General features: G+C 36.1%; 3 protein-coding genes, 1 non-coding gene and 2 pseudogenes across 4 annotated transcripts; 4 read left to right on the plus strand and 2 right to left on the minus strand.

Annotated features, from left to right (window-relative positions):
- The first annotated feature begins 3,655 nt into the window (after nt 1-3,655).
- LOC113778922 lies at nt 3,656-3,762 on the plus strand. The gene has a single exon (XR_003469387.1). It is a non-coding gene; the product is annotated as a small nucleolar RNA R71 (small nucleolar RNA).
- A 5,098-nt stretch (nt 3,763-8,860) lies between these two features.
- LOC113776859 (uncharacterized mitochondrial protein AtMg00810-like) lies at nt 8,861-10,552 on the minus strand. The gene is made up of 2 exons (XM_027321915.1): nt 10,426-10,552; nt 8,861-9,411 (listed from the first exon to the last, which is right to left on the minus strand). The coding sequence occupies exons 1-2, from the start codon at nt 10,550-10,552 to the stop codon at nt 8,861-8,863; spliced, it is 678 nt and encodes a 225-aa protein (XP_027177716.1).
- Nucleotides 10,553-23,859: 13,307 nt separating this feature from the next.
- LOC113778231 (WAT1-related protein At5g64700-like) lies at nt 23,860-29,346 on the plus strand. The gene is made up of 7 exons (XM_027323555.1): nt 23,860-24,143; nt 24,237-24,299; nt 24,464-24,580; nt 24,762-25,014; nt 28,216-28,374; nt 28,462-28,613; nt 28,864-29,346. Exons 1-7 carry the CDS (start codon nt 23,971-23,973, stop codon nt 29,060-29,062), a joined length of 1,116 nt encoding a protein of 371 aa, XP_027179356.1. The 5' UTR covers nt 23,860-23,970; the 3' UTR covers nt 29,063-29,346.
- A 5,680-nt stretch (nt 29,347-35,026) lies between these two features.
- LOC113776860 lies at nt 35,027-37,203 on the minus strand (annotated as a pseudogene).
- A 1,406-nt stretch (nt 37,204-38,609) lies between these two features.
- Nucleotides 38,610-41,118, plus strand: LOC113777854 (cytochrome P450 71A1-like). The gene is made up of 2 exons (XM_027323072.1): nt 38,610-39,580; nt 40,248-41,118. Exons 1-2 carry the CDS (start codon nt 38,675-38,677, stop codon nt 40,875-40,877), a joined length of 1,536 nt encoding a protein of 511 aa, XP_027178873.1. The 5' UTR covers nt 38,610-38,674; the 3' UTR covers nt 40,878-41,118.
- A 10,021-nt stretch (nt 41,119-51,139) lies between these two features.
- Nucleotides 51,140-72,089, plus strand: part of LOC113776861 — a 40,338-nt pseudogene continuing 19,388 nt past the window's right edge.

The raw sequence follows: 72,089 nt of genomic DNA on the forward strand, positions 1-72,089 counted from the left end.
TCCCGTTTCAAGAGTATGACAATGCATTAAAATGCTATGTACCTCCTCCTCCGGAACACATCTTCTAATTATTCCATCTGCACAATGTTTGTAAAAGAATGGTTCCTCCCAAAAGTAATGTTTAGCATCATTTAAGAATTTTTTTCTTTGATGAGAATTCAAATCATTAGGTATCACTCCACTAGCTATAAAGTTAACTAGATCAGCATACCATGGTGACTTATAAATTGCCATTAAAAACTCATCTGGAAATTCTTCTTTAATGGACAAATGGTCATCTTGCTGCATGTTCTCCAGTCTAGAAAGATGATCTGCAACTAAATTCTCGGATCCTTTTTTATCTTTGATCTCCAAGTCAAATTCCTGCAACAATAAAATCCATCGAATTAATCGCGGTTTTGCATCTTTCTTATTTAACAAATACTTGAGTGCTGCATGATCAGTATAAACGATAACTTTAGATCCTACTAAGTATGATCTAAATTTATCCAATGCAAAAATCACTGCTAGCAACTCCTTCTCTGTTGTTGCATAGTTAACTTGAGCTTCATTTAACATTTTACTTGCATAATAAATGACATGAAGTCGCTTATTATGTTTTTGCCCAAGAACAGCCCCAACTGCAAAATCACTTGCGTCACACATTAATTCGAATGGCAAGCTCCAATCCGGTGATGCTATGATAGGTGCGGAGACAAGTTGCTTCTTTAACCTATTAAAAGCAAGTAAACACTCATCAGTAAATTGAAAAGGAACATCTTTTGCAAGTAATTCACATAAAGGTTTAGCAATCTTGGAAAAATCCTTAATAAACCGCCGATAGAATCCCACATGTCCAAGAAAGCTACGAATGCCTTTCACATTGGTTGGTGGAGGCATTCTCTCAATAACCTCTATTTTGGCTTGATCAACCTCAATACCTTCTGAGGAAATTTTGTGGCCTAACACAATACCTTCACAAACCATGAAGTGACATTTTTCCCAATTGAGTACAAGGTTTGTTTCTTCACATCTCTGCAAAATTAGATCTAAATTGTTAAGACAATCATCATAAGTAGATCCAAATACAGAAAAATCATCCATGAAGATTTCCATAATTTTCTCATTAAAATCAGAGAAAATTGCCATCATGCATCGTTGGAAAGTGGCCGGTGCATTGCACAATCCAAAAGGCATCCTTCGAAATGCAAAAGTACCGTAAGGACAAGTGAATGTAGTTTTCTCTTGATCTTCTGGTGCAATGACTATTTGATTGTATCCTGAAAAACCATCCAAGAAACAATAAAATTCATATCCGGCCAATCTTTCTACCATTTGATCAAGAAAAGGAAGAGGGAAATGATCCTTCCTAGTAGCTGCATTCAATTTTCTGTAATCAATACAGACTCGCCAACCAACCACAACTCTAGAGGGAATCATTTCATCATTTTTACCATGTACTATGGTTATCCCCCCTTTCTTTGGTACTACATGGATAGGAGAAATCCACACACTGTCAGAAATTGGAAAAATTATACCTGCATCCAACCATTTAAGGATTTCTACTCTTACCACTTCTTTCATGTTTGGATTTAACCTTCTTTGAGTCTCAACCACTGGTTTAGAATTTTCTTCCAATAAAATCCTGTGCATACAAATAGTTGGACTAATTCCTTTGATATCAGAAATTGTCCATCCTATAGGCTTTAAATGCTTCCTCAAAACACGTAAGAGCTTGTCTAATTGTTCCTCATTTAATGCTGAATTTACAATCACAGGCAGTGTCTCTTTTTCTCCAAGAAATGCATATTTGAGGTGCTTAGGCAGCGGCTTAAGCTCAAGCTGCGGTGCTTTCTCACATGATGGTGGAGGTAGCCCTTTGCTCAGTCCTAACGCCTCGTATGCATTTCTCCTTTTATAAGGAATTTGTGGCTGTAAAAATTCAGTCATTTCTTCAATCTGTTCCTCTTGTATACCTATACCATTAAGACAAAGTTCAAGAGAATCATTATCAAGATTTACTTGACTCATTTCTAATGCCAATTCATCACATATGTCAACTGAATAAACATGGTCGGTAAAAGAGGGATATTTCTCTACTTTACTCAAATCAAATTCCACTTCCTCTTCACCGATTTGAAACTTAAACTTACCTCGTTTGACGTCTATTATTGTACCTGCAGTGGCCAGAAATGGTCTACCAAGTATAATAGGTACATTTACATCTTCCTCCATATCTAAAACAACAAAATCGACAGGAATAATAAATTTCTGCACTTTAATGAGCACATTTTCCAATATGCCCATTGGATGTCTAATAGACCTGTCAGCCAATTGCAAGGAAATGTTAGTACGCTTCAACTCTTTCAACCCCAATTGCCTAGCCACAGTTAAAGGGATCAATGACACACTTGCACCAAGGTCACAAAGTGCTTTAGAAAATTCTACATTACCGATAGTGCAAGGAACTGTAAAACTCCCTGGATCTTTCAATTTGGGTGGCAATTTGTTTTGTATGATTGCACTACATTCTTCTGTTAATGCAATTGTCTCACTGTCTACCAACTTCCTTTTCCTGGTCATTATCTCCTTGAGAAACTTCGCGTACGAAGGAATCTGCAAAATAGCATCCACAAAAGGAATGTTAATATGTAATTGTTTAAAAATGTTGACAAATTTCTCAAATTCTTTGTCATTTCTTGAAGGCTTCAATCTTTGAGGGAATGGCACCGGTGGAGGAATTGGTGTTGCATCTTCCATTTGCAGTTCATTTTCCTCTATCTTTTCTTTCCCTTTTTCTTCCTTGCTTCCCTCTTTTAACTCACTCAATTTCTTATTCTCTCTTTTTTCAAACTCTCTTCCACTTCCAACTACTGGCGGCTCAACTAATTCCTTACCACTACGGAGGGTTATGGCCTTCACATGCTCCCTTGGGTTCACTTCAGTTTTGCTAGGTAAATCCCCTTGGTTGCGATTATTAACCGCATTGGCAATTTGGCCTAATTGGACCTCAACATTCCTGTACATATTGGTGAGTTGGTCCATTCTTCCCTCAATTCTTTCAAACCGTTGAGTAGTGGCACTAGCTAACTTTTCAATTTTATCATTTGATGCATTAGCTAGCTTTTCGATTGCCAATTCCCAAGCTGGTTTGGACTCATGCAGTGTTTGCTTTTGTTGAAAACCTGGTGGATTAACTGGTCTTTGTTGGTTCCCTTGATCTTTCCATCCAAAATTCGGGTGATTACGCCATCCTGGATTATAAGTATTGGAGTATGGATTGTTTTGGGGTGGACGGTTGTAATTGTTGAGATATTGAACCTGTTCACTGCTAGAACACATAAAATCATCATGATCTCCGCCGCAAATGGTACAACTTGCAACAACTACTCCTTGATTAGAACTAGAACCAACTTGCCTATTAAGCATCTTAACCACATTATCCATTTTTGCACTTAACATATTCAAGGTATCTACTTCAAGCATACCTGCGGTTCTCCTTGAATTACCTCGTTCGTTTGCCCATTGGTAGTTGTTAGCAGCCATTTCTTCGATCAATTGCTGAGCTTCCTCAGCTGTCTTTCCCATTAAAGCTCCTCCCGCTGCTGCATCTACATGTGTCTTTGTTGGATAGGTGAGACCATTGTAAAATGTTTGGACTACTAGCCAATCGGGTAGACCATGATGAGGGCATCTTCTTTGCAATTCCCGATAACGCTCCCAAGCTTCATACAATGTCTCTCCTTCCTGTTGAGAGAAACTTGTTATATCCATTCTCAATTTAGCAGTTTTTCCAGGTGGAAAGAATTTATTAAGAAAAGCCTTAGCTAATTCATCCCAAGTAGTAAAAGTATTTGGAGGATGAGATTGTAGCCAAACCTTAGCCTTGTCCCTTAGTGAAAATGGAAACAATCGAAGTTTAATCGCATCTTCACTAACACCATTAAACTTAATTGTATCACAAATTTCAAGAAATGTTGATAAGTGAGAATTTGGATCCTCAGTAGCATTACCTCCATATTGAGATTGTTGTACCATTTGAATCAGTGATGGTTTTATCTCAAAGTTATTAGCGTTTACCGTTGGTCTTACAATGCTAGTTTGAGATCCTTGTGCTCCCGGTAAAGCAAAATCTCGCAGAATTCTCCTATTTGATTCATTTTCTGCCATTTCTTCCTCAAATTGTAATTCTATCAAAATATCTTCTATTGGCTGCCAAACCTCTTGTTCCTCTTGATGTGATGTATTCCTCCTTTGTCTGCGTAATGTTCTTTCAATTTCCGGATCGAAATGTACAAGTCCTCGATTTGATCGGTGCATACACTACAAACAAAAACAAGAGAAAATTTTTATACTTTTAATTCAACAACTTGAATAAAGATAATGAAATTTATCTAAATTAATAGAGATGATGAGGCCCTAATATTGCCGCTCCCCGGCAACGGCGCCAAAAACTTGACGGGATATTTTGTATCAATGCAAGTTTAATTCCGATTTTACACCCGTTGGACTGCAAGTATACAGGTCGCAATTGTAGTACAAGATGTATATCGGGTCGATCCCACGAGGAGCAATTCAAACAATTACTAAGCCCTTATTTTCTCTATTATTTAGACTAACAATTAATTTGAGCAGAGAAAATCTAATGCTGTAATCTACAAATCTGATATACAAATCTAGTTTAACAAATGCTGAATGCAAATAGAGAAATTTCACTTAAGGAAGATTCTAGGGATGTAGATTTCACTTATGGCATAAACAACACAAATGAATGGATTTACTTCTTGCTATTATTCTTGCTTAACCAGAGATTCATTTCCAAAGTTTCCAAGTCTCATTTTCATGATGAAATGGCCTAAAGCAATATAGATTTCCCTATTTTCATGGTGAAATACTACTACTACTCTGTTTTATTTCATGAAATGCTAAGTAATCCACCTAAGTGTATCTCTATTTTCATGAACATACAACTCAAGCTCTACTCATGTGTTTCCATTGTTATTACCAATTCTCATTGAACAATAACAACTCTAACCAAACTATTGGTGATCAATCAATAGCAAGTAATCACAGCTACACAAGTAGACAAGTTAATACAAGATATAACAAGTGTAAATCACATTCAATTTATACTATTTAGCCATAAGTTTCATCTACTCCCTAGATGAAGAAAGTTAGCTACTCATGTATGATTCAACAATCAGAATCACAAGTTTATTGCTGCAAAACATCATACAGTACAAGTATAAGAAAGATGAAAGAAAGCTTAGCCAACTGAAGGTGAAGCTCTCTAATTCCTGCTATGCTCTTGCACAATCTGATTACAAGTGAAAAACTCCAAAGACAAAATGCTTCTCCAAGACTCCTAACTAGAGAGAAACTTGTTACAAAATGAAAAACTAGCTACGTATGGTCATCCTCTGCTTCTCCTCTGTGTTTCTGCATAAAAGGTGGAAGAAATTCCATTCCTCTCACTTCATAATTTCCTCCACTCAGATTTTGTAAAAAGAAGTCAAAGATATGATATTTCCTTTTGTCCATACTCATTTGGTCTTTTCTTTTGTTGCAGAAGCATGTGCCACCGATTTCTGTCCCTCAAAATAGCTGGAAAGTTGTGAAAAAGGTAAAGAAAAACGGCTGTTGCACTTGCTGAGGAGAGAGACAGATCCGAGCCTCGGATCCGAGGAGTGAAAATGGATCCGAGCTCGGATCTTCAGGATCCGAGGGATTTCGTAATGGATCCGAGGTCGGATCGTCCTGACCTCGGATGCTCTCCGCCAGAAGTACAGACGAGGGTTCGGATCCATCTTGTGCACACGGATCCGAGCTCGGATCCGTGTTGACCAATTTCCAGTTTTTCACTTCTTCTCTTTTTTCTACATTTTTGCTCCTAATTTCTTGTGTACTTTGTCCTCTGGATGACCCTTACATTTCTTTGAACTTGTGCATGAATTTCATACATCAATTACCTTCACAAATTCACAAGATTAACGCATTAATTCACTCATTTATCAATTTTTTGAAACCTTAATCAATATTTAAGCAATTATCACCAAAAGAGTTCAAATATGGCTTAATCTTCTCAGAACATACCAAAAATTAATGCCAAATTCATACAAAATGTACGTTAAATATTCACTTATCAAACTACACTTAAAAATAATTATTAACATATTTACATGTATAAAAAACTACTAATACAATAAAAATAAATACAAAAATCTCAAAAAATAATATATAAGAGAAAATAAAAAATACAATAGAAAATTCACAAAGAATCTTATTTTTTTTGGGTGTATTTTGATTATTTCATTTTGTTCAATTGTGTTTATTACTCAGTTAATAGTTATTGGATTTTAAGAAAATAAAAAAAAGAATTAAAATATAATATTTATGAAGGAGAAATAGAAATATTACAAAAAGTAAAGCAGAGATTGAAATAGGCAATGAGATAGAAAATCCATTACAGTTTGAGATCAGACAAGAAGGAAGCATGACATTACCAGCTAAAGCAGGACATTACCAATTGGCTAAGCTTGAGGATTGTGTTGGGATGCAGTTATGAAAATTCAAACTAAACATGTTTTACATAATTCTATGCTAGGTTAGTTGAGGTGCACAATCATGTGTGAAGAGAGAGATTAAAAGTGGGAGATGAAATTCAAGATTAATGTGAGCTACACCATCTATTGAGATAAGATGGACGAAGTTGTGAGGATGTCAACTTGAACTGGTACTCACTAACAAAAGGAAAGGCCCGCAAACAATCAAAGGGAAAGAAACACACATAAACCCATAGAAACAATCTCAAGAATTTGATATATGAGACAAAGGGAAAGAAATTCTCTTCTATTACTCAAAGGAGGTTATGGCTACAGAAGAACAAAAAAACTAAAAACCGCAAAGGCTTTTTGCTCTTGTTACCTTCCTTGACACCCGAGGCTACAATTTCCCTTTTTACAGCTACTATTTTGACTCTACAACTACTAATCAATGGGAATAATCCCATGCAATCGCACGACAAGCTAAACAATGATGTTAGCCACTCACACAAAGACAAGTGGCCATTAACCCAAGGCTCACCAATAACCTAGCTTGGTTTATATTTCTATACTGCTTCCCTTAAACCAAGCTCCTCTAATCTGGTCATGCCCAACATCTTCTTCAACTTCACAAAAGTCTCCGTCTTCAATGCCTTGGTGAAAATGTCAGTCACTTGCTTTTCAGTTCTGCAATAATCAATTTCAATTTCCATCTCTGAAACCACCTCACGTATGAAGTGATATTTGATGTTGACAGGTTGTCAGCCTGTGCAATAATAAAAACCTACTCAACTAAAGTTAATTTCTGTAAATAGTGGTAAGCAGGGTCGAATCCATAGGGATTGGGTGTAACTGTTTCTTTTCAAATTCACAGTAACAAAAGCGGTGTTTTTGTGCAGAAGGTGACAATCAAAGAAATTCAAATAAAATCTAAGAAGTTACTAAAAATTAAATAACAAATTACTAAAATCAAATGGGTGATAATTAAGGATCTAGCCAAGAAATAACTTCAGCAATGGTGTACCTAATTAATCATCGAAACAAAGACAGTTTCAATTATTTACTAATAAATAGGTTATAACTGCCAAACAAGCGATGACAATCAACCCCTCCTTACTGTGTCGGTGATTAAGGTACGCCCGTTAACCACTGCTCTAATTGAGAAATAATCTTAGGTACGCCCGTAAGATTTAATTCCCCAATTGCCTTATGTATTAGAGAAGTCATATTCTAACCAAATAACGCACTATCAAGGTTATTTCAGATTAGCCCGCGTATTCCCCTGACACAAACCCAATCATGCCAGTTGTCACTAAATCAAGGCAATTAAACAATTACGGATTCAATGCCCTAATTGACAATAGATTATCAAGTTAACTAATTATCCGGATCCAAGACAATCAATTAATTAAATAATCATAAGTACTGCAATCGAGAAATATGCGAATACCAATAAATAAAAGGAAAAGATAAAATTAAATCGATCTCACAATTTTAGGCGAACCAAGGCCTCCGTTGTTCCTTGACTAGAGTAGGGAAATTAGTTCATAATTGATGAACAAAATCCACAAGAAATTGAAACAAGAGTTGCGGCCATCAATTGGAAAATTGGCCTAATTCAATTCGCTCTATTCAATAAGGAAAGAAAGCTACAGGAGGCAATTCATTGTTTTTGCTTCCTCTGGCATACAGAGGAAAAGATACTACTAAAAGCTAAAAGGGAAGTCAAGTCCCCAGCTACGCTAAAAGACGAAAGACTCAAATAAGAACAAGAAGATAGTGCCTGTTCTCTCCACCATTTTCTATCTAAAAGTCTAATTGCTAACTAAGATCCCCTCTTGTGCGGCGGCTCCCAGGGGAAAAGAACACCTACATCTTCGGTTCAGCCGTTCCAAAAGAAAGGGCCCAAAGTTTTTCTTGCTTTTCCAAAATTGCCCCTCGGATAAGCACTGCTACTTGCATTTCTTTTCTGTCAAATTAGCACATGTTATCATATTTTTATTTTACTCCCTGAAATAAATGCCAAAATACTAAAAGTGAGTAGAATCCAGCAATTAATCCACATCGAGTCAGGTAATAGGGTAAATTAATAATAAAATAAATGATAAAATTGCAACCTATCAGATGTCAATATGCTTGCTATGCCCATAGAGTACTGGATTCTTGGACAACTCAATTATTGATTTACTATCACAATAAATATTCGTAGAATCAACTTACTTGTGTTATAGAACACCAAGTATGCGACGTAACCACAAAACTTGAATAGCACTATTAGTTGTTGCAATATATTCTGCCTCTACTGTAAACAATGCAATCACCTGTTGCTTCTTCGAACTTCAGGAAAACAAGTTAGAACCAATAAAAAATGCATAACCTGAAGTACTCTTCCTCTCTACTGTATCATCTGTCCAATTAATATCTGTGTAGCCAAACAATTCAACTGGATCACTTCCAGAATAAAAAATGCTATCACTACGAATGCCTCCAGTATACTTCAAAATTGTCTTAGTTGCCTGGAAGTATGACTGACATGAATTTTTCATGAACCCGCTAATCAGACCAACAACAAAATTGATATCTAGCCTTGTAGATGTCAAATATCTGAAACTCCCTACCAAACCTTTAAAATAGGTGGGATTCACATATCTACCAACGCCTTCCTTGGTCAACCTCAATTTTTCTTCAACTGGTGTCATAATTGGCTTTGTTGTATCCATTTTGAACTTCTTTAAAATGTCACTTGCATATTTCTTTTGAGATATAAAAATTCCACTGTCAAACTGAAAGACTTCAATTCCCAAAAAATATGACATGAGTTCCATATTAGTCATCTCAAACTGCTTAGTCATAATCTTCCTGAACTTTGCAACCATCTCTGGATTATTTCCTGCGGAAATTAAATCATCTACGTACAAGCATACAATAAGAACATCACCACAAGTAGAAGACCACGAGTCACAAAATATGAATCAATTCTTGTACATCACGCTCTTGGGGTTTGTTTCAATCCATATAAGACTCTCTTTAATCTACATACCTTATTTTTCCGATCTCTTCTGACAAATCTTGCTGGCTGCTCCATATACACTTCTTCATTAAGAACTCCATTCAAAAAGGCTGACTTGACATCCATTTGAAAAATTCTCCAGTTATTTTGAGTAGGTGGAGAAATTATCATACGGACTGTGGCAAGTCTGTCAACAGGTGCAAATACTTCAAAATAGTCAATTCCGGGTTTCTGCTTGTATCCCTTCACCACTAATCTCGTCTTATATCTATCAACTTCTCTGCTAGGTTTAAATTTTGTCTTGTATATTCACTTCACTCCAATGATTTTTTTATCAATGAAAAGAGAAGTAAGTTCCTAAGTGTCATTTTTCTTTATTGCATGAATTTCTTTCTCCATTGGTTTCATCCAACAATCATCACTGGCTGCTTCCTCATACACAACTGGATCATAATCTATAAACAAAGCAAAATTAAAAATATCTTCGTCAGAAGGAATATCATCTGGTGTAATAACATAATCATGGCCTCTTCTGACAATCTTGCTGGCAGCTCCACATACATTTCTTCATTAAGAACTCCATTCAAAAAGATTGACTTGACATCCATCTAAAAAATTCTCCAGTTATTTTGAGCAGTTAGATAAATTATCATATTGATTGTGTCAAGTCTGGCAACAGGTGCAAATATTTCAAAATAGTCAATTCTGGGTTTCTGCATGTATCCCTTCATCACTAATCTCGTCTTATATCTATCAACTTTTTTGCTGGGTTTAAATTTTGTTTTGTATACTCATTTCACTCCAATGACTTTTTTATCAATTGGAAGAGAAGTAAGTTCCTAAGTCTCATTTCTTTTATTGCATGAATTTCTTTCTCCATTACTTTCATCCAACGATCATCATTGGCTGCTTTCTCATACACAACTGGATCATAATCTATAAATAAAGCAAAATTAACAATATCTTCGTTAGAAGGAATATCATCTAGTGTAATAACATAATCCTGCAGACGAGCTAGCATTTGTCGCTAACATTGGGGATGTTCAGTTAACTTAATTTGTGGACCCTGAGCAACCGATGATGGCTGAATATTATAATTATCCTCCTCTTGCTGATAATTTAGAGTCACCTCTGCTATGTCAAGATCTTCAGTAGACCAATCCTAAACGTCTTTTTCGTCAAAAGTCACATTTCTACTTACTATCACATTTTCTGTCATAAGATTATACAACCTATAAGCTCGAGGACTTCACTATAACCAATAAATACATACATCTTCCCCTTATCATCAAGTTTCTTTCTTAATTGATCAGAAACATGGGAAAAGGTAATACACCCAAAAATTCTAAGATGACCAACAAATGGTCTTCTACCACTCCACACTTCTTTAGAAATTTTTTCGGAAACACTTCTGGTAGAACACCTGTTTAATAGATAAATTACACAAGAAACTGTGTCTGGCCAAAATGATTTTGGTGTTATAAAACTAATAAAATGAAATACTACAATAGGAATTGAAGAAGTAGAGAAATGAAAAATGATTTTTTTATTATTCCAACTAATCCAAAAATCATCCCAAAGGGTGTCAATGTACCTCTATATATATGTACTACAAGATTAAAGATACATCAATCCTATTAAACACCCACTACTACAAGAATATGGAGAAACTTATGAAACGGTTTCTCCACTACATGAATAGATTTATGGATTGTAACTTCTATACATAATGTAGACATAAATCTTGAATTAATCCTCTTGAAAATATAAAGGGACATCCACATTTTTAGTTGTTTCATAACACTCCCCTTTAGATGTCCATTATACAAAAAATATGCCTCGTTAAAACCTTAATAGGAAAAAATTCATCCGGACAAAAACCCTAGTGAAGGAAAAAGAGTACACTATTCCTGTGTATTAATTTCTCCCCCTGATGCAAATATCATTTGAGATCTTTTAATCGTCGCATTCCAATACTCTTCACCAATTTCTCAAATGTTGCAGTTAGTAATGCCTTGGTAAATAAATCCACCAAATTATTATCTGATCGAATTTGTTGCACATCAATTTCACCATTCTTTTACAAATCATGAGTAAAAAAGAATTTTGGTGAAATGTGTTTCGTCCTATCTCCTTTAATATATCTTTCTTTCAATTGAGCTATACAAGCTGCATTATCTTTATATAATATAGTTGAGGGATTTTCTTTTTCGAAGGATAACCCACAACTCTTCCGGATATAGTGGGTCATTGATTTTACCTAAACACATTCCCGACTGGCTTCATGAATTACTATTATTTCAGCATGATTCAATGAAGTGGTGGCTAGTGATTGCTTTGTAGACCGCCAAGAAATGATTGTACCTGCATATGTAAATAGATAACTAGTCTGAGATCTTGTTTTATGCGGGTCAGATAAATATCCAGCATCAGCATAACCAACCAATTCAGATTTAGATTTATTTGAATAAAATAAGCCAAGATCCATTGTTCCTTGGAGATAACGAAAAATATGTTTAATACCATTCCAATGTCGTCTTGAAGGCGAGGAACTAAATCTTGCTAATAAATTTACTGCAAATGATATATCAGGTCTTGTACAATTAGTAAGATACATTAGTGCACCAATTGCACTGAGATATGGTACTTCAGGATCAAATGTCTCTTCATCTTCTTCTCGTGGTCTAAAAGAATCCTTATTAGAATCTAATGATTTGACGATCATTGGGGTACTTAATGTATATGTCTTATCCATATAAAATCGCTTTAATACCTTCCGAGTATAAGCAGTTTAGTGGACAAAAATTCCATCTTTCAAATGCTCAATTTGTAAACCAAGACAGAATTTTGTCTTTCCAAAATTTTTTATTTCAAATTCTTTCTTCAAATATTCAATACTATTTTGAATCTCTTCAAAAGTTCCAATCAAATTTAGATCATCAACATATACAGCAATTATCACAAAATTTGATCCATTTGTCTTGATAAAAACACATGAACATATTGGATCATTGGTATAACCTTTTTTAATTAAACATTCACTGAGACGGCTATACCACATACGTCCAGATTGTTTGAACCCATACAAAGACCTTTGTAATTTAATAGAATAAATATCTTTAGAATTTGATTTGCCGCTTCAGGCATATTGAATCCTTCGAAAATTCTCATATAAATATCATTTTCAAAATTTTCATATAAATATGCAGTAACAACGTCTATTAGACGCATATCTAGTTTTTCATGTACTGAAAAACTCACAAGATATCTAAATGTGATAGCATCCACTACAGGTGAATACGTTTTGTCATAATCAAATCCAAGCCTTTGTGAAAATTCTTGAGTTACAAGTCTTACTTTATACCTCACAATTTCATTTTTCTAATTTCATTTTCTCACAAATACCCATTTATATCTTACTAGCTTTACACCTTCAAGTGTTTGGACTACAGGTCTAAAAACTTTTTTTTTAACCAGTGGATTCAATTCAGATTGGATCGCATCTTTTCACTTTGCCCAATCATTTCTACGTTGACATTCATCAACCGATCTAGGCTCATAATCCTCGTCCTCTGCCATAATATCAAGTGCTAGATTATATGCAAAAATACTATCAATAATTATTTCTTTTCTGTTCGAACTTTTTCTTGAAGTGACAAAATTTATTGAATTTTCTATAATTTCATTCTCTTTAAGAATTGGCTCTTTAAGAGCGCGACCTCTTCAGGGGGTTGAATTTTGTCATTAATTGTTGATTCATTTACTCCTCTTTTCTTTCAAAAATTTTTATCTTTGGAACCAAGAGGTCTCCCACACTTCAGGCGTACTTTAGACTCATTAGCACTTGTAATTTGTTGTTCAGGGATATCGATTTTAATCGAAGTATTTTCAGTAGGAATATGTGATTTAGTAACTCTTCTGGAGTCATTAAATGCATGGATAATTGATTTGCAATTTTTTACAAATGTATAATCCTTTGAACTTTTAGTTCACATTCTTTAGTACGAGAATCAAGAAAATTCAATGATATTTTTCAAGTAATTTCCTTTTTTGGTTGATTTTTATCTCCCCCTAATGTCGAAAAATGCGATTCATCAAAATGACAATTTACAAATCTCGCAGTAAATAAATCACCTGTCATTGGTTCCATATATTTAATAATTGAAGGTGATTCATATCTGACATATATCCTCAATCTTTTTTGGGGGCTCAATTTACGACGTTGGAACGGTGCAATTGGGACATACACCGCACAATCAAATATTCGTAAATGAGAAATATTGGACTCATAACCAAAAGTTAATTATATGGGAGAATAAGTATGATAACTTGTCGGCTTAATTCTCACAAGTATTGCTACATGTAATATAGCATGTGTGAGGACCCGAATTCTTCTCACTTATAATTCTATTTTTATGGCTTAATTAATTATTTGCTCACCTGTTTTCTTCGAGTATTATTTTCTAATATCTTTAGACCTAATTACATGGATCTATAGCTTTGTTATATTTTTAAAGTGTCTCGTTTCAAAAATTAATTTTTGAAAACCCGTTAAGTGAAAATAGTGCACGTGCGTTTGGAACGATAACCGATTTGAAGATACACTGTACTCGGAAAATTGGAGATATGTGCCTTAGTCTTAAAATAGGTATTTTTATGATTAAGTGCTCAAGTGATAGTTAGTTATACTATCGTTATAAGAATTTCTTAGAAATTTCGCCATATCGCGCATAAATTGGAAGTACGCGTTTTTACGCGCGCGATTTAAATGAGAAACTTTAGACCCTTATTTGGGACAACTAAGAGTAAATAATAATAATATTGATATAAGTATATTGAAAATTTAGTGCACTACTGAAACAAACTCGAGAGGAATCGAGCACGAGACGCGTGCGTAAGAGCACTAGTGAGAGTTGATTTTTGGCGCCAAAATTTGAATTCAATTACCAATCTTTTCAAGGGTGCATCACACCAGATCAAAACTCTTCTCTTTTCACCTCAAGTGCCGGCTGAACACTCTTTCTTTTCCCTCTCAAACAGCCGGCCATTAACAAGAAAGAAGAAGACCAATTTCTCCATCATTTCACCTCTCAAACTTGCACCAAATCACTTGAAATTTCTACCACAAGTTCAAAACTATTTGGAGATCATCTTAAGCTATCAAAAGAGCTGCATTTTCACCTTTTTTGGAGCTTTCTTGTGGCCAAAAATTGACATTTATCATCTAAGGAGGTAATTAACGATCAACCTTGAAAATCTTGATTTATGGAAGTTCTATTGCACATATAAGTTCATGCATGCATGTGGGTAGCTTTATTTATGTTGAATTTTGGTGTGTGGGCTCTATGAACTTCCACAATTACTTGAGGACTGATTTCATGAGTATTGATGTTATTAATATTGGTTTAGTGCTTAAATTAGTGGAAATAAGTTGTATTGGTGAAAGGAAACTCAAAGGAGGTGATGAGCAAAAATCTTCCGATTTTACCCCTGCCATGTTCGAGCACTTTTGTGTGAATTTTTGAGGTTCTAATGACTTGTTTATGATGTATACATGTTATATGGATGGTGTAGAAAGTTTCACTGAAAAATAACGTGATTTGATTGGCCAAATGGAATGATTTCCGAAGTTCAGCAAAACTGGAATTTTATTCCTGGATTGCCCAGGCTGTCTTTTTGTTTCAGCCATAACTTTTTACTTCGATTTCGAAATCGAGTTCTGTTTGCAGCACTAGAAACTAAACATTCTCAACTTTCCAACGGTATAAAATATATGTCCTGATTCCACCTGAACAATCCGTACCAACCTTTTAAAGTTCCCTGTTCTGTTTCTCATTTGAGCTGGAGGCTTTGTTTTGGGCAGCAACTTAATGCTCAAATGTGAACTAGTTGTGGACAGATTTTGAAAATGATTTCTTATGAGAAATTATAGCTTTATGAATCTAATTTTCAACACCACTAGCCAAGCTCAATTTCGAGTTGAATTGAGAGAGTTGTGGCCAAAATCCCAAACTGACTCGGTGAACTAAAACCCTCTTTTGGCTAGTTCAAAGCTTTAATCTTTATTGGGGCTTGTTGTTTTGAAATTCTTGGTGTTAATCACCTACCAAATGTATTTTGGATGTTTCTTGGACATTTTCTACACAAATGAACCATATTTGAGATGTTTTCATTGGTCAAATGTTTAGAAAAAGGAAAACGGAACTCCAAGGTAGTTTTGCCTTGGAGGTTCTTGGAGTTTTCGTGGTTTAGTTAACCAATTTCCCGTACGTATTTTTCTATGAAATTTGGTAGAGGAATAGCCTTATATGGTAGTATATTCATACCAAATTTGGTGCCATTCCAAGTCCATTTCGATACTCAATCAAAGTCCTAAAGTGTTTGGTTTAAATCTGGAAAATGGTAAATAGGTTCACATTTTTAGCAACTTTGAGCCACCATATCTTGGTGCTCAAAACTCCGATTCTTTTTTCGCTTATTTTGTTTTAAACTTGGATTGGAACTCTAATAGAGTTTCAAATTTCAGCAGTTAGTTCACAATGTGTGAATTTTGCCGAATTTCCAAACTTTGTCGAAAACCAACCCAAATCTGTCTTGATAACTCAAGTCATTAACTTTGAGCCAATTTTTGAATGTCTTCCCCTTGTATTCATGGAAAATTTTCTTCTAGGAACTTTTAGTACTTTGGAAGAAGTTTCCAACGGTACCAAGTTTTCCAATTTTGGACTTTCAGAGAGTGAGTTATGATTTTTCAAAGAATACCCTAAACTTGACAAATTTTGACCTTTTTAAAAGAATCCGCGCGGGAAAAACATTCCACAGAATCCGGCCAGTTCTTGGCCGGATTGTTAGCCAGATTGTTGGTGAGTTTTGAAAAAAATTGGGTTTCTTCACTGCCTTGAATCCGGCCAGTTCTTGGCCGGTTTGTGACGTGGCACTTCCACGTCCGACTTTGATCGTTCGTCTGAAAATTCATTTACATGATTTCGTACCTACTAGCTTCCATCCAATGATTTTAAGGATGAAACTCAACCTTTTTCTTTCATTTTTGAACACCACTTTCGAGTCTCGATTATGAATAATTAAGGCTCAATTCATGAATTCTCCTTAGAGTGAACACTAGCACAACCTTCTCGATAAGTAAGGGATTTTAAGTGATAGTGTGTAATAGACAACTATTATTTGCTCAAATGCTTAAGGAGACCTTCAATAGGATCTCGAGGGGAACACCTAAAGACTTGATTACGTACTTACTCTCTTGTTTCAATAGGTGAGTGTTCCATATAGGAGTACGTAATTTGAATAAGTTTATGATATACTTATTCCATGATCATTAAGTGTTGAGTACTACATGTTGAGTATTAACCACACTCATGCATATTTAAGTAAGATATACTTGCATTACTCGACATGAAATACGTGAATTGCATATTTACGTGACGTATTTAAATGATCAATTATGCTATGGTTGCATAAGTCGGTTGGAACGAATCTCCTCGACTCTTAAGCAATAAATGTGGGAAACGGCCAATAGCGGCTTACTAAAATAATAAATGTCTACCAATTAACCGTGATTACTTAACCGTCAACCGTTAACCGTAATTACTTACCGTTTACCACCCTACTTGACTACCAATTTACTTGATTACTTGAATACTTGTTTACTTGACTACCATGAATTTCATATTCATATGAAATTATGACATATTCTTTACGTGTTTAGATGTTAAGTGTTACCTATAATTGCTCTTTGAACTTGTCCACCATTTTTAAGGCGAGTGTGTACTTTATCTCACTCGACCTATTAAAATGATAAAATTTTACCGTTCACCAATTTATTTGATTACTTGTGCATGTTGTAAGCTCTAAGCTGAACTGGGTCCTGCCCTTGGTTACTGACCTACTCGAGCTAGGATTGGGTTCGGTCGGATAGGTTGGAACCCTGGGTCACCGTTTCGGTATACTCGAGTATTACCACTGGAGGGATAAGGTGATGGCCAGACAAATCGAGGGGATCCGGAAGTTATAAGGTGCAGATGACCGACTTGGTACCACTGGAACACCGTATCCTTCAATGTGTGTTTATTTTGTATAGAGATAATTATTTCATGCAAATGTACCAACGTGCAAATCTTGAGTCATACCTGTAATATGCTCAAAGTACTTGTATAATAATATTTGTCTCATATTCATGCACCATTGTGCAACCCCGAACCATACATGTGGTATGTTCCATTTTCTTGATTTATTAGAACTGCTAGAGTGTCTTGGAACCTCACTGGTTGTGTAGCTCATACCACGTTGTGAATTTCTTTTACAGGGTTCGAGACCAAAAGTACTCGAGAATAGTACTAGATTATTTTTTTTTGAAGATCTTAAATTGTATTATAACGGATGGTTGTAGTACATATTCTTTTGAATTGTATTAAGCTTGAAGGCTATCTAATTGTAAGTGTGAAGTGTTTTGGAGTACTTTAATTATGTATTTGAAGTATTTCTAGTTTTGAATTATGGATTGTATTGAGTCCTGACGAGAGTTGGGCAGGCATCCCACTGATACCCTTGGGTTCGTCCTTGGGAGAAGTGGGGGTGTCACAGCATGTCCCCAAAACAGATGAAGAAAGTTTAGACCTCATCAACAATGGTCTAGCAATTAATTGTAACCATTTAATGAATGATTCGACTAAACCATTTTGTGTGTGAACATAAGTTACAAGATGTTCAATAGTTATTTTAATGGACACACAATAATCGTCAAAAGCATGTGACGAATATTCATCAACATTATCTAGACGAATTTTCTTTATTGGATAGTCTGAAAATTGTGCTCGCAATTTAATTATTTGAGAAAGCAATCTCGCAAACGCTAGGTTGCGAGTAGATAATAAACATACATGTGACCATCTAGTTGATGCATCAATTAGCACCATAAAATATCAAAATGGTCCACATGGTGAATTTACAGGCCAACATATATCACCATGAATTCATTCTAGAAATGTAGGGGATTTAGTCCCAACTTTAGCTTGTGATGGTCTAATAATTAATTTCCCTTGAAAACAAGCAACACAAGAGAATTCATTGGCTTTTAATACTTTTTGATTTTTCAATGAGTGGCCATGTGAATTCTCAATTATTCGTCTCATCATTATAGATCCGAGATGTTCGAAACGATCATGCCAAACCATAAAATCATTGGGATGAGTAGACTTCTGGTCTATTAGGTGATGAATTTCAATTGCACTAATTTGTACATAATATAAGCCAGAAGAAGAAGAACATAATTTTTCTACTACGCATTTTTGACCTAGAAATAATACTTGTGATTAATAAAAATTCACTATTTGTCTTAGTCATTGTCTCGATATGATATCTATTTTTGCGGATATCTTTAAAACTCAATAAGTTTCTCCGAAACTTAGAAGAGAATAGTGCATTATTTACGACAATTTTAGTCCCTTCAGGGAGAAATAGAGTAGCTCTTCCGGAGCTTTCAATCAATTTTGTACTATCACTGATGGTTTAAACATTTGTCTCTCCTATTTTTAAACAAGAAAAATATTTTTTTATTTTTTAATATGGTATGCGTAGCACTTTCAATGAGACAAATATCACATCAACATTATTTAATCCCAAATATTCGACATCCATTTTTTCTTCAGGAAGAAAATTTCAAACAAAAAATAAATATTAATAAAGATGCTAAAATAAAATTAAATAGAAAGAAAATTACATGAAAGATATAAAACATCATGAAATATCTAAATAATCATGGGGTACTTGTTGACATCTTCAGGATGCTCAAAAAAATCAGCAACATCGATGTGTGTCATATCAGTATCATCAGCATCATCATACTCATTCTTTTGATCAACGAAATTTGTCTCAACACCTTTATTTTTCTTTTTCAATGATATTTGATAGAGATCAACAAGATGCTCAGCCGTACGACAGGTACGGGACCAATGACCTTCTATATCACACCAGTAGCATTTTTCTTCATAAACTTTCTTTTCTTCATTTTTCTGATCATAGTTATTTTCCCTCTTTTGAAAAATATTTTGTTGTTTGCCACGGTTATAATTTTCACAGGGCACAAATTTACTACGATCGCGTCCACGGCCACGACCACGTCCACGGCCACCTCTACGGCCACGTCCATGACCTCGACTAGAATTTTGAAATTAAGTCGCATTCGCTTCAGGGAATGGACTTGCACCAGTTGGTCGGAACTCATGATTTTTCAGTAATAATTCATTATTTTGTTCAGCTAAAAAAAGATATGCGATAAGTTCAGAATATTTTTTAAATCCCTTCTCTCGATATTGCTGCTGCAAGAGCATGTTAGACATGTGAAAAGTAGAAAATGTCTTCTCTAACATATCTTCATCAGTGACTTTTTTGCCACTTAATGATAATTGAGAAGTGATTCTGAACATGACTGAATTATATTCGTTGACAGATTTACAATCTTGCAGCCGTAAGTGAAACCAATCATATCGGGTTTTTGGAAGAACGACCAACTTCAGATGGTCGAATCTTTCTTTCAAACCTTGCCAAAGAACAAGAGGATTTTTAACAGTAAGATACTCTATTTTTAATCCTTCATCTAAATGATGACAAAGGAAAATCATAACTTTGGCACGGTCTTGGTTTGAAGATTCATTTTTTTCAACAATAGTGTTACCAAGACCCATTACCTCAAGATGAATTTCAACATCCAACACCCATGATAAATAATTTTTTCTAGAAATATCAAAAGACACGAACTTTTGTTTTGTAAGATTAGCCATAAGAAATTAAAATAAATTTTGGGTTAGAAATTTACCTCAGAAGTCACTTGAAGAAATATGGGCAGAATTTCGGCAAAATCTTATGCTTCACTTTTGTTCAAGGTAGAGCCTCCGTTTTCACCTTTTGCTCAAAAGTAAAGACTCGTACTGATAACGTGCTATAAAACTAATAAAATGAAATACTGCAATAGGAATTGAAGAAGTAGAGAAATAGAGAATGATTTTCTTATTATTCCAACTAATCCAAAAGTCATCTCAAAAGGTGTCAATGTACCTCTATATATAAGTACTACAAGATTAAAGGTACATCAATCTTATTAAACACCCACTACTACAAGAATATGAACAAACTTATGAAACGGTTTCTCTACTACATGAATAGATTTATGGATTGTAACTGCTATACATAATGTAGCCATAAATCATGAATTAATTCTCTTGGGAATACAAAGGGACATCCACATTTTTAATTGTTTCATAACATTTGGCATATTTTTCACTTTTAATATACATCTCACCATATCCATAATTTCATATTTTTCCTCTCTGTCACTCTATTTTGTTGGAAAGTGTACCTGATAGTCAACTGATATTGCATTCCATGTTTCTCAAGAAAATCATTACACACCAAATATTCCTGACCCCTATCTATTCTCAAAATTTTAATCTATCACCCACTTTGTTTCTCAACAAAAGTCTTAAAAATTTTAAAAGTGTTACAGGCATCAGATTTTTGTTTCAAAAAATACATTGAAGTTTTTCTACTAAAATCATCAATATAGGTAACAAAATACCTGCAACCACCATTAGAAAGAATTTCCGCAGTGCATAAATCTGAATGGATAATTTCTAATTGTCTTCTGGCCCTCTATGATTTGCCAGTCTGAAAAGCATCCCTATGTTGCTTTCCCAAAATGCACATATCATAGATTCTATCAGAATTTCTAATACTAGACAACCACCAACCATTCTTCTTTTGGGCAAAAATTTCAAACTGTCAAAATTCAAATAACCAAACTCATATAACATAATCAATTACTGTCATCTATCCCCGTACTCAAATAGAAAAAAATTGGCAGAACTCAAATTCAGTAGAAATAAGCGATTTGAAGTCATTGGTACACTAGCAATCATTCCAATATTTTTATCAAAATAGTACAAGTACCGTTCGTAATACGAATATCCTATTTTTTCTTAGACAACTGGCCCATACTCAACAAATTTTGATGTAATCCAAGAACATAGAAAATATCAGAAATAAAATCTGTAGACCCATTTTTCAGGCTAATAGAAAATTTTTTTCTTGCCAATCACTAGTAAAACAATGTTATTCTCAAATTTAATTTCACCATGGAGAGATTCATCAAATTCAACAAATAATTCTTTTTGACAAACATATGGTTACTACAATCCGTATTCAAGTACCATTTATTTTTATCAACCACATCAACAGTATTACAGGCTCATAATAAAGTTTCAGATTTTTTATTATTATCTTGCACCTGATTGTCAGGAACATTAGCCTGAAAATTTCTGTCTACATTTTCTCCATATCTACATTTAAATTGTCTATGGCTCAATTTTCCACAATTATAACATTGAACTCTTTGTCCAAAATTATTCTGATTAAAATTATTTCCTCTGTCAAAATTACCATCTCTGCCTCTATCAAGAGCACCTCTAAAATTGAAATTATTACCTCTATTGTGTCCAGGATTTGATGTACCTCCTCGGCCTCTATTATTCTTGTCATGACCACTTCTGTTATTGTAATCACCTCTGCTCTTCTGACTGGAGTTGTCTTGCTCCCTGACATCATTAGTGCCTCTCAAATAACGCCTTCTCTATTGTATCCTTCTCTGGGGTATCCACCAATTTTCCATTAATTCTTTGTTCATGTAGAATTAATGATCTATACAAATTTTCAATACTCAAATCCTCCAAATCTTTCATTTTTTGGATTACAGCTAGCACATGATCAAATTTCATGGGTAGGGTATTGAGAATTTTCTTAACAAATGTTCTGTCAGGAAGGTTATATTGATTGAATTTCATCTCGTTTTTAATATCTAATAAACAAGAAAAATATGACTCAATAGATTCTGACTTATTCATCGTCATAAGTTCAAATTTTCTCTTCAACATCATCAAATTATTTTGCTGGATCATGTTAATCCCTTTGTATGTTTTCTCCAATATATCCCAAACATTCTTTGTCGCATCAGCCATAGCATAGCAATTTTTTCAAAAACTAACATGTCAATTGCCTGATAAATTTATGACAAAGTCAAGCTATCTTTCGCCTTATCATTCACACTAGCATCTTAAGCAAGTGCAGATTCAATATATCGATGCAATTTAGATGCCTTGAGATGGGCTATCATTTGTTTATGCTAAAAATTAAACTCCGTTTTTGCTTTGAGTCTTTGGACATAATAAATAATATTGGAGTTAGGATTTGCTATATTTCAATCTACCATAGCTTTGGTACCACTTTGTAGGACTCAAACAAATAAACATACATAAACCCATAGAAACAATCTCAAGAATTTAATATCTGAGGCAAAGGAAAAGAAATTCTCTTCCATTACTCAAAGGAGGTTGCGGCTACAAAAGAACAAAAAAACTAAAACCGCAATGGCTTTTTGCTCTTGTTACCCTGCTTGACACCCGAGGCTACAAATTCCCTTTATACGGCTCCTATTTTGACTCTACTACTACTACTAATCAATGGGAATAATCCCATGCAACCGCGCCACAAGCTAAACAATGATGTTGACCACTCACACAAAGACATATGGCCATTAACCCAAGACTCACCAATAATCTAGCTTGGTTTATATTTCTACAGGTCTGGATTCTGATGAAAACTAAGAAGCCAGACTTCACTAAAGCCTACATTTGTGTGGCCAAGATGCGGGAGTTTGATGAAAACCTGAGCCTTCATTGTCATAAGTTAGCTATCCTGTTGCAGCTTTCCCAATTCTTAAGTCACATGATCCGTTAATACTCTTGATAATCTGGACACAATCTACAGTGGCAGTGTCGTATTGACCATGCAACTCTATATATGTTTTCAATGCAAACAGGGGTTTGGGCATTCTTGATCAGTCAGCATCTTATTTCATGTACTCATAAAATGAGAGCTATTGTGGCCAGCGCTACTTGTCACTGGATTATTGTATTTTCGTGTTGTTTTCAAGCTGTTGTTGTATTTGTTACATTAAAGATATAAAATTGTTGTTAGTTGCCAAAAAAAAAAGTTTACTAAAACAAATATTTCACGTATATTGGGTATAACAATGTAATGCAAGTATACATTAAACGTCATAACAAGTATAACAACTGGACAGAAGCGGACCAAAGTTAATCATAGTTGCCTCATTTCCATGCAAACTAATGTATTATTTAAGAAAGCTACTCAACCATTCCATCCGGGACCTACCCTAATTTTATAGACGTTTCTGGTATTACGGACGTGTGAAATCACACATGTAGTCTTACTTCCTCCAACTTCTACATAAACATCTCATTTCTACAGAATTGGATTGTAAAACAACAACAAAGACCAAAGCTATTAACGTTGAGCTCAAATCGACAAAAAGAAACGAGTGAAGCTCAATAGAAGTCATACCCAATTGAAAAAATGGAGGGCTACAAACTTTATTTAGCTGCTGTATCGGTACAAGTATTCCATTCTATCATGCACATAGTTTCCAAGGCTGCAATTGATGATGGTTTCAAGACATATATACTCGTCTTCTACAGACAAGCCATTGCAACAGTCTTCTTAGCTCCCATAACTATCTTTCTTGAGTGGTATCGTTCAGCTCAAATTTAGCATATTAATCTTTATTTTTCTGCTCTTGCTTGCTCGATCTAACACATAGTATACTTTTATCGAATTTACAGGAAAAGTGCACCACCTCTGACGGTAATGACATTTGTCAAGATGTGTATACTTTCTCTCCTTGGGTAAGATGTTAGCAAAAAATTTTCTAGTGAAAATCATTGTTGTATTTCAGTTGTCTTGAATTTTTTCTAATGAACTGATCGTGTATGTTTCTTTTTTCTTGAAGGTGTTAATTGAATTATTGTTTTCCTCACAGTTGAAGTTCATATCCACTTGTCTATTTCAGGTTCACATTGACCTGGAATCTCAATAATATGGCTCTTAGGTACACATCTGCCCCGTTAGCTGCAGCAATCAATAATACAATTCCAGTCAGTACTTTCTTCCTCGCAGTTCTATTCAGGTAAGACATACATGTTACAAATCTAAGATTTCTGTACCTGCAAACTCTTTCAACTATTTTCTAGTACTCTAAATTATGGCTTCAATTGTATGAATAAATTCTTCAAATTTTAACTTGGGTGCTCAATAAAAATTTAAAAAAAAAAAAAAGAAATTAGCCAACATGCTTTGACTGCTTACAGAATGGAAAATTTCAATTTGAAGACTGTCCCTGGGATTTCAAAATTTGCCGGAATAGCACTATGCTTAGGAGGATCTGCAACTATTGCCTTCTATCATGGTGCCCCTTATCTGAAACTATTGGTTCATCATCACCTGTTGAAAATTCACAGCCCACAAAATACGGGTCATGCTCCTTCTAGCACCACATGGGTCAAGGGTGTACTTCTAATGTTTCTTGCCTACATATTATGGAGTTCCTGGCTTGTATTGCAGGTAAAATTAATGACTCTTGATAAAGCTTTTTTTTTTTGGGTGGGTTTTTCTGGCCAATGCAAAAGAAAACCAAAGAGTAAGAAATCATCTATTGATGGGAAAAATGCACTTTTCATCTCAATGTTTTGGGTGTGGATCAATTTCACCCTCAAATTTCCAGTCAAAACACATTTTGCGTTGATAGTTTCATAATTTCAATAGAGTGAGGATAATTTACGGATTGCCAATCAATTTTGATGTTATATCTTAACATAACGAACACGTCTTGTTGGTAAAATATTACATTGGGTTGACAAAAATATTGAAAGCCCTATCTTAGTTTACTTTCCCTTTTTCAGCTCTAAACAGTCTTAAAAAACTTTAGCCACCATAACTCTCTCCTCAGTCCAGAACTGAATAAGAAGCTCCAGAAGGACTGAAGCCATGGAAAAGAAATGATTCCGTTATAGCCAATTGAAGAAAAATGCCACTATGAAAAAAGAGTTTAACAATAGGTTACTCCAAATTATAGTATTGTTTCTGTAACTCAATCAATGGCTGAATAAAGTGCTAATAATGCATTTACTAACAGACTGGTCATTTGATTATATTCTATCTAAATTGGTTTGCAATCCTTCAATTTTTCTTAATTAGTTAAAATTATGAAATTATGAGGATGAAATGTATCTTGGGTGAAATTTTAGAAATAAAGTTGGTCCATACCCCAAAATTAAGGATGAAAATTTATTTTTCTCCTTGATTATCAAACTCTTATATTTTCATATATATATATATATATATGTATATATAATCCATTGCTTTTGTTAAGCACTAAAAAATTGTGCTCTTTGATTTCGCTGCCATCAGTCAATTATTCAATTTAGGACATGCCACATTGTGATACATATTTATAGCTTGTTTTGAATCCCATCGTATCCATGCCTTACTCTACGTAACCAATATGTTATGGCAGAAAATTTTACAACAGATCGAGTAAACAAAAATTAGTAAACCAAATTCTAAAAAAGAGTAAATGGCATAAACAGTCTGTCAATTACTTTACAGTAAAATAGTCCATCAACTTTATTATTTTTAGCTGATTTCATTCTTCAACCATTTCTTTTATTGCAGCTAATCAGGTCTGAGCCACCCAAATTGTAAGGGTTCTCCACAAATAATAACCAGTTAAATCAAGTTTAAAATAGGAAAACTACCAGCAAACTTTCATTAAATTGAGAAAACCAGATTAAGTCAGGCAATTGCAAAGAAATTGGATTTGATCAAGAGCAAAAAGTCGGGCTTTTTTTGGCAATTTTTTTGATAATACAACCGAGGAATGCTGAAAAAAGCTACAATTTTTTACTCTCAATCTGGTCTAGTTTGTTTGGAATTTTCTCGACTAAATCTGTTTTTTCAATTTTAAGAAGAGCTGTAGGTGGATTCGATCAAATCAGGCAATTGCAAAGAAATTGATTCCATCAAGAGCAAACAGTTGGGTCTTTTTTCAGCAATTGTTTGATAATAGTATTGGAGTTTGCCAAAAAAAAAATGCCACAAATTTTACTTTCCATCAGGTCCAATTCCTTTGTAATTTTCCTACCTAAACTTGTTTTTTTTTTTAATTTTAAGAAGGGCTGTAGGTGGATTTCTTATCTTGTCGCCCATTTGACTAGTTATTACCGGAAAAATCTTCCTATTTGGATAGCTCAGTCAAATAAGAAATAAGGACCTAATCGGCTACCAAAAAAACAAAAAAAGGGACAAAGACTAAATTGGCTATAAATAAAGTTGAAAAACTGTTTTAACATTAGTCAAATATTTGAAGGACCATTTAGGTCTTTTGCTCTTCCCAGCAAAATGTGTTAAAAATTGGAGTTTTGAGTTGAGAGCCATGTCTTACCCTTTCATATGCCAGACCATACCCTATCCGTCATTTTTTTTTCCGACAACGATAACACCCTTAAATTTTTTGGTGTCACCCTTGAATTTTCTTTTGCTGCAAGTGGGATTTAAATCTCCATCTATAATCCAAGAAGGGACTTAAGTCTTTCTTTGATAGCCACTGAGCCAAACACAGTGGTTCCTACCGGTCGTATTGTCCTAGTCCAATTACAGTTTGTCGTACATATAGTGGCAGATTTACCTTTCTTGATGCATGTGATGTTTATGAAAGAAAAGAGTGAGTGTGTTTCGATTGTGGTTTATTGGCCAAATTTTACTTACTTACGTTACAAATATATTTTTTGACAACTCTTTTATCTTTCGAATCACCTTTTTATCTTATATTAATCATATTAAAAGAAAAAAAGGCAATAATTTTTTTAAAGGGAAAATGACTAGTTCATTTCTCACATTTCACAAAAATATTCTTTTTATCCCTCACTTTAAAACGAAGCGAATTTGTCCTTGATATTTAAAAATTGAAATTATTACATCCCTGAATTCAACTTTCAATTTGAATCCAACCACCTAGCAACCCAATTACAAATTTCAGAAGTATAATTGGTTGATCACTTGATTAACTGAACTTGATATTCACATGAAAGTTAATGAACCCACAAAGGAAAAATAAAATATTATAACATAAAAGGGATTAATCTTTCCTATATTATTATTGTATATGTTGACGGGTCTAGATATCTACCACATAATTTCAATTTAAATTGAAATACCAAACTTGTATAAATGGTATACATCTAGACTTATGAGTGTATAAACTCATGGTACATGAAAAAATTTATCCAAAAAAGAAACCTACTAATATTCCAAAACAAAGAAATGGCCTTTTTATGTTATAATTTTTTTATATTTTTCTTTTTTTTTGTTTGACAAATGTCATATGAATGTGATGGAATTGACCGAGTGATCCATCAACTTTATTTCTGAAATTTGTTATTAGGTTATTGGATGGTTTGATTCATATTGAAAGTTGGGTTCACGGGTATGTAATAGCTTCAAAATTTAAATATCGAGGATGAATTTGCTTCATTTTAAAAGTGAGGGATGAAAATAATATTATTTTGACATGTAAGGGATAAAACAAGTCATTTTTACTTTATAAAACACTAATCCAAATAATCTCCTATTCAAATACACTAAGTGCAGACGATTGAAACACGTGCTCAAACTAAACAGAAATAAATTATGCAAAGTGCCCCTAATTCCTTGACCTTCTAAATAAAGAAAGTAAATGGCTAAGTACTGACATTTGAATGACCACAGGGCTGCCTATCGAAAAGCTATCCTTCGACACTTATTAGCATAAATCTTCAAAACTTCTTCGGCGGAATTTTCTCGTTTATTATTGCCATCTATTTGGAAAGAGATTTTGATGAATGGAAGCTTGGATGGAATGTTAGACTTCTATCTGCTGCTTACTGTGTAAGTCTATATATTTGTCCAGAAACCTTTGTCAAGACCCCAAACAATTATCTACATGATTAGCAACTTACAAACAGAAATGGACAGGGAATCATGGTCAATGGTGTTGGATTTAACTTGATAGCTTGGGTTCTTAGGAAGAAAGGGCCCTTATTTCAAGCCATCTGGGTTCCACTTGTGCTGCTATTCACAACTTGTTTTTCAGCTGTCTTTCTCGGGGAGATAATTAGCTTAGGAAGGTAATTTACTTGATTTATTTTTCTTTTGCATTTTCGACTTTAATTTCTCACCATATGCTAGTTCTCTTTTGATAGAATCCAGTGTTGAACATTAACATCGTAAAGGAAAAGGCTTCTCAGACACAAATGAAAGAAAAAATTGATCAAGTCTAAGAAACATCCAATTCTCAAAATCAATTTACATGACAAAAAATTGAGTATCACAAAAGATTTGTATTTATTCATGCTGAAATTTTCCTGTATTTTCCAGTGTTGTGGGAGCAGTATTGCTGGTTATGGGGTTGCACTGTGTACTATGGGGCAAGATTAAAGAGCAAAGCAAAGAAACGGAGAATTGCTCTTCAACTGTCCACCTCGCACAAATATCACAGACTGCACCAAAGGATGAAATACAAGTGGGGAGCACTCCAAAGCACTCATTAGCTCAAAATGCTTGCTCCTATGTTTGAGTGCAAGGCTTGTTTATCCGGTGCGCACTATCGAGTAGCAGTTATGGTTCGCTTGTCAAAAAAAAAAAAAAGATTGTGAAACTGTTTGTTGTTAGATACTTAGGCACAGAGAGCAGGATTTTGGTTTAGATTTACAAATGGTAGGCAATAAATTTAGTACATCGAGTACTCATTAGTTAGTCTATCCAAAATACCTGACAATAGTGACATCAAGCACTCACTAGTTACTCCATTCTATGACGATCATCCCATTGTGATCAATCCCAAATACTTGACGGTGGTGACATTAAGCACTCATTAGTTAGTCCATTTCATGACGATCATCCCAATGCGATCAATTAGTAAATACTCTAAAGCGCGATCAATTACTAAGTACTGTAAAGCACGATCAATTAGCATTACTTGATCAATCCTCTTCGTCTCTCGATTATGTTTTAGCATTATTTGATCTTATCTCTTCTTCTCTCTATTATGCTTTAAGTAACGGGAAAATTGACAAACGTCGATTAGATTGAAGAAAGGGACCAAGAACTAGGATATTTATAAAGACTCCTGTTTGATAATTTAGTTCAGCACTTAAATTTAATATATTCAAATTTTAATATATTCAGACCGTTTGATAATCAAAATTAAACATCCGAATTAATTAAGTGGCACTGAATTTTCTAAGCAAAACTTGCTCCCAAAATTAAGTGATAAGTTGTTCACTTATCATTGAATGTGATATGCACTCAAATATATTATATTTAATTTTTTATTATTAAATTGTCTGAATATGTTAATATTAATATAATATATATATAATATAATATACATAATTGAAATATACCTATTAATATATATTAATATACATATTATAAAACAAAATTGAAATAAAAAATATTATATATATAAATAAATAAATATTAATATATAGAAACAGAGCCAGTATATATTTAAAAAAATTGTAAATTATAAAAATACTCAAAAATATATTTTAAAAGTACCTCTAAAAACAATTCTAAAAACATCTACAGTAAAAGTTTTTCATATACACAATTACAATAAAATTTTAAAAAAATACCTCCAAACATAACTAATCCAAACGGAGCCAGATGTATTCTAGTATTCCACGAGCTATTTTGTGTTGCCTTTCGTTTTTGCAAGGAAATGTTTTTGCAGCTTTAGCTGGGCCAAATCCTCATAATATTGTTTCCAAAAAAATCTGTCAAATATGCTCTGTCGGCCATGTAGGCGCGACAGGAGGTCCAATTTTTTTTTAAAAATATGGCAAAGGGCCGTCGGGCCCTGGTTGTTTTTTGACCACACTGTTGCCAACGTGGCGCAACGAACCTGGCAGCTGCGCTCCAGCCTTTTTTTTAATTTTTTGTAAAAAATGTGTAGGTTCCGTTGAGTTTGTTTGTTTTGTTTTGTTTTGTTAAGGGGGTTTTGGTTCATTAAGTTTAGCATGTTTACGATTTACAGTTTATTATTAAAAGGTTTAGGGTTTAGGGTTTGTTAAGTTTGCTGATAAAAGGGTTTGGATATAGCCATTGTAGTTAATAAAGAATTTATTAAGTTTGTTAATATAGTCGATAACTTACTTAAAAATTAAATTAAACGTAATTGTATTAAAGAAAAAAAATTAGTACATGAATCACGGTTTTTGTATTTTAGAATTTATATAAAATGCAATAATGTAAAAAAATTAATAATATATTAAAAAATTAATAGTTGTTTATAGAATGCACACAGTAAAAAAACTCTTATAGGTCGTTATTTGGTGTACCGTGTACGATGATACTTGATATTTATACTAAACGATTAAATCAATTAAAATGGTCGTAGATTTACTTATACCTCTATATTTAATAAATTAATGGATCCTTTTATCAAATTGTAGGATTTCATCAAATAATTTGTACTTTTGTATTTTGAAAATATATAACGTTATTAAACTTTATAACGATTAAATGTCAATATTGAAGATTGTCCAGCACATAAAATCCCAACCCAAGTCGTGTCTCCAAGATCCAGCTATCCGGTAGAAACACTACTTTAAGTGACGACGTGGTTCTTGATAAATCCATTTGTGACAGTACAATGTGCAACTCATAATAAATCCATAGGCTTTGAATCTCCATTAGGCCCAAAAATGATAAATCCATGGGCCAAAAAATTGATAAACAAGTTGAGTACTATGGTTTCATCTTTCCATGTAAACATTTTCCAGATCTTTGTCATGTAGCGTGACATTATTGCGAAAGAAAGTGTACTCTTTACAAGGATTTATGACAGGACAACGTGCAAGTCTGTACACAGACTCAGGAGCTGTGACAGCCGTCTGTACACAGAGCATTGACCTTTCCGATTTATTAGTAGTGGACCATTGATAGGATGTGTCGGACGAAGGAAATCACATGTCAAATTTCATTTTGATTTGTGGCTGGAAGGCTAAGGAGGCTGTCGGCCCTGAAGCAAAATTAAATTGGTCCACAAAAATTGCCAAACTAGTTTCCTTTTTCCAAATGTCTGTTATGTGAGTAAATGAAAACTTTTAAAATATTTTTACGCGTAACTACATGTACACATTCATTTATATTCATTTGTCTCTTTTTCAGTTTTTATACTCCATCTAGGATGTCTCATCATAATTTCGTAAAAAATGAAAAAACTATGTATATATAAATATTTTTTATAATTAGTCAATTATAAATTGGTGAAGTTCTAATCAATTTCATCCATTATCTAACTTACAAGAAAGGAAAATATATCTTCTAAAAACAAAGTTCAAAATGAATTTTTTAGTCTTTTGGAAAATTAAAATTCGAAGATAAAAGATGTTAATGCAAATGCACGGCTGAATGACCACGCCAACACTACTACGTTAATACTCCAGTCCATTGGTTTTTGTATTACTCATGCTTTTGCATTTCTTAATTTCTTGCATTACTTATTCTTTCTTCCCAATAATTCTACAGCCCATCATCATCATTCCAATTTTAATTCAATAATCTTCATACAAATTCGTGACATACCTGCATTTCAATACTCAAAATCTAATGGCATGCCTTACTTCATAATGGTGTTTAATTACTTAAGTTCATAAACAATCAATGGTATCAAAATCATAAACTTGTATCGTACAATAGGATGCCCTTCGCGTCATGATCAGAAGTTTAGCAATTAATCTCGGTCATCTCACAAGTAATTTCAATTTTGCAGCTAGGGGTGAAATTGCAAAGCATTTGGTTAATCGGATGTTCGAACGAATTTAATTAATTAAATTTAATATGAATTTAGCTCGGTCAAATAGATTTCGATATGGTCTTGGTAAAAACAAAATTATGAGAGCGCTTAATTAGTTTGAAAATAACTCGGAATTCTCGATTTTTTATTTTAATCGATATAGAGCGCGCACACACTATGTTACACATGTTCACTCCACGTTATTGCGGATATTTAATATTCTTAATTACTATTTTCTTTTATTCTTTTTTTTCATCATCTCTTCACTTTCCTTCTTTCTTTTTCTTGATCACTTGCATTTTGTGGAATTATTTTTCATATTTCCAATAGTTTGCTTTACTTGCTTTTCCATATTTGTAATTGTTTTCGTTAATAACAATTTCATCATATTTATGACTAACAATCTAACAGGGATTTATGCCTTTACAAATTGTTAGTTATTTGGTTAAAAAAACTTTTAAAAAGATTTGTTTTATTGTATGGCAATTTTTGGGGACAAATTACTTTTGCTTCAAGCCCCACATTTTCCTTGCTAAGTGTGTTGTGAGGTTACACGTGGCCTTGTTGGGATTGTGCTTTTTTGCAAAAAAATTTTTACATTTTTTCGCAATAACATTTTCTAATTATTATTGTACCTCACAAACATCAAATTGCTACAGTATATTTTTCTACAAAAATCCCTAAAAATGGCAATACAAATGGAGCTCTTGCAGCCACAAATCAAATGACTTTTGACGTCATTTTTAGTGTGACTTCCTTCTTCTGACACGTACCCACTTTGTATGGTTGGAACATCCCGCTATAGAACGATCCCCCAGCTTTTTGCCCAATCACTTAAGCACGGCAAGAAGTTTTTTTTTTTATTTTTTTTATTTTACTTTTAAATAGCAGCAATAAGTTATTAACAAAAGATAATATGCTAGCTCTAATACTATGACGCTATTCCCGTTTCCTCCAGAGGATTTTTCAGCCAACAAACTCCTCCAACTGCCTTCCTCAAGTCTTTCTAGGGTTCTTTCTATTTGTTTCTGTAATACATTTTCTGACAAATTTTTAATCCTAGTATTTTCTCAGTGGAAGTATCTTTTTTTCTTAGTGAGAATTTTTATTTTTTGTTTTTTTGTTTTTATTAGATTTAAGTTTATTCAAGTCTAAACTTTCTCACAGGGCTTGAAAATCTGTCCGGGAAAGGCTTACAAATCATTTGCAACTACAGACATTTATATGCATTTAATTATAAGAAAATTTGGAGCTTTCTAGTTTTTTTTTTTGTTATTGGTTTCTCTGATTTGAAGGAAGTCACTTCTATTTGCATTTCCATTGCGTCTTTTTCATGTATTTTCTGCTATTTGTACAGCTTTTATGTGAATAAATAAAATTCTCTTCTTCGTTAAAATAAATGAAAGAAAATATGAAGGAGAAATTAATTGATCTAATTGACAATATGTCTTTATCAATAGATGCCTCCTCAGATATTCTCAAAAACTTCCATACTCTATCATTATTTTTACACAATAGTACTTCTTTAACAATTACTAGCATTTCTATTTTGTAATTTGAACTACTTCCTTTCCATCTTTGGCACACTTAAAGTTGCAATTATCTTATGAAATTCTTAAATTCAATAACTTTCAACTACATGTTATGGTGAGAGATATTTGTTTGACATGATATAAACCTAAGAAGAAAAGAATTCAATTTGATAACACACGTAAGACAATATATATAGGTCCATGTACATAATCCAAAGACCAAAATTATATCAACTCAGTAAGCACATTTAATAATATTCCCTGGAGTCTTAAAATTAAGCATAAGTTAAACATTTTATCTGGAAATGTCTCCTAATAATCTTATACGTGAATGAAATAATTAGGCAGGGAATGGGAAACGGAAAGACTTGAGCATATGCTCTTTTTCTGTGAAATTGCACAACAAATATGGTAAGTAGCACCAACCCAGTGGGATGGCCAAGGAAATAGAAGCAACCTCTGCCATTGATGAGGGGAGTTGATGGAAGAAAACGCATTGCTTTGAACTGTAAACCTGCGCAGATTTGCAAAGAAAGGAGGTTGTTCAAGTGTCAATTCAGTGGCCACGACTCCACCTGGACGGTCGGACCATTCAGTACTGACAGAGCCATGTTAAGTCAAGGGCGAAGCCATGTTAGAGATCAATAATCAGAGGCTTACAAAATTTCGTAATTTTTCAATTTAGCTCACATTTGCATTGACAAATTTTGTAAAAATTTTATTTTGCTCTCGCATTGCCCCTTAGAGCATCTACAATGGTTTACACCCTTCAGGGTGTAATCCACATGCCACATCAGCATTCCACTATCTCCTCTTTTTATTACACTCTTATCCACAATGAATTACACTCACAGAATATAATAGCATGGGTCCACATGCCACATCAGCATTCCACTATCTCCTCTTTTATTATACTCTCTCCCCTATTTTATTTTAACAATGCACAACTCATAACCCATAAATAAATAAATTTATTATTTTAAAAATGGTTATTTTTAAAAATAAATTATTGATGTGACACCTCAAACGTGAAAATATCGTAATAATCCATTATTCATTAATAATACCCTATCTACTGAATTTAACTCCAAACGTGAAAATATCGTAATAATCCATTATTCATTAATAATACCCTATCTACTGAATTTAACTCCACGATATAATATTAAAATTAAATAAAATACAAATAATAATATAACGAATACTAATTTTTATTATTATTGCCTCCAAATCGTTCCCAAATATGCTCGAACAAATCCGATAGAAGTTGATGATGTACTTCCCGATCACGTAGTTTCGCATTCCTCTGAAGATAATGGTGAAAATTTTCGACTTGAGTCACAGGGATCGTTGGTTCTTCATCATCATCATCCCAGTTTTTTATTGCATCTCCGTCATCCTCGACAATCATATTATGCAATATGATGCATGTGTACACTATATCTTTCAATTTAGCTTTATGCCAAAATCGAGCTGGGCCACGTACAATTGCCCAACGAGATTGGAGCACTCCAAAATCTCGCTCGACGTCTTTTCTTGCAGCCTCCTGTATTTGCTTAAATTTGATCCTCTTTGGATCTTTAGGAGATGTAAAACTTTTAACAAATATTGTCCATTCTGGATATATGCCATCTACTAGACAATATCCTTTGTTGTACTGTGTGCCATTTACCATAAATTGAATATCAGGAGCATATCCGTGTAACACATCGTTAAATAGTGGAGATTGATTGAGTACATTAATGTCATTGTTAGACCCCGCGACGCCAAAAAATGCATGCCATATCCACAAATCTGCTGATGCAATTGCTTCTAGCATTATTGTGGGAGATCCTTGATCACCTCGAGTAAATTGACCTTTCCATGGCACGGGACAATTCTTCCATTGCCAATGCATGCAGTCAATGCTACCAAGCATTCCGGGGAAACCATGGCGCTCAGAATGCAATTGAAGTAAACGTTCAACATCATTAGTATTAGGCCTTCTCAAGTATTGTGCCCCATAAATATCGATCACGCACCAACAAAATTGTGACAAACATTCGATTGCAGTGCATTCACCCATCCTTATGTACTCGTCCAATTGGTCAACAGGTGCTCTATATGCTAATTGTCGGATAGCTGCTGTGGTTTTTTAAAGTGGAGAAAGTCCTCTTTTGCCGGCTGCATTGACCCTCATTTGAAAAAACTCTGAATGATTTGTCATCGACTCTACAATTCGAAGGAATAATTCCTTTCTCATTCAAAATCATCAGCGGAATATATGTGAAGGATACACTGGCTCGTCGGTGAAATAGTCATTAACAAGTCAAACATGTCTGACACCACGCTGTCGATTGTAATATCTTCGACTGTGTGGATGGATGTTACGACTTGAAGATGTATGTTGCGTTTGCCATTGCTCCAACATCTTCATAATTTGATCATCAATGTCATCTATCATTTCATCGCCTAAAAACTTTTTAATTTCTTCTATAAGAGAGATATCAGGATATTAATACATTTTTTGAGTGTGTTGAGTATTTGGTGGCAATGTATTACGTCTTGCCAATACATATATAGTGCTAGTGTTATAACAGCTAGTTTTCCAACGACTCATTTTTCTAACGGCTAATTTTCCAACGGCTAATCTTCTGACTTATTATAATGAATATATATAATATATATTTATATAATACAATTATTTAATTAAGAATAATTATATTTATCTAATATAAATTATAAATTTATGAATATTATATTAATTTAAAATGATGAAATTTGAAATTTCGTTAGCTTGGTTTCGAATCCATGGCTGGATTTCATAGTTTGGTTTCGAATCCATAACTGGATTTCATAACCTAGTTTGCTTGGTTTCGAATCCATGGTCGGATTTCATAGCTTGTGTCTAGTTACTCCATAAATGTACTACATAAGTGATTAATATGATACAACATGGTTTTTTCTGCATCTTATTGCACCGTATAGTAAAATAAAATTAAAAATAGACTAAGAAATATTATATTTGGCTTTTAGGATGGAGCACATTTGCTCATGAATTCGAAGCTGTTAATTGGTCATACCCGTGGAATCCTTGAGTAAGATTTCATAATCACTTTGAAAATTATAACTTTCTAACTTATTTGCCAAGTTTTCCATAGCCTGCAATTTTTCTTCTTTTTGCTGCATCAACACTTTTCGGATTTGATCAAATTCCTCACTCACATTTTCCTCGTTCACCTTTGATTTTGCCTTTTTCTTTCCCTTCTTTAATGCTTTTTGACCAGGTGGGTGAACTTCACGTGCTTCATTATCATCGATGTCAAAATTTGAATTCGTATTGGATGAAGAAGTGTATGCCCCGCTTTCATCAGTCCTTATCTTTTTTGAAGAACGTTGCATAGGAGTATTTACTTTCCACTTCGGATCATTTTTCAACAACACCCACACATGTTCACGTAAAAAATGCTTGTTATTATTCTGATGAAATAGCTCACGTGCGTGTTGCTTGATCTAGTCATCATTCCACCTGCTATGATGTTCGCCGACCAATCTGTTGTAATATTGGTTGAACTCATTAACCATCCGACTCAACCAATGCCAATGTGATTTCACTGCTTTATATTTTCGTGGTGGTCCAGATTTTCGATTCTCATTGAAGTAGTCGACGACTCGTTTCCAAAAACTTTTTTCATTTTGAGAGTTACCCACAATGCTGCAATTTGAAATTGTGAGCCAAGCACTTGCAAGAATCTTGTCATCATCCACACTCCATGGAACACATTTACGGTCAGGTTCTTCCACCGCCTAATTTGTGAGATTTATATTTTCTACCTCACGTTGTGTTGAATACGGCGGAAATTGAGAATCTTAAATTGACTCTGTTGGTGTTGCATTATCTTGTTGACCGGCGAAATCAAAATCCTTCCTTATTTCCGATGGAGTCGTTGAGCCTCCACAACCCATACCAAGGTTATAATACCCCGGTGTATAGTGATTTCCCATAGAATGATAAAATAATTAGGTGACGGATACATGGGAATTTGATATGGAAAATGTGGTGGATTTTGGAAATTTGATGGATGATTGGAATTGGGTAAATTTGGGTAATTTGGAATTGGAAATGGATAATTTGGCAAATTTGAATAATTTTGGTGGTTTTGATTTTGTGAAGCGGATGAATTTTCTATATTTGGATTATTTAACATATTTCTAAAACTACTAAGATTCTCATCTATAATGATAAAATACTGAAATTTATAAAATTATGTAAAGAGATTGAAAATAATGAATAAGGGAGTAGGAGAGATAATGGAGTAGAAGATTGTGAGGTAAAATAAAAAAATTACCTTGTGTATTTATAGGAAGTAAAATAAATTATCCGTTGCTAAAATATAGCCGTTGTAAAAAAAGGCCATTGTAAAATGACTGGTTCCAAAAATGACCGTTGTAAAATATTTCAAAAAATGACCAAGTAAAATGCTGTCTCATTTTGGCTATTTGGATGTTTGCTGGTATTGTAATACCGTTTGGATCCCATAGCATCTTCCATGACACGCATCATCAGTATTGTGCGTGTAATCTCCATGACACGGTCTCCCAACCTTGTCATGGAGCAGTGTAATGGGGGGCATTATACCCCCCAATATACATTGCTGTGGAAAGTAGAATGGACCAGCTAAATAACCAAGATGCCGCCGATCACAATAATTTGCATAGTGAGTTCTTGCTAGTAGTTATTTAGTGTCTTCCAAGCCTTTGCTCATTATAAATACCGGCCCCCTCCACATTCCAAACATACTCAACCACCTTCCTTGTGCTACATTCTGCTATCTTCTGCCACCACCACCACCACCCCCACTGCTCCCACAAAATGGAAAGCTTTTCTCCCACCTGGGCTGCATATGCACTTGTGTGGGTTGCAACGGTGGTTATTGCCCACCTCTCGAAGCATTTCCATCAGAAAAAACTCAACCTCCCACCAGGTCCAAGGCAATGGCCTATAATTGGAAACTTAAACCTCATTGGCACCCTTCCTCATCGTTCACTCCATCAACTCTCCCTCACATATGGCCCCCTAATGCACCTTCAATTCGGCTCCTTCCCAGTTGTCGCTGCCTCCTCTGTGGAGATGGCCAAAGTTTTCCTCAAAACCATGGACCTCACATTTGCAGGGAGGCCTAAAACTGCAGCCGGAAAATATACCGCTTATGATTACACCAACGTGACTTGGTCCCCTTACGGACCATACTTGCGCCAGGCACGTAAGATTTTCCTTACGGAATTATTCAGTGCAAAAAGACTAGAATCATATGAACATATTCGGGTGGAAGAAATGAATTCGCTTCTGCTACAGCTGTTCAAGTCATTGGGCAAGCCTATCGTGTTGAGAGATTATCTTTCAACAGGGAATTTGAACCTGATTAGTAGGATGGTCCTGGGGAAAAGATACATTGTTGAGTCTGAGAACTCAATTGTCACGCCCGAAGAGTTCAGGCAAATGCTGGACGAGGTGTTTTTGCTGACTGGTGTGTTTAACATTGGTGATTTCATACCTTGGATCGATTTCTTGGATTTGCAGGGGTATATCAAGAGGATGAAAATCTTGAGCAAGAAATTTGATAGGTTTCTGGAGCATATTCTCGATGAACATAATGCCCAGAGGAAGGACGAAACTGATTGTGTCAGCAAGGACATGGTGGACGTCCTTCTGGGCCTTGCAGATGATCCCACTTTGGAGGTGAAGCTAGAGAGGCATGGAGTCAAGGCATTGATTCTGGTATATATTACTTACAAACAGCATACCGCATGCTGTCAAGTTTTAAACGATTGAAAACTTGAGAGAAAATATTCAGTGATCTTTTGAACTTGAATACTCCTCAAAATTTTCTTTGCTACTGAAAACTTGAGAGAAAGTAGTCAGGATCTTTGTAGTTTGATGAAAATTTTTCAGTGGAGGCAGAATTAACAAGAAAATTCTTTTTAATCCTTCTAAAAGAAATTGCTTTTGATAAAGGTACTCAAGTAAGTAAGAATATTGTTGGCCAAGTACAGTCAATTTGCAACTCAAAAACGTTTGTGGGCCAAGTCAATTTGCAACACAAGAAGTTGATTAGAACTTGAGTTTTGCTGATAAGTACATTGGTTCTATTCTTTGCTGATAGTAAGATTTATTTCACGTCCCGGTGGGGAGCACAAATAATAATTCTTAAGAAATTCCAAGCCTATTATAGGAAATTTATTTTGTGCCCTGTTTCTGCAAGAAATAACCACTTTTTTTGCAATTTTTTTTAGGTTATTCTCTAAACACGGTTTTTAACTATTTTTTTTTTAATTACGTTTTCATTCAGATATCACATTCGGAACATTGAAACATAAATAAGTTTAAGAACTTCAATGATTGGACTAAGTTTCTTGCTGCACTTTGCGTAACGATTGAACTCTAGGACCTACTTGCTGGTGGAACCGAGACCTCAGCGACTACAGTAGAATGGGCCATTTCGGAGCTACTGAAAAACCCAGAAATATTCAACAAGGCAGCCGAAGAACTCGACCGTGTTATCGGTCAGAATCGATGGGTGAACGAGAAGGACATGCCAAATCTTCCTTACATAGAGGCTATTGTTAAAGAAACAATGCGTATGCATCCCGTGGTCCCATTGCTAGTGCCAAGATGTGCTCGCGAAGATTGCAAAGTTGCAGGGTACGATATTCAAAAAGGGACTCGAGTCATCGTCAACGTTTGGTCAATTGTGAGGGACCCTGAATTGTGGGAGAAGCCAGAGGTATTTTGCCCCGACAGATTCATGGGAAAGGACATTGACTTCAAAGGGCAAGACTGTAAGTTCTTGCCATTTGGTGCTGGAAGAAGAATGTGCCCAGGGTACAGTTTAGGCCTCAAGGTTATCCAATCTAGTTTGGCCAATCTTTTACATGGATACAGATGGAAGTTGCCAAATGACATGAAGCCTGAGGACCTGGACATGGAAGAAATATTCGGGCTTACTGCACCAAGAAAGATCCCACTTGTTGCCATTGTTGAGCCTCGGCTTCCTCGTAATCTTTATTCACTATGATTTACTACGTGTATGTTTGATCTCCCAGTATTCATTATCAACTTGTGTTCAAATAAATCAGCTCTGCAAGTTTAGAATTTGTAGCTGCGCTTATATGTGTTTGCCAATTGCCACAACGCTGCAAACCCTTGTAGTTGGTGCATGGCATATGCGTAATCATTGAGATTGTTATGCGTATTGAAGTCCAAATTTGTTCGCAATTATGTGAAACTGTGAATATGCACACCCCTGATGTTTCAAATACATTCTATAACATTCTGATGCTAATTTAAATCTGCAATAGCAGGTGCACAGTCAAAGCAATGTGCTCTCTGCCATCTTTCCTCTTAGCATCTTCCATCAATTCCTGTGCACCTCTAAGCCATGCCACTGGATTGGTGCTACTTTCCGTACTTGTTGGGAGGAAGAGAGAAAGAGAGAAAAAAAAAAAAAAAAAGAGCGGAGGGTGAGGTGGCTGTGGCAGTGATGGCATGGGAAGGGAGGGAAGAGGAAGAGCAGCAGTGGTGTGGTGCGGAGAGAAAGAAGAAGAAGAGAGGAGAGAAAAGAAAAAAGAAAAAAAAGGAAAAAAAAAAAGCAAGATTTGGAATTTTTTCAAAACTTCAAATGCACAAAAGTTTTCTTACAAGTTTTATAGTAAAGCATGGTAAAATTTTAAACTAACACCTAGAAAATAGCAATCATTTTGGAAACAAACCCTGAGATTTATTATAATATCACTTAGCTTTTCCGAAGTTTTTAAAATCTCACTTTCTTCCCCTGCCAACTTGGGAAGATCAAGTGTTCCTATCAAAGGTCACAAATTTACAACAATTACTGTTGCACTCTTTATGACTATTTAATTGAAAAACCAAAACAAGAAGAGAATTTTTAAAAGACCAAAAACTATAGATGAAAAAGATAACCAAATTGCTATCCAATATTGGTCGATATTTCTTTGTATCAACGTGGTGGTGGAATAGTAAAAGACATGGGTAAATTAAATTCTAGTTAAAGACATGGGTAATTTTTGTAGAATAGCTATGAGGAAATCAAGCAATTCTTTTAGAAAATATGTTCTAATATAGGATATAATTTAAGTTATACTAAAAATTAAAATAACCTCTTCATACATGTGGTTTGTAATATAAATCCTACTTATAGAAAAAAATTATATAAATAAGTCAGAATTTAAAGAATTAGTCAAAAATGTTCTAATGACCAAATATATATCTAGGAATATTCTTTTTTTGTTAGAACATGATTTGTTATACAAGGTAATAGTTATTGTACATCTACAAGATTATTCGTTATTGCATTTATAGTTGCTCATATTTTCAACTTTTTACTTTTTAAATTTATTTTATTTTTTATTGTTGTTGTATGCTTAATAAGTAGGATAGCATAAGAGTAATATTAGAACAAAAATTTTATCTTTCTTGCATTTCCTTCAAAGGGGCTAAAATGTATGAAAAATATGAATCCAAGAGAGGTATGTGAGATTTTAAAAATTGAAAGAGTTCTAAGTGATATTATGAGAAATGTCATACGAGGTTTCTAAAATTATCCCAAAAAAAAATCATCCAAATGAACCTTGTTGTTGTTGCAAAATCTTTGCTTCGGAATCCTGACAGGTGCCGAACCTGTGCAATAATAAATACCTACTCGAGAAAAATACAGATTTTATATATAGCGGTGAGTAGGGTCGAATCCACAGGGACTGGGGATAATTCGTTTCTTCTAGAGTCCAAAGTATGGGGGGTTTTGGATTAAATGCTAACTAAATAAATTAATTGCAGAAAATAATTGATTAAGAGGAATAATTAAGGGAAAACTCTAGCCAAGGGTACACTTCAGAAATGGTTCAGGCACTGATCATTGATTCACAGATAATTCCACATTTATTAATAGATTAGTTATAGTTGCCATGCACGCGATAAACAACCAACCTTTCCTTACTTTCTCTATAGTTAAGGTACGACCGTTAACTATTTCTCTAACCCAAAAACAACCCTAGGTACGACCGTAGGGTTTAATTTCTAGATTGCCTTAATAATTAGAAAGGCCCAATCCTAACTAACAAACACGCTACGAGGGTTTGTTTAAGTTAGATCGTATGTTCCCCTGACATAAACCCAATTACGCCAGTTGCTACTGAGATAAAGATAACGAACAATTACGGATTCAATTATCCCTATTTAGCAAAATAGCCTATGTGAATAATTAAATATTGCGCATCTATTCAATCACTCACACGAGCTATAGCAATTAAAAGCAGGAAACATATAAATACCAATAAATTAAGGAAGCAATTAAAATAAATTAGATCTCACAGTAATTGTTGAACCAAGTCTTCAGTTGTCCCCTTGACTAGAATTAAGAGGTTAGTCCTCCATTAATGGAGAACAACCATGCGAAAGAGCTAAGAAAAGAAAACTAAAACTATGCTAAAAGCTGTCTGCGTAGCCTTTCTTACAATTGTCTTTTTATAGCCAAAAGGAAGATGACCAAAGCTATCTATCCAGTGATCCCCACAAATAAAGAACAAAAACAACTCTCAAAGCTTCCTACGTTTCTTTCCTTCCAAAGTCCAATGACTAATGCTTTTCCGTGGTCCCCGCCGCAGATTCCAAATCAAAGTACAAAAGGCAAGGCCTCTTGATGTCTCCTCCTCTTTTCCGTCTTTCATTGCTCTTAGGACTCTTAAGTACTCAAGACACTCCCAATTAGCAGAAGAAATGCAGTCCGCGTATATCACCATGTGGGCCAAGTCTATGGCTTATTTGAAGTCTCAATTATCTCCAAAAAGTCCCTCCTTTTTTGTAGTTTTCTGCTTCAATCCCTGAAATTGGGTCCAATACCAAATATAAGTAAATATTAATAATTAAAACGATATTTGGCAAGGATAAAAGGGGAAATTAACAATAAAATTGCTAACAATTAACACCCTATCAAATCCTAGTGCCATATTTCCATCTTCTTTAACTCTCCGTCACTTCAACAAACAAAAAAAAAGAAGCAATTTTGGTAGCGAGCTACTTTGAATAAGATCGTGAAATAATTGCATGTAGAAATTTGACAAGAAGTGAAAGCAATCAAATTTGCAATATGTCAACATATATTTTTATATGAACACGTATTCTAGTATTCCATGAGCCATTTTGTCTTGCCTTTCGTTCTGCTAGGAAATGGCCAAATCCTCCTAATATTTGTTACTTCCCAAAAAAATCCGCCAAATATGGCTTTGTCGGCCATGTAGCACGACGGGGAGGTCCAGAATATTTTTTTAAAAAAAATGGCAGAGGGTCGTCGCGCCCTGGCTTTTTTTACCACACTGTCGCGCCAACGTGACGCAACGAACCTGGCAGCTATGCGACGAGCCTTTTTTTTTTTTTTCAAATGTTTTGTAAAAAATGTGTTGGTTCCGTTAAGTTTTTTTTTTTTTTGGATAAGGGGGTTTTGGTTTATTAAGTTTTAGCATGTTTAGGATTTACAATTTATTGTTTAGGGTTTAGGATTTGTTAAGTTTGTTGATAAAAGGGTTTGGATATGGCCATTGTAGTTAATAAAGGATTTATTAAATTTGTTAATATAGTCGATAACTTACTTAAAAAATAAATGAAACGTAATTGTATTGAAGGAAAAAATGAGTACATGAATCGCAGTGTTTGTATTTTAGAATTTGTATAGAATGCAATAGTGTAAAAAAATTAATAATATATTAAAAAATTAATAGTTGTTTATAGAATGCACACATAGTGAAAGTACTCTTATAGGTCGTGATTTGGTATACGATGATATTTGATACTTGTACTAAATGATTAAACCAGTTAAAGTGGTCATAAATTGACTTGTACCTCTACGTTTAATAAATTAATGGATCCTTTTATCCAATTGTAGAATTTCATCAAATAATGTGTCCTTTTGTATTTTGAAAATATGTAACGTTATTAAACTTTAAAATAATTAAACAGGAAAAGTAGGACAGTTAATTAAATGTCAAGATAGTATGCAGTATATTGAATGGATGGGATTTAAATCTAAGTAGAAGACCGGACAATATCAACACTTCGGGGTTTCTTGTGTTTATCCTTGTCTTTGGCCTTCTTACAAGGTGTGGTGGGGGAATAACAATACCTAGTAGGCGCGACGGTCCTTTGCCTTCTTTAAAAGAGAAGAAAAATCTGGATCGCCTGACGCTTCTATATGGCACAACGGGCATGCTTTAATACACAACTTACACATAGTTACATTTGGCGGATTTTTTTTTGGAAGTAACAATAATATTCTGAGGATTTGCCTTGGCGTAAAAGTTGCTTGTAATTGTTGTTAGTCTAGCTACTTGACTTCAATATTGAAGATTGTCCGGCACATAAAATCCCAAGTCGTAGAAACAGTATATGAAGTGACGACGAGGTTCTTGATAAATCCATTTATGACAGCACCATGTGCAACTCATGATAAATCCATAGGCTTTGAATCTCCGTTCGATCATAATTAAATGTGATATTATTTAAAAGATATAGACGGATGCACGGTATATTCATCTAATTTGACGGTGATTTAGTTTCCTACAAATTATTTCAGGATGTCTTCGAGCCTTTCCTCTTCCCATTATGTAGTAGGCTATCTTATCGACAAAAAAAAAAAAAAAAAAAAAAACTCCATTCGGCCAAAAATCATAAACCCGTGGGCCAAAAAATTGATAAACAAGTTTTTTTTTTTTTTTTTGTCAATCGTCAACCCTACTCCTATTTCTACTCTATGCTAACCTAACTAGAGGGGAGACCCAACTGGGCCTATGGGGGGACCGATGGGGACAGAACCACCACCAGACCAGATGGGTGCACCACGCACCCATCTGGATTTTTTGAAGAACCACAACTGTGGCAAATTGGTGGGAGGCAAGGTTCGAACCCTTGCCTCCCACCCCACCAAAGCCTTAAAGGCTTGGTGGTGGCCATCAGCCTAAGGCTGATGGTTAAAAAAAAAAAAATTGATAAACAAGTTGAGTACTACCCTTTACATCTTTCTCTGTAATCTTTCAACAACTGTAAGAAACACACACACCCGAATATAAGGTAATTCCACCAGTTTACCAAAAAGCAATTACTACATCTTTATCTGTAATCATTTTCACGAGTTTGTCATGTAGCCTGATAGGGATATTATTGCGAAAGAAAGTATTCTCTATTATGACAGGACCATGTGCAACTCCTGTCAGACTCAGGAGCTTTCACCTTTCCGACTGGATGTGTCGGGCGAAGGAAATCACATGTCAAATTTCATTTGATTTGTGGATGGAAGTTCTATGGAAGCTATAGGCCCTGAAGCAAAATTATTTTTTTTATTAATTTTTTTTTTCAAAACGATAACACTGAAGCAAAATTAATTGGTCCACAAAAATTGCCAAACTAGTTTTCTTTTTCCAAATTTCTGTTGCGTGAGTAAGTGAAAACTTTCACAACCATTAGTTCTTTTAAAATATTTTGAAGCGCAACTACATGCACACATTCTATACTCATTTGTCTCTTCTTCAGTTTTTATACTCCATCTAGGATGTCTAATCATTGTTTTGTAAAAAATTAAAAAAAACTATGTATATTTTTTCTTTATAATTAGTCAATTATAAATTGGTAAAGTTCTAATCAATTTCATCCATTATCTAACTTGCAAGAAAGGAAAAGATATCTTCTAGATACAAAGTTCAAATTGAATTTTTAGTTCACATGATGTGTCGATCGATATTCGTTTGTCCATTTTCTGTTAAAGAAACTTTACTTATTACAATCTTTTCTTTACACTCCTCTAAAATAGTATGAAATATTACCATAATTCTTAACATGTCATTGTTAAACCGTACCGAGGGTCAAGGATTATTGAAAAGTAATCATTAAATAGTATATGAGTTAATTATTCTTAATAATTTTCAAAGTATGTTTTATGTTTAGTGTCTTACATTCATTAAATTTATTGTTTTAGTTCATTTATATCCATGTTTTTTGGAAAATTAAAATTCGAAGATAAAAAGAAGTTAATTGAAATGCACGGCTGAATAACTGGTGGTCTAATTCTGTTGAAAGAATATTATTTTAGCAAAAAACTCCGCCAACACTACATTAATACACTCATACTTTTGCATTTCTTAATTACTTGCATTACTTATTCTTTCTTCCCAACAATTCTACAGCCCATAATCATCATTCCAATTTTAATTCAATAATCTTCATACAACTCTGAACATATAACTATATTTAATATAAATTCGTGTCATTCCTGCATTTCAATTCTCAAAATCTTATGGCATGCCTTACTTTATAATGGTGTTTAATTACTTAAGTTCTTAAACAATCATTAGTATCAAAATCATAAACTTGTATCGCACAATAGTATGCTCTTCGCATCATTATCAGAAGTAATCTCAATTTCGTCGCATTTGGCTAATAGACGTCATTTTCTGTGTGACTTCCTTCTTCTGACACGTATCCACTTTGTATGGTTGGAACTTCCCGCTATAGACCGATCTGGTAGGTCGTGGCCAATAATGGGATAGCATAGTTTTTTTGCCCCATCACTTAAGCACGGCAAGAATTTTTTTTTTTAATTTTAAATAGCTGCAACAAGTTATTAACAAAAGATAATATGCTAGCTCTAATACTATGACGCTATTCCCGTTTCCTCTAGAGGATTTTTCAGCCAACAAACTCCTTCAACTCCCTTCCTCAAGTTCTTTCTAGGGTTCTTTCCATTTGTTTCTGTAATACATTTTTTTGACAAATTTTCAATCCTAGTATTTTCTCAGTAGAAGTATCTTTCTTTCTTAGTGAGAGTTTTTGCTATTTTTTTTTTTAGTTTTTATCAGATTTAAGTTTATTCAAGTCTAAACTTTCTCGCAGGGCTTGAAAATCTGTCCGGGGAAGGCTTACAAATCATTTGCAACAACAGAGATTTATATGCATTTAATTGTAAGAAAATTTGGAGCTTTCTAGTATTTTTTTTTCTTATTGGTTTCTCTGATTTGAAGGAAGTCACTTCTATTTGCATTTCCATTGCGTCTTTTTCATATATTTGCGGCTATTTGTACAACTTTTCTGTGATTAAATCAAATTCCCTTCCTCGTTAAAATAAATGAAAGAAAATATGAAGGAGAAATTAAATTGATCTAATTGACAATATGTCTTTATCACTAGATGCCTTCTCAGATATTCTCAAAAACTTCCATACTCTAACTATCATTATTTGACCACAATAGTACTTCTTTAACAATTACTAGCATTTCTATGTTGTCATTTGAACTGCTTCCCTTCCATCTTTGGTACACTTAAATTTGCAATTATCTTATGAAATTCTTAAATTCAGTAACTTTCAACTACATGTTATGGTGAGAGATATTTGTTTGACATGATATAAACCTAATGAGAAAAGAATTCAATTTGAAAACACACGTAAGACAATATATATAGGTTCATGTACATAAACCAAAGAACAAAATTATATCAATTCAGTAAGCACATTTAATAATATTCCCTGGAGCCTTAAAGCATAAGTTAAACATTTTATCTGGAAATGTCTCCTAAGAATCTTATACGTGAATGAAATAATTAGGCAGAGAACTGGGAAACGGAAAGACTTGAGCATATGCTCTTTTTCTGTGAAATTGCACAACAAATATGGTAAGTAGCACCAATCCAGTGGAATGGCCTATTATAAGTGCATATTTTATATATTTTAAGTGTGTTTTATTATTTAGTTTGGTGTGTTTTAACTACATTTATAACTAATTAACTAAATTTCTAGTGAAAATATGCTTGTGGTTAAAAGTATAAAAATTACATTTCTATGGATTTTAATAGTGATAACTTAATTTTTTTATAGATTTAATAATTCAATCATCAATTGGAGTGAATTGAAAATATATTTGGATGATTATTGATGATTTCAAGTTGTTTAAAGAAGACATGAAGTGCAAAAATGAAATGCAAACAAGAACAAAAGAAAGAAAGTTTTACAACTTTGACACCTTGTGATATTTTGGCTATATCTTGCACTACAAACATCAGATTGAGATCATTATTAACCATTTTGAAACTAAGAGATATATCTATAGTTGTTATGAAAACATCAAAGTCCAATTCAGTTATTTTCATTTTCAAAAAGTCGAAATATAGAAGTACAATTCCATTGTCGAATCTGTAACAGAGTCTTGACCAGGTGATGAAATTTTGGTCATTTCTCAGTCCACAGAGCTTCAAATTGGATGATTCCTAATGCATCGGAAAGCTAACTGAAAAAGCTACAACTTTTATGTTTTGCACAAGAACTAGTTCAGCCTTCATCATTAAGAAAAAATCAGTGAAAGTTGGGAAAAGCAGAGAAAGTAAATTCAAGTTCGGATCCATACTAAACCCGATCTCGGATAAACTTCTGTAATCAGAGGCTACATCCAAGAGGAGAATCTGAGCTCGGATCCCCATGTTATAGGCCTCAGATCCTAATGTGTAGTGAAGATAAAAATGAAGAAAATTGAAATCCAAGGAGTATTTAGAGCGATCCAACCTCGGATCCCCAATTGCAGCTTTGCAACTTGTGCTCCATTCACATAACCTTTTGGACCACTTTTTCTGCAAAGATTCTGGCTGGAAATGAGCAATGAGCATGGAAGTTTTGAGAAGAAACCTTTGAGATTTTCAAGAGTCGAAAATGCTAACTAGAAACAACTCATCTTGAGCTTTAATCTTTCTATAAATAGAGGCCTTGGAAAATATTTTCACAACTTTGGAAGGCTAGAGAAACTCACAAAAAATGTAGTCTTTACTAGAATTTCCTTAGTTCATTAGTTAGAGTAGATTAGTATAGTTAGGCTAGTTTATCTACTCTTATATATTGGTTAGATTAGGATGAAGATGGAGATGAAAAAGGAGAGGATGAAGCTCATGTGACAAGGGTTATCTCTTCTCCATTATCTTTTACATTGGATTCTTAAATATGGTTAATATGCAAGTTTTGGAATTTGTTTTCATGTTTTGCTAAAGTTTATATCTAGAGTTATGGATGAACTTTTTTTATCTTACTAGTGATGTTTACTTGGTTATTTGATGATGTTATTTTGAGCAATTTATTTATCACTTTTACTTATCTAATCATGATTAGATAAGGAATTAATTATGATAATCTTAATGTGTTAAATTTGTAATGAAAATTGAAATTTAGCACTAGTTCAAGGAAGTGATAAACCTATGGAGTACACTCATGAAAGTAAAGGTGCAACTTTGTAACTTTAGTGACTTGTTTCATGTAATTTCATAAAAGAAATGAGTTTGTAATTAGTTTCATAACCACGAAAGTAGGTATGAATTAACTATTAGTATAATTGGTACATCGGTGAAAGCAGGTATCACGTATTTTAGGAAATTACGCCATAACTAGTCAACATAATAGCAACTTAACCGATAATTTCATTTGTAAGAGTAGTAAGGAATTCCATACCTCTAGAAGTTTTATATTGTTATTTTTATTACTTTTATCTCATGTTTGTAGTGAAATTTTAATTTCTTGCGCTTATGATAGTATAAAGAATAAAGGAGTTCGAAAATCATCGGTAATTGACAATCTTCCTTATGAGATCGACACCGAATACCCCTATACTCAATAAACGACTTGTATACTTGCGAAAAATCGCGTGTAAAGTATTTAAAATTTTATAAATGTAGAACTTGACTGTGAATGAACTAATTATTATATGTATATCCCGCACTCATTAGCCTAGAAAATAGAAGCAACCTCTGCCATTGATGAGGGGAATTGATGGAAGATGCTAAGAGGTAAGACGGCAGAAAACGCATTGCTTTGAACTGTAAACCTGTGCAAATTTGCGTGGCCATGACACCACTTGGATGGTCGGACCATTCAGTACTGACAGACCATACTATAAGAAATAGTGACATCCACAGTCAAGTCAAGGGCGGAGCCATGTTAGAGATCAATAATCAGAAGCTTGCAAAATTTCGTAATTTTTCAATTTAGCTCACATTTGCACTAACAAATTTTGTAAAAATTTTCTTTTGCTCTCGCATTGCCCCTTAAAATAGCTAACGTATTGGAAAAGTAGAATGGACCAGCTAAATAACCAAGATGCCACTGATCACAATAATTTGCACAGTGAGTTATTGAGTGACTTCCCCGCCTTTGCTCATTATAAATGCCGGCCCCCTCCACATTCCAAACATACTCAACCAGCTTCTGTGCTACATTCTGCTATCTTCTGCCACCACCACTGCTCCCACAAAATGGAAAGTTTTTCTCCCACCTGGGCTACGTATGCACTCGAATCATACGAACATATTTAGGTGGAAGAAATGAATTCATTTCTGCAGCAGCTTTTCAAATCATCGGGCAAGCCTGTCGTGTTGAAAGATTATCTTTCAATAGGGAGTTTCAACGTGATTAGTAGGATGATCTTGGGGGAAAACATACATTGATGAGTCTAAGAACTCAATTGTCACGCCCGAAGAGTTCAGGCAAATGATGGATGAGCTGTTTTTGCTGACTGGTGTGTCTAACATTGGTGATTCCATACCTTGGATCGATTCCTTGGATTTGCAGGGGTATATCAAAAGGATGAAAATCTTGAGCAAGAAATTTGATAGGCTTCTGGAGCATGTTCTCGATGAGCATAATGCCCAGAGGAATGATGAAACTGATTGTGTCACCAAGGACATGGTGGACGTCCTTCTGGACCTTGCAGATGATCCCACATTGGAGGTAAAGCTAGAGAGGCATAGAGTCAAGGCATTGACTCTGGTATATGTTACTTACAAACTGCATAATGTGAGCTGTTAAGTTTTAAACGCCTAAAAACTTAGAAAGTAGTCAATGATCTTTTGAACTTGAATACTCCCTAAAATTTTCTTTGCTACTAAAAACTTGAGAGAAAGTAGTCAGGATCTTTTGAGTTTGAGGAAAATTTTTCAGTGGAGGTAGAATTAACAAGAAAATTTCTTTTTAATCCTTCTAAAAGAAATTACTTTTGATAAACATACTCAAATAAGTAAGTGACGAGTGCAGGGTATACATATAATAATTAGTTCATTTCACAATCAAGTTTTATATTTATAACATTCTAAATACCTCACAAGCGATTTTTTGCAAGTACACGAGTTGTGATTGAGTATATGGTATTAAAGGTCGAACTCACAGGGAAGATTTTCAATTATCGGTGATTTTTGAACTCCTTTATTATTTAGATTATCATAAGTGCAAGAAATTGAATCTATACTATAAATATGAAGTAAAAGTATTAAATATAGCAATAGGAAACTCCTAGAGGTATGGAATTCCTTACTACTCTTGCCAATGAGATTACCGGTTAATTGAATATTATTATCTTAGCTAGTTATGGCGTAATTTTCTAATGTATGTAAAACCTACTCTCGTAGTGAATCAACTATACTTATAGCTAAACCATACTTACTCTCGTAGTTATAAAATTAACTATAAGTTCATTTCTTCTATGAAATTATATGAAACAAGTCATTAAAGTCACATAGGTGTACCTCTACTCTCGTGAATGTACTCCCTAAGTTTATCATTTCCTTGAACTAGTGTTAAATTTCAATTCTTACTGTAGACTTAACACCTTAATATTATCACAATTAATGGCCGATTAATCGTGATTAGATAAACAAAAGTCATAAATAACTTGTTCAAAATAATATCACCAACTAACCAAATAAACATCACTAACACGATATAGGAAGTTCATCCATAACTCTAGGCATAAACTTTAACTAAATATGGAAACAAACACCAAACTTGTATTATAGCTAAACATAATATCAAATACAAAAGAGAAAGTGCTAGAAGAGAAGTTACCCTTGTCGCATGAGATCCAACTCTCCATCTTTGCTTTTTAAATCTTCATCCAAATCTAACTACAAACACAAAAAGGATAAACTACACTAACTATACTATACTAATGAACTAAGAAAAACTAATGAAAACTATATTTTTGTGGAGTTTCTCTAACCTTCCAAAGTTATCAGAATGTTTCTCAAAAGCTGCTATTTATAGAGGATTCAAGCTCAAGGTGACTTGTTTCTTGATTGGCAAGGTTGGCTTTTGAACTCACCAAAAATTGTTCTCTAAGTTTTCACACTTTTCTTGGTCAGATACAGCCGAATTTGCTTACAGGAATTGAGTTGGAAAGTTGTGTGAACAAAGAACAAGTTGCAGAGCAAGTTGCAACTGAAAATGATGAATACACGATGACGTGCGCGAGGTATACATATACAATAAACTCATCCACAATCAAGTTTTACATTTATAATTTCTAAATATCCTACACGTGATTTATCGCAAGTATACGAATCGTGAGCGAGTATAGGGTATTAAGGGTCGATCCCACAGGGAAGAGTGACAATTATCGGTGTTTTTCGAATTCTTTTATTATCTAGACTACCATAAACATAAAATTAATGAAAATAGCACTAGAAAACTCCTAGAGATATAGAATTATTTACTACTCTTACAAATGAGATTATCGGATAAGTGAATGCTATTATCTTGGCTAGTTATGGCGTAATTTTCTAATGTATGTGAAACCTATTCTCGTAGTGAATCAACTATACTTGTAGTTAAATCATACCTACTCTCGTGGTTATGAAATTAACTACTAATAGCATCATAGTACGTGGGCACGCCTACCATGGCTCGAGTGATCGAGGGGCTGAGGATCGCATGCAAGCTCCAAGCGGATCCATTACTAGGGCTCGCGCAAAGAAACTTCGTGAGCAACTTAATGTACTTATTCAGGCCATACACAAGTCCTTTGAAGGATTCATACACTCAAGTGAAGTTGATCGCGGTCTGGTATTGAGCATTGAAACTACACCTGAGGATTAGGGATTTGCCAAACCCTAGTTTCCGTTTTAGCATCATAGTCATTTATTTCCACATTAGTTGATTAGTTTGAATAATTGGCTAAGTACATGTTGCACATAGAATTACCAAGGATAGGATTGCTATTTTGTTCATCATTATTTGTTAAGGTGGGCTGCCTAGGAAGGAAAGCCCACATGAGGCCCTATCCGTCGAGGGTTGAGCCCATAGCTTCCGTTCCGTTTCCGTCACTTATTAGGGCCCATATCAGCCTCACCTTTAGTTCCTTTTTCTTACTAGATTAGGTTTTCACTTGTAGCCTATATAAGGCACCACATTACATCAATAAAGGGGAGACACTTTTAGCATAAAATAGGTGAGAGAGTTTTCTCCATAGCTTTTGAGCAACCCTTGAACAACTTAGAGTTATATTCTGGTGTTCATATTCGGCTTATCAATTCAAGAATCGCACTTGAATTGTGGCGCCTTCTACACTTGCCTGAGGTTCGCTAATTCGTTTGATTACGGGTTGAGATAGTATCAACAGGTTTGTAGTCACGGGGATTAGAGGGGTCGTAGGGTTTCCGCTGCTACCATTTCTTGCGTCCGACGTCAAATCCAACAAGTGATCTTGGGTCACGAATCTTCTCACCGACTAGATTCGTATTAGTTGGTATCAGAGCTAGTCGACAACCACCAGGTTATATCTTTCCTTTCCGTTTTTGTTTTCAAGTCATATCAGTGTGTCAAATCTGTCTCGTGAGTCAAACAAGCAAAAAGAAAAAAAAATTCAGTCGCTAGGTCGTCTATTGCTGCTGTGTTTCTTGTCGTTACTTGCATCTTAGTGTTGTGTGATGGAGTCTTGAAGTCATCAAGTAAAAAAAAAAACAAATATTACAGCCGCAACTAGGGTTTTTCTTCTCTTCTTGCCGCAACTAGGGTCTTCCTTTTGGCGTTGTGTTGTGCGTAAATCTGCGCAGAAATTTCGGTCACTTGTTAGCTCTAGTTTCTGTCCAGTTTGTGGCTAATTCGCGTGGGGTCTTGTGTGTTTGGGTCGTGTACAAACAACCCAGAAAAAAATAAAAAAGAGAGAGAGAGAGAGGAGTTGCGTACCTTATTGCTGTTTTGAACCATTGTTGGAATTGTCTTCTTGGTTGCTGGCCGAACCTGTTTGCTTTTGAATTTTGAGTGTGTCTTGCAAATTGTGAATACCAACAGCATATTTGGGTAGTTCTTGAACTTCTTGATTAGCCTTCTTGAAATTCTTGGAAATAGATTTGGGAATTCTTGGGAAAAGGACTTGGGTTCTTGAAAACAAACTTCAATTTTTCTTGGCAATATTCAACCTTTGATCCGAGACTTCAAATAGTAGGGACTGAATTTGACCTCTTGAAAATCAACTTAGTGAGCCGCAAAGAAAGAAAAAAAAAATAGAAAAAGAAACGAGAGAAAGAAAGAAACAAAAAAAAAAGGAAGAAGATAGCATCGGCTCTAGTAGTTTCCTAATTGGAAACCAAGTCCCAACCGTGTCTACAACCAATTCCAATTCTCCTTGGACTAGCGGCTGCCAAGAAACATTGGCCAGACTCCCAATCATTCTCAAAGTCTTCAACCGACATTACCAGCCCACCTCACACCGCAATTCAGTTCCCAAAAATCAAAGCCAACCGCTACACCTTTGTGAGCCAACACAACCTGTGTTCTTGAATCGGGCGAGCAGCACCTTGTGCACCTACTGGACTGGCTTTTGAGGGCTGACTCATACCCCAAAATAGCACCCAAAATACCCCAAAACCCTGGCTACAAAGCCGAGCAAACAGCAGCTCCACGAATTCCAGAAAATTCGGGTCGTTGGGTAGAGTGCTTCTAAGATTTCTAAATTTCAGCTTTGAGTTTTGAGTTGTCTCTTTTGCCGATCATCTTAGAGTTGTCTCCTACAGTACTTGAGTCATTTAAATCTTTCTAAGTCAGTTTGCTCTAATCCTTCAAAATCCATGAACTTCATTGCTACCTTTGTGATTTTTAATTGGCTAGTTGGTTGCGATTCTTGAGTAAATTCTAATTTATTCAAGGAACGTGGATAAGAGGCCTTGAGAAATTTGGCTAGGTAATAGCAGCACCTCTACAAAATCTAGCCAACACTTTGAGTCGAGTAGGACAGCGATAAACATTCCAAGAAAATCCAGCAAAGCAAAGGACCATTTTCCTTGTCGGTTAGAGCTTTTGAGTGTCCTTCTTAATTTTTTGTAGCTTTTGTGTCCAGTCTTTTCCCGCTTTTTATTCTTGAATATATTCTACCACTCCATTCTTAGTGTCCTAATTTTGTTTTTCAAGAAAATCTCTACTCTTACGAACCTCAAATTCTAGCGTGAGTTTGATTTTTTTAAGCTAAATTTGAGCACTTGAGGAATTCTAATTTCTTCAAGGTTTTGCAAGGGGCTGTGAGAAAATTTTTTTGGTGAGCTCATTAGAGTGATCTGAGTGACCATATACAAGTATGAGAGTATACACTTAGGGAGTGACGTGAAAAAAAAGGGGGGAAGAAAACAAATGTTTCTTTTCCTTTTCCCTTTTTCTTTGCTACTAACCCTTGCAGGTACACCCGAGACTCCATGTCTAGTGGAAATGAATGAGTATCCCGCCCCATGGACTTTGAACAGATGATGGAGCAAATGGAAAGGCGTTTCCAATGCATGCTAGAACCCATTCAAGATGAGTTGCTGCAACTCCGGGCGTCTGGAACACCAAAAACTTCTAAGTCCACGCGAAGGCGAAGGGACGTGGAGGAGTCTGATGGTTCCAACAATGATGATGATGAGGAACCCCGCATTCTACCAAGGCCAAGGAACCAAACTGGACCTACTGATGTGTTCAAGGGAATCAAAATGAACATCCCTGAATTCAAAAGACGGTCCGACCTTGAGGCTTTTCTCGAATGGTTATCCAAGATCGAAATGATCTTTTCTTGCCAAAACTACACCGAGGTGCAAAAGGTGCAGTTGGCAACCATGGAATTCACTGAATACGCTGTGGTTTGGTGGGACCAAATCAAGAAGTCTAGAAAGAGAAATGGGCTACCCGAACTCATTCCATGGCCCGAGCTTCGAGCCATGATGCACACCCGATTTGTTCCTAGACACTATACTAGGGATTTGTACCACCGATTACAAACCTTAGTCCAAGGCCACCGAAGTGTGGATGAGTACCATAAGGAGATGGAGATCCTGATGCTTAGAGCGGATGTACAAGAGGATCCCGAGGCCACCATGGCTAGATTCTTAAGCGGGTTAAGACCCGATATTGCTGAACGAGTGAAACTTCAACACTATATGGAGTTGCATGAGCATGTAGACAAGGCCATTAAGGTCGAGCAAAGACCCAAGAGGAGGGGTACTACTCGATCGAATTTCGACAATACCACCTACTCTACCAACCGCCCATTCCAACCACGGAATGATTCTTGGCTTTCGCCAAATGCTCCTACACCAAAGCCGAAATTTGAGGGAGGTAAGATGGACAATTCTAGTGTTGGTAAACCATCCTCTCCACTCCAAAATTTGAGGAGTCTAGTGCACAAACTAAAGCTCGTGATACTCGATGCTTCAAATGCCAAGGTAGGGGCCATATTGCTAGTCAATGTCCCAACCAAAGGACTATGATTATGATGCAAAATGGCGAGATCGTGAGCGAGTACGAAGGCGAGTACGAAGGCGAGTACGAAGGCATTCCACCTCTTAAAGGAGGTAGTGATGGTGAGTCGCCAAATGAAGAGGAATATAATACACCCGAGTGACACTTTGGGACTGCCCTGGTTGCAAGGAGAGCATTAACTGCACGTGTTAAGGAAGACAAGTTTCAACGGGAGAACATCTTCTACACCAGGTGCTTTGTCAACCAAGCACTTTGTAGTGTGATTGTCGATAGTGGGAGCTGCACAAATGTAGCTAGTTCACTCATGGTGGACAACTTGAAACTGCCTACAAGGGATCACCCGCGGCCCTACAAACTCCAATGGCTCAATAATTCTGGGGAGGTTCGAGTAACCAAACAGGTTCTTATATCCTTCCAAATTCATAAATACTCTGATGAGGTATTATGTGATGTAGTTCCTTTATAAGCTAGTCACATTATACTAGGTAGGCCATGGCAGTTTCACAGGCAGGTAACTTTTGACAGTGTGACTAACAAGTATAGCTTCTTGTACAATAGTAAGAAAGTCACCCTAACTCCCCTTTCCCCAAAACAAGTGCATGAGGACCAATTGAAATTGCAACAAGAGTTTGAGAAATATAGTGCAAAAAAGAAAGAAAATGAGAGAGTCGAGGCAAAAAAAGAGAGAAAAAAGACTATAGATAGCTCGGCAAGTGAGGTAAAATCCGAGGGAAAAAAAATGCTCCCGATAAAAGCCAAGAAGGTGAGGAAGTTAATGAGAGATGAGCAGCCACTTCTTATGCTTGTTAGCAAGGAAGTCGCTATGAATGTACATGCACTTGGTACTGACATACCACTTGAGATTGCGTCTCTTTTACAGGAGTATGCCGATATCTTCCCTGAGGATGTGCCAAATGGATTGCCACCACTTCGAGGCATTGAGCATCAAATTGACTTCATCCCTGGAGTTTCATTGCCAAATCGACCAGCTTACAAGAGCAACCCGGAGGAGACCAAGAAGTTGTAAAGGCAAGTGGATGAGTTGCTTGGCAAAGAATGGGCACGCGAGAGTTTAAGCCTGTGTGCTGTTCCGGACATTTTAGTGCCCAAGAAAGATGGTACGTGGAGAATGTACACCGATTATAGAGCTGTAAATGCCATCACGGTAAAGTATCACTATCCTATACCTCGCGTAGATGACATGCTTGATGAGTTACATGGGGCTGTGTTCTTTACCAAAATTGATCTTAAAAGTAGGTACCATCAAATTAGAATTAAGGAAGGGAATGAATGGAAAACTGCCTTCAAAACTAAGTATGAATTATATGAGTGATTAGTGATGTCTTTTGGGCTAACTAATGTACCTAGTACCTTCATGAGATTAATGAATCATGTCCTGCGTCCATTCTTGAAAAAATTTGTGGTAGTTTACTTTGATGATATCCTAATTTATGGCAAATCTTATAACAAACAGCTTAAGCATATTAGGGCTGTCATGGATGTATTTCGAAGAGAGAAACTTTATGCCAATCTCAAGAAGTGCAATTTTTACACTAACGAGTTTGTGTTTCTAGGGTTTGTTATAAGTGCGCAGGGAATGAAGGTGGATGTTCAAAAGGTGAAAGCTATTCAACAGTGGCCAACACCAAGATCTGCGGGTGATATTCGAAACTTCCATGGCCTTGCGGGTTTCTATAGGAGATTCGTGAGGGACTTTAGCACCATTACTGCACCCTTGACCGAGTTGATCAAGAAGAATGAGAACTTTTTTTGGGGAGATTCTCAAGAACAGGCTTTTCGCGCTTTAAAGCACAAACTCACACATGCACCTATATTTGCTTTACCTGATTTTTCTAAAACATTTGAAATTGATTGTGATGCTTCAGATATTGGGGTTGGAGCCGTGTTGAATCAAGGTGGGAGGCCTATTGCCTACTTTAGTAAGAAACTTAATGAGGCTGCACTGAACTATTCAACTTATGATAAAGAGTTGTATGCCCTCATTCGAGCGCTACAAGTGTGGCAGCACTACTTAAGGGCTCAGGAATTCATAATACACATTGATCATGAGTCCCTTAAGTACCTTAAGGCCTAGCACAATTTGAGCAAGAAGCATGCAAGATGGATTGCATTCATGGAGTCCTTTCCGTACGTGATTAAATACAAGACTGGTAAGTCTAATGTGGTTGCGGATGCACTCTCACGAAGGTACTGTCTAATCACTTCCTTAGATGCTAAGTTGCTAGAGTTTGAACTGATTAAAGAGCTCTATGCACAAGATAGTGACTTTGGTGAGCTTTACACTTCTTGCAAACACACTGGCCACGGTAAGTTCTTTATTTCCGATGGTTACTTGTTTTGTGCCAATCGACTTTGCATCCCACATGGATCACTCCGCGAACTCTTGGTAAGGGAATCCCATTCGGGTGGACTTATGAGACACTTTGGGGTTGATAAGACTCTTGCTATGCTGCAGGAACACTTCTATTGGCTGCACATGAGGAGAGATATTGCACGAGTGGTGGAACGATACTTAGCTTGTAAGAAAGCTAAATCCAAAGTACAACCGTATGGCCTTTACACCCTGTTACCTATTTCTAGTGCACCATGGGCCGATATTTCTATGAATTTTATACTTGGTTTGCCTAGATCCAGGTATGGCCATGACTCCATTTATGTGGTAGTTGATAGATTCTCCAAAATGGCACACTTCATTGTTTGTCATAAAACGGATGATGCATCTCATATTGATAACTTGTTCTTTAAGGAGATTGTGAGGTTGCATGGCATTCCTAGGACCATTGTATCTGATCGAGATTTCAAATTTCTGAGCTATTTTTGGAAGACACTCTGATCTAAATTAGGCACCAAATTGCTATTTTCCACGGCTAGTCACATCCAAACTGATGGTCAAACTAAGGTGGTGAATAGTACATTAGATACCTTGTTGCATGCCATCATCAAAAAGAACTTGACATCATGGGAAGAGTGTTTACCTCATATTGAGTTTGCTTATAATAGGGCTGTCTATTCTACTATTGGTTTCTCTCCATTTGAATGTGTTTATGATTTTAATTCGCTAACACCCGTTGATCTAGTGCCATTACCTAGTAATGAGCGCACACACTTGGATGGTAAGAAACGTGCAGAGTTTGTTAAGCAACTGCATGAGAAAGTCAGAGCCAACATTGAGAGAAAAATTGCTCAATATGTCAAGCAAACTAACAAAAATCGCCAAAAGCTGATTTTTGAGCCCGGCGATTGGGTATGGTTACACATGCGTAAGGAATGTTTTCCTATTCAAAGGAGAAACACATTAAAACCACGGGGTGATGGATATTTTCAAGTATTGGAGCGCATCAATGACAATGCTTACAAATTTGATCTTTCTGATGAGTATGGAGTTAGTGCTAGATTTAATATTTCTGACTTAGCCCCTTTTAATGCAGATGATGCTTTTGATTTGAGGGCAAATCCTTCTCAAGAGGAGGGGAATGATAGCATCATAGTACGTGGGCACGCCTACCATGGCTCAAGTGATCGAGGGGCTGAGAATCGCATGCAAGCTCCAAGCGGATCCATTACTAGGGCTCGCGCAAAGAAATTTCGTGAGCAACTCAATGTACTTATTTAGGCCATACACAAGTCCTTTGAAGGATTCATACACTCAAGTGAAGGTGATCGCGGTCCGGTATTGAGCATTGAAGCTACACCTGAGGATTAGGGCTTTGCCAAACCCTAGTTTCCGTTTTAGCATCATAGTCATTTATTTCCACATTAGTTGATTAGCTTGAATAATTGGCTAAGTGCATGTTGCACATAGAATCGCCAAGGGTAGTGTGAGGACTCGCAAATTCCTTGTATTTTTCTCAAAAATACCCTTTTATTTGAAAATTAGTATTTATCAAAGGCCACTACCCAAATATTTCACACTAAGTGTAAGTAAACCTAGAAAATAGGGTTTTACGCTTCGATTTTAAGTTTGGAGAGAAATTAGGGTTTTTGCGATTTTTCACCGGATGAATTTTCGGTACAGAGTAAGGATTAATTTTGGGGATTAAAAGTGACTTTTAAGTGAGAAATAATATGAGACTAGTGGCAATGATATAAGGTTAGTGAATGGGAAGTGAAAAAACCTAGTACGTGAGTTTTTAAGAAAAACGGCGCGATCCGGCGGGTCCCGCGCATTACCGATTGAACGCACCACTTGACCACCATTTTTCTTACCCAACAAGTTTGTTGACTTTTGTACATAATATCTTCTTATGTTGTAGCAGCCTTGACCAAAATTTGTGGCCAAGAAAGGCAAGAGAGAAAGAGAAAAAGAAAGGGTGGTGGTGGTGACACTTGTCACCACCTCATGGCTTCTTAACCAAGACCATTATTAACCATTTAAATCCAACACTTAGCAATTTCTTCTTCATTTCTGCTGGGCTGGCCGAGAACAACAAGGAGAGAAACTCCAAGGGGAAAATCTTTCATTTCATCTCCAAATCCAACAAATAAGTGAGGAATCGAGTGAAGTAAACCGATTAAACTTGTCTTCTAGTGACTAGCTAGTGAGTGGTGGTGTGATTCTTGAAGAGGAGAGCTTGTGCTACTCTTGGTGACTTTTATTCAAGGTAAGAGAGTTTATCTCTCCAAGTTTCACTTCTAATCTTGTTTAATTAAGCTTAGTAACTTGATTTTATGGTGAGATTATGAATGATGAGCATGTTTTAGTAGTTTTCCCCAATTTATTTGATGAACTAGGACTTGTGGAAATTCTGCCCAAATGATTGTATGATGTTTATATGTTGCAATTGAGGTGTTATATGGTGTTTTGGTAGTGATTGGACCAAGAAATTAAGGAAAGATTCACTAGAAACTCAAAATTTTCAAAATCTGGAAAATGGTCCTAACATTCTGTCCGAATTTTTATCTACATGTTAGAGGCTGTTTTGGCCTTAGGTCAAAGAATAAAAGTTGTAGAGAATGGCATTTTATAGGTGCCTACAAAATTTCAGCTCAATCGGAGCAACGCAGAACGTGAAAAGTCCAAAATACCCCTACTGTTTTAAGTATTTTCCAGCAGTCCGTTTCTTCAGTTCAGTCCAGTTTATCACGATTTTTGACCAGGATCCATTCTGATTTAGCTTTGGGACGAAACATGAAAGTTGTATTGTTCTGAAGTAGCTTTAAAATGCCTCAAAAAAAACCTGATTCGGACTTGTGTACACTGAGTTATGTCCATTACAGTGTTCTGCATTTAAACAGCCGGTGAATTGGTTTCTGGTTTAGTAATCTGAGTTTTTGACTAAGTTACATTAGAAACTGGACTTAGTGATATTCACGAACATTGTAGCCCTGAGTCTTAGCTTCGAAACGGCATAGGTTTCGCCTTAATCCGATAAGCGTAGCCTCGAATAAGTTATTTCCGCTTTTATACGTCAAATCTGTCTTTTGGCTATAAGGAATTTCTGTTCTTGCTATTGATGCGAATCTTATTATTATGATATTGTGAGCCTATGGAACTGCTCTTGACCTGAATTGCTTATATGTATGATGTTGGGTTGTGTTTGAGAAAAACAATGAAGCCTAAATGGTTGGAAAATTAGGTAAATACAAAGGGCATGCTGCCCGAATTTTTACTCGAGGACTAGAAAACTATATTTTCGACTTGAGTGAAGGTTAAGTACTTAATACTTGAACTAGCGAGGACTTTGGCTATTATGTTTCTTGAGTGTTATACGTTAGGACTTGATTAAACTTGTACCCTTGAGGAAAGCCTAACGGCCAATGAAAACTTGAATTTTCTTGTACTTTCAACTCAAGTATTATTTCCAAGCATCTATGTTACAAGATCTTATGATTTGAAAAGCGAGCCAGTTTTCACGAGTGTCTTTCAAATGAATTTCAATTGGTCGATTCTTAATGAACGAAACGTTTAAGTTTCAAATCTTACTCGTGTTACAAAGTTCTCAAACTGAAATTTTCTCGCAGATTTGGACTCCAAACCCGGAGTACCACCTCGACGTGAGAACTAGAAGTACTTTTGTGGTGAGTGCTTCCAAATATTCGATTGTACTTGTTACGTGTGTTCCCTACTTGACTTGTATGAATACGTGAAAATGAATGATAGGGCAAGGGTGTACTTTACCGCACTTGCCTTAAAATGACTTGTTCTTGCTATTGAAATACTTGACTTGCTTACATGTACTTGAAATATATGACTTGCCTGGAATTCCAGAAACCCTGAGGCTAGTTAATCGAGTCGAGCCGGCAAGGGCCTGGTCGATTAGATAACGAACCCTGGGTCACTTGTAATGTCGAGCGGAGTGTTATCTCCTCGACAAAATGGTATACTCGAGTATTACCTCCCGTGTTTCGTGTGACGTGCGGGCCCGGAATAGGGGGTTGATCGGTGGACGGGAATTGGCGTGTAGTGAAGTTATTTTGGACTTGTTAATACTTGAAAGTTGACGGAGTGTCAACTACCTATTGATCAAGCTGGAATGGAGCTGAGATATGAATACTGTATCCTTATACTTGAATGCAAAATTGATATTACTTGGTTAGTTGAAGTATTATTACTTTGATTTGACTCGTTTGCTTCCTAAACCACTATTACTATGTTATTCTTTGCTTTGTTGGCCAATTTGATATTTGGAACTTCACTGGGCTTCGGCTCACTCTATTAGTTTGTTTTCCTTACAGGGGTACGAGAGAAGCGTGAGAAGTGTAAAGGCTAGCGTAGTCTAGTTACTTTAGACTTTGTTTTGAATTTTGGTTTTGTACTCGCGCTATTCCTCGAATGGAACATTTTGTACTTGGATTGTATACTTTTGAACTAGTTTAAGATATCGAGACTTTGTATCCTGAATTCGATCAATGTAAATTATAAGCTTGAATTGTGAATGTTATCTATGGTTCATGGTTGTGTGCACGTGTCTTTAGTGAGTGAGTCCTGGCGAGAGCTGGGCAGGCGGTCCGCCGAACCCTCTGGTACGCCTTAGGGGGAGGTGGGGTCGTCACAGGTGGTATCAGAGCCTAGGTTATGAATTGATCTAGGTAGATTGAGTGTTTGATACAATAGGCTAGAGTCTTATCCTTGAGCTTAGCCTTTAGCCTTGATTTCTTCGTGATGCGTACTTACTTTTGCAATGTTATTTGCAAACTTAGGTGATGGCGGATGCAGACGCTACCGGGGGTGCGGGGCCGTCTCAGCCCGTACCTACTGACATACCTTTGGACGCTCCTGCTGGCGAGCCCTATCTGGAGGGGCCCGTTTCACGCGTGATTACGTACCAGGAGGTTCCCGGTGGGTCGGTACAGCGGTGGTCCCCAGCGAGCAAGATCCGGCGCTGCGATTGCTGGAAGACCTACTCCTATCCTGACCGAGTGGTGCTCGCTGTGGACGACGAGCGGAGACGATTGGGTAGCACCAATCGTAGGTGCTATACAGAGATAGATCGCCTTCGAGCTACACTACGAGACCAGGGAGTCCGGATCCGAGAGTTGGAGGCCTCGGTTCTGGAGGAGCAGCAGCGGACCGATGCTTTCCGCGAGCAGGCTCAGATGGTGACTGGACGCCTGATGCGAGTAGTTGGACATATACGAGATCGCACTGACCGTGTTTTGACTGAGTGTGAGGCGTTAGTTGATGATGTACTCCAGGACTTGGCCGGAGATGGCCAAGCGCCTGTGGCTCCTGCCGTTCCCGATGCTCCAGAGGAGGATCCTGAGGAGGACCCGGAGGAGGAGATGAGTGCGTCTTCAGAGTCAGTTGGGTCGGCGTCTAGCCAGACCACTTGTTAGGTTTGAGGTTTGAGGAGTTTTTGTGGGATAGTTAGGAACATAGTGGCTTGACACGTCTTCTTTTGTTTTTGTTTTAGACGTGTCACGGTGGATGTAAATACCTTTTGTCTATGTTCCTTGGCTGTGATAGCCTATGACTATGTGACCTGTTGGCCTGTATATATGACTAGTTGTTATGTAAATAAAGTGCTTGTTTCTTACGTGTTTACTTGTCTCTAGTTATTTTGTTGCAACGCGAGATATGAGTCGTACCTTACCTTGTTTATATGTTTCTAGTTGGTTAACTCTCAATATGGAAGATAAGAGAGGTCGAACCAAGAAAGCTAACCGAGAACGCGGCTCTAGGCGAGGCCGTGAGGGTGAGCAAGTACAGGAACCGGTGCCTGAACCGAGAGAGGAGAGGGAAGCAGCGGTTGAGCAGCAACCTGAACCCCAGAATGCCGGGGGAGATCAGGTGGCCACTGCTATCCAACAGATGACCAATATTTTAGCCCGATTGGTGGAACAACAGGGTCAAGGTCCTGTAAATCAACCTAGGGATCCTGATTTGGGGCAGGATAGAGCCTTGGAGAGATTCCAGAAGTTCTCTCCACCCAAATTCTTAGGAGGACCAGACCCGTATGAGGCTGAGAAATGGCTGGAGGCCATGATAAATATTTTTGCTGCCCTGAACTATACGGAGGAAAGGCAGGTTCAATTTGCTGTATTTCAGTTCGAAGGGCCAGCTAGGGCCTGGTGGAACGTAGTAAGGGCCAAATGGGAGAGAGAAGGAACTGCGTGGACTTGGCTAAACTTTGTGCGGGATTTTAATGAGAAATATCTTCCTCCTATTGTCCAGGAGAAGCGAGAGGACGATTTCATTAAACTTCGTCAAGGAATGATGAGTGTAACTGAGTATGAGACTCAGTTTACCAAATTGTCTAAATTTGCTCCCGAATTGATTGCTACGGAGCCAAGGAAAGTACGGAGGTTCATACAAGGGCTAAATGTGGAATTACAGGAAGCCTTAGCGGCAGCCCAGATCAATACGTTTACGGAGGTCTTGGAAAAGGCCCAAAGGATAGAAACTGCCAGGACCCACGTGAAGAATTTCCACGCCAAGCGAAAAGGAGGATCTAGTGGAATTCAAGGGTCTGTGCGTAGTGATCAAAATGCACCACCTGCCAAGTCTGGTCGTGGGGCTGGAGGTGGACGGTTTTCGGGTACATTTAAGGGAAATGCTCCGAGAGGAGGTACCCAGAGAGGAGGTGCCCAAAGGGGAGGCCCAGTTGGTAGAGGACAAGGAAGAGGAATTCCACAGGGAGGCCAGACCTCTACTCCCCGAGTAACATGTGGATACTGTGGAAAACCGAACCATACTGAGGATGAATGTTGGAGAAAGGCTCGGAAGTGCCTAAGATGTGGAAGTACGGAGCATCAGATAGTCAACTGCCCGTTGATTAGTGATACCCAATCGACTGCCAGGTCAAACCCAAAGCCGACCAATGCTGGAGGGGCTAGGTCGAGGGTTCCGGCTAGAGTTTATTCGCTGGACCAACAATCCGTGCCTGAACCAACGGAGGTGGTAGAAGGTACGATTCCTGTTTTTCACCGGTTAGCCAGAATTTTGATAGATCCCGGTGCTACTCACTCTTTTGTTAATCCTGCGTTTATGCTTGGAATTGATTTGAAAGTTGAAAAGTTACCTTATGACTTAGAGGTAAGAACACCTACGGGTAATCAAATCTTGTTGGCAAATGAGGTGTATAAAAATTGTGATATTTGGGTTGGTGAACGAAAATTGGTAGTGGATCTCATTAGTCTAGCCATTAAGGGGTACGATGTTATCCTAGGTATGGATTGGCTAGCTCATTATCATGCTCGGGTAGATTGCAAGATGAAAGTGGTTGAATTTTGTATACCGGGAGAGGCAACTCTAAAGCTTGATGTGAGGGGTATGATAGCCTCTTCTGCACTTATTTCCGGTATAAGGGCTCGGAAGTTGCTTAGTCGTGGGGCTCGTGGTTATCTAGCTTTTCTAATTAATACTCCGGGAGAAAAGATTAAGTTAGAAGACATGCCAGTGATTAGTGAATACCCGGACGTATTTCCGGAAGAGTTGGAGTCTTTGCCGCCCGAAAGGGAGATTGAATTTAAGGTTGATTTAGTACCTGGAACCACTCCTATTTCTAAAACTCCTTATCGTATGGCACCTGCTGAGCTTAAAGAGTTGAAGGTGCAATTGCAAGACTTGCTAGAACGAGGGTTTATTCATGAGAGCGAGTCTCCGTGGGGAGCTCCAGTGTTATTTGTTAAGAAGAAGGACGGAAGTTTAAGGTTGTGCATTGACTATCGAGGATTGAATGCAGTAACCATTAAGAATAAGTATCCTTTACCCCACATTGATGAGTTGTTTGATCAGTTACAAGGGGCTGTAGTGTTTTCTAAGTTAGATCTGCGACAAGGATATTATCAGTTGAGAATTAGAAAGGAGGATGTGCCAAAAACGGCATTTAATACTCGATATGGGCATTTTGAGTTCGCAGTGATGCCTTTTGGTTTAACTAATGCTCCAGCGGCATTCATGGATCTGATGCATCGAGTGTTCAAACCTTACTTGGACAGGTTTGTGGTGGTATTCATTGATGATATCTTAGTATATTCGAGGTCAAGGGAGGAGCATGAACAACATTTACGGATAGTACTACAAACCCTAAGAGAGCACCAACTGTTTGCTAAGTTCAGTAAATGTGAATTTTGGTTGGAAAGTGTGGCGTTTTTAGGTCACATAATTTCAAAAGATGGACTTGCTGTAGACCCGGCGAAAGTGGAAGCTGTGGCTAAGTGGAAGCAGCCAGAAAATCCAACAGAGGTGCGAAGTTTTCTAGGTTTAGCAGGGTACTACCGCAGATTTATAAAGAATTTCTCGAGAATTGCAGGACCCTTGACTAACTTGACTAAAAAGCAGGGAAAGTATATTTGGGATGTTAAGTGTGAAAGTAGTTTCCAAGAGCTTAAGAAACAATTGACTATGGCTCCAGTTTTAGCTTTGCCTAGTGGAAGTGATTGCTATACGGTTTATACCGATGCTTCGAAAGAAGGGCTAGGATGTGTGTTGATGCAGAGTAAGAATGTGATTGCCTATGCATCTAGGAAATTGAAACCTCATGAGCAAAATTATCCGACCCATGATTTGGAGCTTGCAGCTGTAGTATTCGCTTTGAAGAAATGGCGACATTATCTTTATGGTGTAACTTTTGAGGTTTATACGGATCATAAGAGTCTTAAGTATCTGTTTTCTCAGAAGGAGTTAAATCTAAGACAACGTCGGTGGGTAGAGTTCTTAGAAGATTATGATTGTACAATTAACTACCATCCTGGAAAGGCCAACGTTGTAGCAGATGCTTTAAGCCGGAAAGCTCAATTAGCAAGTTTCCTCGTGAGAGAGTGGAGTCTGTTGGAAGATGTCTGTGAGTGGAAACCTCGTTTAGAATCAAAGAGGGTGATTTTTGGAAATATTGAGGTGAAGTCGGCGTTGATGGAACGGATCAAAGAAGGCCAAGTAAAGGACCCAATGGTACAAAAGTGGATAGAAAAAGTGGAAAAAGGGGAGTTACCTAATTTCAATCTAAGTCCTGATGGAATCCTGAAGTTTCGAAATCGTGTCGTGGTACCTAGGGATGAGGAATTGAAAAGGGAGATTTTGGAGGAATCACATTGCTCTAGGTATACGGTGCACCCAGGGAATAATAAGATGTACCGAGATCTTAGAAGTTTGTATTGGTGGGAAAATATGAAGGCGGAAATTGCCCAGTTTGTGCAAAAATGTCTTACGTGCCAACAAGTAAAAGCTGAGCATCAAAAGCCGTCAGGTTTGTTACAGCCTTTAGAGATCCCTGAATGGAAATGGGAGCACATAACGATGGATTTTGTGTCAGGATTGCCACGAACACAAAAGGGGCATGATGCAATTTGGGTGATAGTAGATAGATTAACTAAGACTGCACATTTTCTGCCAGTGAACATGAAATATCCTTTGGAGAAACTTGCTAAACTTTATATGGATGAGATAGTAAGATTACATGGGGTACCAGTGAGTATTGTATCGGATAGAGACCCCAGGTTTGTATCCCGATTTTGGCAGAAACTACAAGAGGCTCTAGGGACTAAATTGAGTTACAGTACAGCGTATCATCCACAAACTGATGGACAATCTGAGAGAACTATCCAAACTCTTGAGGATATGTTGAGAGCCTGTATTGTGGATTTTAGAGGAAGTTGGAGCCAATACTTAACTTTAGTTGAGTTCGCGTATAACAATAGTTATCATTCCTCTATTCAAATGGCCCCATATGAAGCATTGTATGGACGAAGATGTCGATCTCCAATCCATTGGGAGGAAGTAGGAGAGAGAAAAGTTATAGATCCGACCACAATTCCGTGGGTTGAGGAAGCGTATGAGAAAGTAAAAATGATCCGCCAGAGGCTTCAAACAGCCCGAAGCCGTCAGAAGAGCTATGCTGATCATAGGAGAAGAGACTTGGAGTTTGAAATAGATGATAAGGTGTTTCTTCGAATTACACCATTAAAAGGGAAGATCAGATCAGGAAAAGGGAAAAAGTTGCAACCACGATATATAGGACCTTTCAAAGTACTTCAGCGAATAGGAAAAGTGACTTATCGACTTGAGCTACCAGCTAGCTTGTCTAGGATCCATGACGTTTTCCATGTTTCTTTGCTTAAGAAATACCATCCGGATCCAACTCACATTTTGCCACTTGAAGATGTTGAACTTGACGAGTCCCTAACCTATGAAGAACGACCTATTCAAATATTGGATCGAAAGGTGAAGGACTTGAGAACCAAGCAAATTCCTTTAGTAAAGGTTCTATGGAAGCATCATGAAGTGGAAGAAGCAACTTGGGAGCTAGAAAAAGACATGCAAGAGAAATACCCCGACCTGTTCATGACTAAAGGTATGAATTTCGGGGTCGAAATTCTTTTAAGGGGGAGAGAATGTGAGGACTCGCAAATTCCTTGTATTTTTCTCAAAAATACCCTTTTATTTGAAAATTAGTATTTATCAAAGGCCACTACCCAAATATTTCACACTAAGTGTAAGTAAACCTAGAAAATAGGGTTTTACGCTTCGGTTTTAAGTTTGGAGAGAAATTAGGGTTTTTGCGATTTTTCACCGGATGAATTTTCGGTACAGAGTAAGGATTAATTTTGGGGATTAAAAGTGACTTTTAAGTGAGAAATAATATGAGACTAGTGGCAATGATATAAGGTTAGTGAATGGGAAGTGAAAAAACCTAGTACGTGAGTTTTTAAGAAAAACGGCGCGATCCGGCGGGTCCCGCGCATTACCGATTGAACGCACCACTTGACCACCATTTTTCTTACCCAACAAGTTTGTTGACTTTTGTACATAATATCTTCTTATGTTGTAGCAGCCTTGACCAAAATTTGTGGCCAAGAAAGGCAAGAGAGAAAGAGAAAAAGAAAGGGTGGTGGTGGTGACACTTGTCACCACCTCATGGCTTCTTAACCAAGACCATTATTAACCATTTAAATCCAACACTTAGCAATTTCTTCTTCATTTCTGCTGGGCTGGCCGAGAACAACAAGGAGAGAAACTCCAAGGGGAAAATCTTTCATTTCATCTCCAAATCCAACAAATAAGTGAGGAATCGAGTGAAGTAAACCGATTAAACTTGTCTTCTAGTGACTAGCTAGTGAGTGGTGGTGTGATTCTTGAAGAGGAGAGCTTGTGCTACTCTTGGTGACTTTTATTCAAGGTAAGAGAGTTTATCTCTCCAAGTTTCACTTCTAATCTTGTTTAATTAAGCTTAGTAACTTGATTTTATGGTGAGATTATGAATGATGAGCATGTTTTAGTAGTTTTCCCCAATTTATTTGATGAACTAGGACTTGTGGAAATTCTGCCCAAATGATTGTATGATGTTTATATGTTGCAATTGAGGTGTTATATGGTGTTTTGGTAGTGATTGGACCAAGAAATTAAGGAAAGATTCACTAGAAACTCAAAATTTTCAAAATCTGGAAAATGGTCCTAACATTCTGTCCGAATTTTTATCTACATGTTAGAGGCTGTTTTGGCCTTAGGTCAAAGAATAAAAGTTGTAGAGAATGGCATTTTATAGGTGCCTACAAAATTTCAGCTCAATCGGAGCAACGCAGAACGTGAAAAGTCCAAAATACCCCTACTGTTTTAAGTATTTTCCAGCAGTCCGTTTCTTCAGTTCAGTCCAGTTTATCACGATTTTTGACCAGGATCCATTCTGATTTAGCTCTGGGACGAAACATGAAAGTTGTAGTGTTCTGAAGTAGCTTTAAAATGCCTCAAAGAAAACCTGATTCGGACTTGTGTACACTGAGTTATGTCCATTACAGTGTTCTGCATTTAAACAGCCGGTGAATTGGTTTCTGGTTTAGTAATCTGAGTTTTTGACTAAGTTACATTAGAAACTGGACTTAGTGATATTCACGAACATTGTAGCCCTGAGTCTTAGCTTCGAAACGGCATAGGTTTCGCCTTAATCCGATAAGCGTAGCCTCGAATAAGTTATTTCCGCTTTTATACGTCAAATCTGTCTTTTGGCTATAAGGAATTTCTGTTCTTGCTATTGATGCGAATCTTATTATTATGATATTGTGAGCCTATGGAACTGCTCTTGACCTGAATTGCTTATATGTATGATGTTGGGTTGTGTTTGAGAAAAACAATGAAGCCTAAATGGTTGGAAAATTAGGTAAATACAAAGGGCATGCTGCCCGAATTTTTACTCGAGGACTAGAAAACTATATTTTCGACTTGAGTGAAGGTTAAGTACTTAATACTTGAACTAGCGAGGACTTTGGCTATTATGTTTCTTGAGTGTTATACGTTAGGACTTGATTAAACTTGTA

The sequence above is a fragment of the Coffea eugenioides genome, chromosome 7 (genome assembly GCF_003713205.1).
Source record: "Coffea eugenioides isolate CCC68of chromosome 7, Ceug_1.0, whole genome shotgun sequence".
Taxonomy (NCBI): domain Eukaryota; kingdom Viridiplantae; phylum Streptophyta; class Magnoliopsida; order Gentianales; family Rubiaceae; genus Coffea; species Coffea eugenioides.

Coding starts and splice junctions, on each gene's coding strand:
- LOC113776859 (XM_027321915.1), bottom strand. CDS start 10,552: ATGCTAGCTCGTCTGCAGGATTATGTTATTACACTAGATGATATTCCT. Junction 9,412..10,425: donor GAAAGCAGCCAATGATGATC/GTTGGATGAAAG, acceptor TAATTTCCGCAG/GAAATAATCCAGAGATGGTT.
- LOC113778231 (XM_027323555.1), top strand. CDS start 23,971: ATGGAGGGCTACAAACTTTATTTAGCTGCTGTATCGGTACAAGTATTC. Junction 24,581..24,761: donor TTCCTCGCAGTTCTATTCAG/GTAAGACATACA, acceptor GACTGCTTACAG/AATGGAAAATTTCAATTTGA. Junction 28,375..28,461: donor TTCTATCTGCTGCTTACTGT/GTAAGTCTATAT, acceptor AGAAATGGACAG/GGAATCATGGTCAATGGTGT.
- LOC113777854 (XM_027323072.1), top strand. CDS start 38,675: ATGGAAAGCTTTTCTCCCACCTGGGCTGCATATGCACTTGTGTGGGTT. Junction 39,581..40,247: donor GAGTCAAGGCATTGATTCTG/GTATATATTACT, acceptor ATTGAACTCTAG/GACCTACTTGCTGGTGGAAC.